At 41.1% G+C, this 70892-nt stretch overlaps 5 protein-coding genes across 8 annotated transcripts; 1 reads left to right on the top strand and 4 right to left on the bottom strand.

Annotated features, from left to right (window-relative positions):
* Positions 1 to 12544: 12544 nt before the first annotated feature.
* LOC114786126 (FERM domain-containing protein 7) lies at positions 12545 to 19028 on the top strand. 3 transcript variants are annotated; one of them, XM_028972993.1, is made up of 12 exons: positions 12545 to 12979; positions 14642 to 14746; positions 14833 to 14875; positions 15084 to 15114; positions 15280 to 15377; positions 15464 to 15578; positions 15783 to 15930; positions 16007 to 16102; positions 16208 to 16371; positions 17001 to 17069; positions 17170 to 17245; positions 17612 to 19028. In XM_028972993.1, the coding sequence occupies exons 1-12, from the start codon at positions 12860 to 12862 to the stop codon at positions 18668 to 18670; spliced, it is 2124 nt and encodes a 707-aa protein (XP_028828826.1). In that variant the 5' UTR covers positions 12545 to 12859; the 3' UTR covers positions 18671 to 19028. The 3 variants fall into 3 exon arrangements, with proteins under 3 accessions (XP_028828826.1, XP_028828818.1, XP_028828835.1); XM_028972985.1 differs by having other exon boundaries at positions 15036 to 15114; XM_028973002.1 differs by lacking the exons at positions 17170 to 17245; positions 17612 to 19028 and having other exon boundaries at positions 15036 to 15114; positions 16208 to 16406; positions 17001 to 17109.
* A 215-nt stretch (positions 19029 to 19243) lies between these two features.
* Positions 19244 to 35167, bottom strand: LOC114786145 (serine/threonine-protein kinase 26-like). Its single transcript, XM_028973011.1, has 11 exons — positions 34045 to 35167; positions 25893 to 26123; positions 24178 to 24234; positions 23938 to 24046; positions 22799 to 22956; positions 22129 to 22314; positions 21479 to 21627; positions 21266 to 21338; positions 21102 to 21167; positions 20875 to 21011; positions 19244 to 20777 (listed from the first exon to the last, which is right to left on the bottom strand). Exons 1-11 carry the CDS (start codon positions 34087 to 34089, stop codon positions 20762 to 20764), a joined length of 1227 nt encoding a protein of 408 aa, XP_028828844.1. The 5' UTR covers positions 34090 to 35167; the 3' UTR covers positions 19244 to 20761.
* A 1300-nt stretch (positions 35168 to 36467) lies between these two features.
* Positions 36468 to 40576, bottom strand: pip4p1b (phosphatidylinositol-4,5-bisphosphate 4-phosphatase 1b). Of its 2 annotated transcripts, none has more exons than XM_028977942.1 (7): positions 40233 to 40553; positions 39522 to 39715; positions 38848 to 38954; positions 38337 to 38442; positions 38178 to 38230; positions 37989 to 38079; positions 36468 to 37720 (listed from the first exon to the last, which is right to left on the bottom strand). In XM_028977942.1, the coding sequence occupies exons 1-7, from the start codon at positions 40333 to 40335 to the stop codon at positions 37577 to 37579; spliced, it is 798 nt and encodes a 265-aa protein (XP_028833775.1). In that variant the 5' UTR covers positions 40336 to 40553; the 3' UTR covers positions 36468 to 37576. The 2 variants fall into 2 exon arrangements, with proteins under 2 accessions (XP_028833775.1, XP_028833783.1); XM_028977950.1 differs by having other exon boundaries at positions 37564 to 37720; positions 38159 to 38230; positions 40233 to 40576.
* A 116-nt stretch (positions 40577 to 40692) lies between these two features.
* LOC114788949 (palmitoyltransferase ZDHHC3) lies at positions 40693 to 45152 on the bottom strand. Its single transcript, XM_028977930.1, has 9 exons — positions 44993 to 45152; positions 44585 to 44673; positions 42953 to 43026; positions 42691 to 42803; positions 42404 to 42465; positions 42102 to 42228; positions 41935 to 42007; positions 41464 to 41608; positions 40693 to 41326 (listed from the first exon to the last, which is right to left on the bottom strand). Exons 1-9 carry the CDS (start codon positions 45115 to 45117, stop codon positions 41235 to 41237), a joined length of 900 nt encoding a protein of 299 aa, XP_028833763.1. The 5' UTR covers positions 45118 to 45152; the 3' UTR covers positions 40693 to 41234.
* A 353-nt stretch (positions 45153 to 45505) lies between these two features.
* Positions 45506 to 47472, bottom strand: eif3f (eukaryotic translation initiation factor 3, subunit F). The gene is made up of 8 exons (XM_028993551.1): positions 47322 to 47472; positions 47092 to 47162; positions 46920 to 46999; positions 46675 to 46812; positions 46176 to 46267; positions 45930 to 46066; positions 45702 to 45815; positions 45506 to 45620 (listed from the first exon to the last, which is right to left on the bottom strand). The coding sequence occupies exons 1-8, from the start codon at positions 47431 to 47433 to the stop codon at positions 45543 to 45545; spliced, it is 822 nt and encodes a 273-aa protein (XP_028849384.1). The 5' UTR covers positions 47434 to 47472; the 3' UTR covers positions 45506 to 45542.
* Positions 47473 to 70892: the final 23420 nt, after the last annotated feature.

Below are 70892 nucleotides of genomic sequence, written 5' to 3'. Positions count from 1 at the left end.
GCTGAAAAAGGCCAGTGAGATCAGGGAATACCTTTGCCTTGAAGAAGTGTACTTGGTCAGTAGTAATGTAGGTGGTGGGAATGAAGTCAAATGAACATTCACAACAATTCAAGCAGAACCTGCCCAGGTATTCACATACACTCAGAGATGATCAGATGAGCCAGGAGAAAAATAATTATTCGTCAAACTATGCCACCTACTTCCATTGCTTCATGATCCTGTTTTGACACCCACAACACCACACTCAGCAAACTGTGATACACTGTGTGTTCTGACCGTATCTCGTACTACGTGGACTTATCTTCATCAATATCTGTGCTCATGAACCTGTTCGATAACTGTCATGCTCTGGGAAGTTTTAGGTAATAATTACTGAATACTGATATATGTGTGATGATGCTCTGCTGCTGTCACCAAGGACATATAACAATTAATAATTAATAATCATCATTACACACACATGCAAACACAGTCCCACGGGTAAACTCAGCAGTGCTGTCTAAAAATTCTCTTTTTATTTTTACACTGGGTTGCTTTAGATTAATTCATTATTAACAATGCTTTTAAGATTTTATTTTGTCATTTTAAGTGACTACACTCACACTGACTACTGGCAGTGAGAAAGAGTGTTATCATGGAGGTTGTAGCAGAGTGCTGACACAATGATTGAGTACACGGTCTGACTGTCATCTAGCATGCAAGTTTAGTACCTTGTAGAGGTGCAATGGCATCCCCTAAATCCACCGAAGACATGTCCAATGTCTGATCTGGTCCGGTCATCCTCCCCAGCTCTTCCAGTGCCCACTCCCCGTGCGATGACTGTCCCCCCGCTCCAAGCATGTCTGCGAGTGCGTCCCCGAACTCCAGCGTTGACATATAAGCATGAGATGACAAAACCAGGGCAAATAATTAATTAAGGGTTAATTAATTCTTTGATTAAAAGTCATGGATAGTATCACTGGGAAGTACGTGGGAAGGTTCTAGTAATAGGGATATTAATTTGAACATTGATTAAACACTTAAATGAGTTTTACCATGACATGCATTAAAGATCGACTGGCACTGAAAATTAATTTATTAAAAAAGAAGGGCAAAAAAGTTAAAAGTTATTGGACATGAAGTTCACCACGGGAAAAGAGTCCAACACTATAGCGACTCTCTAAAATTCACATCTGTGCACCATATCTTCAGGTATGTGTGTTTGTGTGTGTGTGTTGTGTGTGTGTGTTTGTGAAACCGGTTTAGCTACTTTTCTGCAATTATTCTGAATCGTAGCATTCCTTTGTCAAGATCAGTAGAGAAACATATCAAATAACTTCTCTCTCTCTCTCTCTCTGGACTTTTGGATGTTGCATCTATCCATCAATATTTCTCCCTCTCAATTTCCATCTATTTTTCAATTTAGTAAATACCATTTGACACACAGTGTAAAACTGCAAGTTGGAGTATTACGGTCAAACATCTTAAAGTGATAAAATAAAACTAAACAAAAAGAGAAGTCCTCTTTTTATGGATGGGTTACATCATTGCATCACCCTGACTCTTGGGATAATTAATATTTTAAAAAGTTGCATTATGCTGATTTGGCCTGTTAGAGTTAATTTACAACATTCTAAAACTGACTCCTAATAGACTGTAAATGGAATGATTAAGGCTTAATGCAGATGTAATGACTGGCTGGGCACAGAGACACATTGTTGTTTTTTAATTATGGAATGACTGGTGGAGCACATCCCCCAGTCCTATACAATTCTTTTCAGGTTTAACTCCTTTTAGGGTTCAACTTCTTTAATTAGAACTCAGTCAGATGTATTGTTTTTGATCAGCTCTGCGCCAAGTGTATAGTATTTAAAACATGGGGAAGTTGTTTTTTTACTAAATAAAAGAAAGAATCTGAGACCATCTGTCCATGCAGATGTGAAATGTCAGGTCTTCATATCAAAGCTACATGAAACACACACATCCTTCAACACAAACACATATGCATATATGCACTGAAAAACACAGAAAAGAAAGTTTAAAAAGAGAGCAGAACATGATTATCTAAAATGTTTTGTTGTTGTAGTTTCCTTGGATGGACCATAAAATGGTTAAAGCCAGGTTTTCCCCAGAATGAACACTAAGGGGAAACTCCACTCTTCAGCCAGGACCACTGGAAAACCAGGAAGACAGCCAGCAGTGAATAAAACATCAATTCATCCTGTCAATCCCTCGTAGTATTATAATAAATAAGGAATCTTGTCCTCTGAAACAGAAGGAAAGGGAAAACATTGTAGCCATAGGCAACACATACAGTGGAGCAAAAAAGTAATTTTGTGCAAGTAATTTTGTGCAAAGTGGCTAATGACCTGAAGAGAGCTGGGACCATAGTGACAAAGGTTACTATTAAGTACACAGTATGTCATTATAGATTAAAATCATGCAGTGCTCGAAAGGTCCCCCTGCTTAAGTCAGCACATGTCCAAGCCCATCTAAAGTTTGCCAGAGACCATCTGGATGATCCAGAGGAGGATTGGGAGAAAGTCATGTGGTCAGATAAGTCTGAAATAGAACTCTATTTGCAGGGGGAAGAGTGTTAAGTTGCATCCCAAGAACACCATACCCTCTGTGAGCATGGCGGTTAAAACATTATGCTTTGAGGCTGCTTTTCTGCTAAGCTAACTGAATGATTGATCCATATTAAAGACAGGATGAATGGACAGATGAATTTGGGCAAAAACCTCCTTCCATCAGTGAGAGCATGAATGATGAAACATGGCTTGATCTTAAACACACAGCCCAGGCAAAGGACAAGTGTAAAAGCCTTACAAGGTTCTGGAGTGGCCTAGCCTAGATCAGCGTGGGCCAAAATACCAGCTACAGTGTGTGCAAACCTGGTGAAGACCTACAGATAATGTTTGACCTCTGTCATTGCCAACCAAAGTTACATTAAAAAGTATTGAGGTGAACTATTGCTGTTGACCAAATGCTTATTTTCTGCACCATTATACAAATAAATTCAATGTGATAATACAATGTGATTTCCTGGATTTTTTTAATATTCTGTCTCTCACAGCTGAAGTGTACCTATGATTTTTAAGTGGGACAACTTTCATAATCAGTGGCTGCCAAATACTTTTTGCCCCACTGTATAACACCTTCAAGACAGACTGGGAGGACGATAGAGTGGAGAATGTGGAGGAGGCTCAACAAGGGAAGTTTGAGCAAAAGTTTCCACAGTTATTTCAAAAGGCACCTCAAGAGTACAGGTGGAATGTTAGAATGTAGTGCTGCAAAAATAAACCACGAAAATCTTCCACAGTAATAAAAAATATTTTCCCCTACAATGGCCAGGCAGCAGTTACCTGCAATTTATCAAAGCCACACATCCCTCTCGACTGATCACAGGTAGAACAGCAAGACCGATCCCATTGCCCTTCTCCCTTCAGCGACTCTGAAAAACCCTGAGCTTCTGTCTGCTGCCTCACTCCCATCACATTACAGGTTTAATTACCAACACGCCGGTCTGAGTCTGGATGTGTTTGCAACAAGCAAAGGAAAGAAGGCTTCCGCATGCATGAGCACAGGGATTTATTTTGCTGTTGACCTTCCCCTCACGTGCTGTGCCACTCAGCTCCGCAATTAATTGAATAATCAAATTAAACACAAAGTCATAAATCATCTCCTGTTCACGCTGTCATGAAGAGTTCAGCAATTATCGGGGTTACCCTCTCGCTTCTGTTGTACCACTGTATTATAAGAAAATTATTAGGCCACAGATTTGTGTACTTTTGACATATAAATTGACACCTTCTCTGAAAGGTGTTTAAGGGGTGAGACAAAGAGAGATGCAATTCAGATCAACTGCTTTTCACAAAAACTAATTGTTTTTCAGGTCAACATAAACAAAACTGGAAATGAACAAAATTTTAACGTTTGTGATACCACTGTCCTCCTGGTGTACTAGGTAAATAAACAGAATTGCAATAGAGCTGAGTGGCCTAGGCAGTGGTGGCCTAGTGGTTAAGGAAATGGCCACGTAATCAGAGGGTTGCCAGTTCAAAACCCGACCCACCAAGGTGCCACCGAGGTGCCACTGAGCAAAGTGGGGCCACTGGGTGCCACTGAGCACTAAGGGTGATGGGTTAAATGCAGAGGACATATTTCACTGTCTGCACCAGTAAGTGAAGTGATTGTCACATGTGATACACAGCAGCACACGGTGCTGCTTTTCCTCTGCATTTAACCCATCACCCTGAGTGAGCAGTGGGCAGCCATGACAAGCCCAGGGAGCAGTGTGTGGGGACGGTGCTTTGCTCAGTGGCACCTCAGTGGCACCTTGGCGGCTCGGGATTCGAACCAGCAACCTTCTGATTACGGGGTCGCTTCCTTCACCTCTAGGCCACCAACTGCCCCTAAAGTGACAATAACATCTGAAGGCTACAGTGAGGATCGAACTCACGACTCCACTGAGCTATGAAGCCATTATACAAAGCACTTCATCAGGAACTCTTGACCCAATTGCTTGAGTCCATGAAAGAAGAGGCTATTTAAGCAGAGTTGTCCCTAAGCATTCGCATATTTTCCAAAATTATAAATTATACTCAGCACTATTTGAGGCCAACACAGCAACATTATGGGAATCTTACCAGATGATTTAGTCAATAAACAATGCACCAAATTATTTTCAATTAGTTCAACCTATTTCTTTAACAAGCTCAGACTTTGGAATTGAGTGGTCGGGTTATGGGTTACTGGGGTTAGCTGCGGCCTGCTTTCATCGCTGGTTTCAGCCGAGTGCATGGATGGCAGCTCGGTTAATTACGGTTTATGTGAGTTTAAACGTCTGTCAGATGGAGGTATGGCTGTAAGGGGGGTTCCTTGGCAACAGAGGGCCTCTTTGTCTGCGTCATTAGATGTGACTGATCCCGTCTCAGCACTTTATTAAGCTGTCATGTTGTTAAATTAATAAAGAGACTGCTGTTGGGCAGGTCTCTCTCTCTATTTCTGAGCTTTTGGTCCCTCTGCAAAATGTTATGCCTTTCCATTCTCTCTCTCTCTCTCTTGTTTTTCACTCACTGTCAATATATTTGTGTATGTCAGAGAAAGTGTTAGGATTTGAGTGTGTGTATATATATATATATATATATACTCACACACACACACACACACACACACACACGCGCATGCATGTGTGTTTGAGTGTGTATGTGTGCACGTCTTCTTGTATTATAATTGATTGGAGGCATCACTCTTCAAAGCCAATATTTCTGGCAGTAAATAAATCTTAATTTGCATAAAGTCCATGACGCAAGGAGTAAAAGCATGGATGTGTGTAGAGGTTAAGGGATATGTGTGTGTGTGCACTCCTGCACAAGGATGTCTCCTCTAAGCCCATTAGTTTAGATAATGATCCACATAAAGCACATTTATAACTGACATAAGAGGTGCTCTGAAACCTTCTCTATCAAACACACTTTATAGGAAGGTCAGTGTATGTGTGTGCGTGTGTGTGTTTCAGAGCAAAAAGGAGGCTTTTATATTTAAGCAAAAAAAAATAATTTATAAAATCATATGTCTTTTATGTTTTTAAATGTGGACTTGTGGCAGACAAGTAATATCTTAATAAGAAAAAATAAAGAAACGTAACCAATAAGTACATGCATTAAAAAAAATTTATTTGTCAGTTTTTCATAGTTTATGATCATCAGAATGTAATTCTGCAAATTGCTGCTGTGATCTAAAAGGTTTGATCCATTGCATTGTGCATAAAGAAGTCACAAGTGGAAGATTACTTTACTATTTAACAGAAATGAAAAATTCTGCAATGACCCAAAAAAGTTGTGACAATATGAATATTAAGAATACATTGAAAATATTACTACTTATGTTTAGTAATGAGAGTAAATGACATTAATGGTTCCACAAACTCAGAAAAGGAATTAGACATTTTCCCAGAAATGAAGGTCAGGGAAATGTCTAGTGATATTCTCTGGTTCTGTTTTTTTTATTGATAAATACCGTAAATGAACTGAGACAACTTCCAGCTCATCAAGACCAGAGGACCTGTGGTTGAGACATCATGTTATTGCAAAAGCTCCATGCAAAAATTATATACACATATATACATACATACATACATACACACACACCCTAAATATGAGCACACATACACATTAAGTGTTAAATGTGTCTAGAATGTGCTCTATATAATAACATCTTAAATGTGTTATTCTGCTCACTATATCTCTTCCATAAGCATACACACACATGCACAAACACAGATGCTGCATTATCTGATTTGAATAAAAATATGGGTTAGATCTAAGAAAGGAAAAGAAAAAAAAGCTGTGATTGAATGCATGTGGGTGTGTGTGCATACGTTTGTGTCTCTCTCCATTTGTGCCTCCGCATTATATGTGTTTTAATCAATAGAAATCAGAGGAGCAGAGACTGGAGATGACACAAACACAACAGCTGTAGGATCCAAAAGAAGCACAGATGTCCTGAATGAGCGGCAAGGAGAACAAAAATCTGTGAAAAAGAACATCAGAATGCAATTACTCTTAAAACAGACTGACGTTAGTGATCAGAGAGAGGGGCGGGCAGGACTGAGATTGAGAGAGAGGTAGACTGTAGTCAATAATGATCTTCATTACCATCCTGTTGAGTTCAGTCACAGCTCTGAAGTGAGACGTGTAATCCTGTTTCTCATGGAGCTTTTGCAATTGGAGCCTTTCACATGAAAGAAGACATATATTTTAGGGGGAAAAAATCTGACTCATTTAGCCTGCATGCATGTAAAGAAGGATAAAGAGAGGAGAAAAAGAAATGAATGAGAAAGGGTGGAAAAGTCCAAATTAATTTGAGTATCTTGACACTAGGATAAGAGAATTTTCCTCTTTACATGCATGCTCTGTAAGACGTAATTAAATTTTGGGGGTCTGCTGTTAATTATTGCCCCGACTCGTCCTTGGGCCTGACATTGTGTGGACAGTGAGACAGAAGATGAACAGATATTCCTACGGAGCAAGACAGGCAGTACCCACACAACTGTTTCCCCAGAGTTAAAAAAGGAACGACTGAGTGAAAAGAGAGAAAGGGATGAGGAGAAAAAGGGGGAACAGAAAGCAGAGCGACAAGGAAGAACATGGAACAAAAAGATGAGTATCTGTGGAAGTTCTGGTCTCTCGGGGCTCTGGCCAGATGGGTAGTCTGCCATATTAGAGTTTTAATGAAAGTGTCAGCACAGATACACTGGGGATGAATCATCAGGCGGGGGGGCAGCCGACCACATCAGGTCACCCTGCAGAAGCACTTCTGACCGAGATTTAGAGCAGCTCTGGGTACCAACAGGAGGCCGGGGCTCTGAACTGTTGTACAAGAAGAGAGTAAAAACAAATTACATATAATCTTCCCAGATCATGTGGAACTTAGCATGCAGTGTATAACAATAATTATAATTATAATCATAATCATAATAGAAATAGTGTCAGAGCATTTAAACAAACAAGCCAAACATTTTAAATACCATGAAACCCCAGAACAGGAGTGCAGGCCTATTTCTGCCCATCAACCTACATGAATGCCCCTTCTTAGGTTACCTATGTGTGTAAAAACATGTGTGGGTCCCTAAGAGGTGAAAGGTGAATGCATAGAACATCTGTGCTAAGCTGAAGAAAATCATGTGGAGTCAGAACATCATGTCTGTATAGGGACGTTTTATATCAGCTCCCAGTTTCAGAGAAGAGAAGAGGTGAGTGGATAGTGAGATTTTATACACGTGGGGAACAATTTGACAAAGATGTTTAATTATCTCAGTTGTGTCTTCCTTCATTGTGACTTCATTATCTTTTAGAGAAATGGTAAAAATACATACTTAATACTTAATAACATGTACAAATAAGTACCTTAAAGGGAACAGGCACAACGACAACTAAGACAAAACCTAAAAGGTTCAATAATTTGAGATTAGCTTAAAACTCTTTTAGGAATTGAAAGGTAACAGCATGGATTAAAAAAGCATTAAAGGCTCCTGCATATTAACAAATACAAAATAGCCGAAAGATGAGGAACCATAGAGAATTCAATAAAAGCATGATTGGTGTCACATGGGACTAAAGAGAAGATGGAAAGATCTAAAACTGGACATAAAAATCCCTCGGTGGAAGCAGGGATGAAGCTTAAAAGGGGTATGATTCCGAGATGAGTGATGGATTCCCAGCATGCAATGAGAGGAAGGGCCGGAAAGGAGAGAGGGAGAAGTGAAGGTGTGTATGCGTGTGTTTATTGTGTATGATTTGAGGAGGACATTCAGCAGTTGTGTTAATTAATGCTGCCTGCACACACACACAGTCATGTAGACCTCTGGCCACATATCCCATCTTCCCCAAATTAACACCATGGCTCTGACACTTGCGATACACACATTGAGAGCAGTGTGTGACATTTTCATAATGATGCTTGTGACATTTTGGACTGACACCTTTTTTTGGGCGGCGCTTTTTCAGTCGTGTGCCACTGAAAGGGCAACGATAGGAAGTGACAGATTTAGTGTTCAAGAAAAACGGGCCGATCCCAGCAACGCACATACACATTAATCACGCATCAGGTACTGTAAAACACAGAGGGATATTCGGTCTTTTCTTGTGGCTCTGGCACCTTTCTCAGAAAACGGTTGAGGAGAACGGCATGTTATTTTTAAACTGAGGCCTTTTTTGGCATGAATAACTATCTATGAATAAAATGATGATTCCAAAAACAAGGATGAGCAATGTACCAACATTAAAATATAACCAAATAACAACAAGTTTCCCTCAATCACATAAATGAAACAAGCCATCTAAATTTGATTCTGGATTCAAATTAAACACGGGTTGATGTGAACCAATGCTGTTGCTTTAACAGTCACAGATGGTAATCTAGAGCAGATCACACAGATCACATGCATCCTGACCAATATTGGCCTGCTGAAATAATATGAAATACGGGGAAAACTGTCCCACTCATGCATTCGCTTAATGTAATATAACATGCGCCATGATTCCACTAAATAAAAAAAAAAAGACTGACCCTTAACGTACAGAAGAGGGACCTTGTAGTGCAAATCAGTGCCATATAACTATTGATGCAAATGCAAAGTGGTAGGGCACAGAAAAATCCAGTGCAGAAGAGCCACAACGATATGAAAACCACAGTAGGAATGACTACTAGTCGGCAACAAGGTTGGTAATGAATTATAGATTATCTATAGAGATATCGATAATCAAGACGATTAATCGCTGCCACTTCATAATTTGACTGCTGATCCTGCAGAGGCCGCGTTCATTGTTACTCTGAAAGCTGTTGTAATTACGGTAGCGACGACTGTGATTATTGTCATTAAGATGCTGTGGTCATTTCTGTGTCCTTGTTCCTCCATTCTGAAGATGTTTGAAACCTTCTGAGCAAGGCTTCCTGTGGGTCAGACACGCACACAAGAAACACATGTGCTCCAACACAATAGGTTCTTAATGATGATCCAGCCTTCCAATGCTGAATGGAAAAATAAAAAAAAAACACTTGCAGACAGGTGCAAACAATTTTCCGCGCGGAAAATCAAACAGAGCCGCACGCTGATGATAGCAGATGGTCGGCAGAGCCGCAGGACGCTGGCAGCTCCGGTTACTGAGGCCTCCGCTCTAAAAACAAGAGCTCAAATTTAAACAGCGAGTGATTAAAAAGAAGAAGATCATACAATCAATGGAAGCCTTGGAGATCAAGAGAAGGAGATGTGTGACTGCTTCACTGTTGGCACTGCAGCGCAAGCCTCTCTCAAGCCTAGAGATGCACTTGAGGCACTTTTCATTCCTTCACAGTTGCAGGAGACACATGCTGCATATGCAAAGCTCTGCGACCTTTTCAGGCAAGGCTGTCAGTGTAGAATACCATTGTTGGTTCATATATTGGAGATATACACACACACACACACACACACCCACACACACAGATGAATGAACAATGGTTGATCTTGTCTCTTTATTTACTTTAGTTTGTCATTATTTGATAATGGGTTTCTTAAACTGTTCATTGATCTGGATATCCATAATAGCTCAATTTCGCAGATTGAGATAAATAACTTGTTTTGTTTTGTCGCCATCTAATGGCAAATCTGGGAACTGTGAAAGTAAAAAATTAGGCAATACATTCAATATGCACAAACTCAACTCTACAGAGCCTACTACATAGTGAAAAAAGACCTCCAAAATGGTGCAACACAAAAACAATACATAACTACTACTCGAGACTCCATCAGCCTACACTAAAGTGTAAAACACAGAATAGACTACAAGTGTGAACAATTACAACAATTCAAAACTGGGCAGTGTACAATGCTGCTGCCAAAGCCAAGGTCCTAATACTGTTTTATGCGCAAAAATGGCCTGGCAAATGTGAATTAGTGCATAATATCAATAACGAGCCAAAATGAATGAAGTATTTGTTATTAAGGTGTACAATAATATTCATCTAGATAGAGAATAAATAACTTAATTAAAATTCAATAAAAAGCAAACAACGGTATTATGTTCCAAGGTAGACAGTGAAATTTCTGTGTCAAAGAACGTTCCTTCACTCTGCATATGAGGCGCTCAACATGTACCTTGAGGCAGGGCCGGAGCGGGACTCATTTTCAGCCCTGGAATTTCATGCCTCAGACCGGCCCATTTCAGATAACGACCTGTTATTATTAAAATCATGTAATTAGAACATTACATGTTAAGTCTTCAATAGTGCACAGTTTTGTACAACAGAGATGGCCTAGTGGTTAAGGAAGCAGCCCCGTAATCAGAAGGTTGCTGGTTCGAAGGTCCCACTGAAGTGTCACTGAGCAAAGTACCATCCACACACAGCCACACTGTGTTGTTGTCTGTAGCTTTAAATGCTAATGAGGAGAAGAGAGGCGGGACGAGGAGGACAGTGGCCTATAGAAGTAAGCAGGCATTCACGGAAAAGACGTCATCAACACCATTCACCAGCCACAATGTTTGCCACAGACAGGAAGTCGTGTAATCTTTCACTTTATGAGTACATTAGGGGACAAATTCCAAATCCAACCGTCTGAGCTGCCGCTCTCTGAACGGCGAAGCAAAATGACCAAAGCCCACTTTATTCCTATCACAATTTCTAGCCACTGCAGGACCATAGATAGGCTAGGGGACCACTAATTCATGATAAATAATCTTACAAAGTGCAATTTTCATGTCAGGGGACCTTTAAAGGCAGAGGACACATTTTGATGTTGAACTCTGTGCTGTGCTTGTTGTCTATCAAAATGACTTTGTTCTATTTCTTATGTTCAACCTACAGACAGTGAAACAACTGAATTGTTGGATCTTAACTAATATGTAATAAATGAGAGCGCAAAAACACAAACTAATAAGGGGATATATTACCTTACATCAGCTGGAATCTTTCATTTAAGTGCATGCCTTTTTCTCTCCTTCACCATTACACTATCCCATGCTTTGTCAAATTCAAAAGTGCTCAAAATGTCACCCTTCACATGGAGAATCTCCTTCCTGGTTTGTTTCACACCCAGATTGTCATTTGGCCTGGGAAGTAGTATGACATCTTTGTGATATATTTTATGGAGAGTTTTTTCAGCCTAAAACATTTAGGTTTCAGGTTTAAATGTCATTTTCAGCAAAGTGAAACATAAATGCAAAAGCTAGCAAAGAAAATCTCTCTTTAAACAATTTGCCAGCTATGTGTTATCTTTTAAATGATCGTGAACAGTGAACATTTAAGGACACCGAATATCTCGGCTATGTGTTGCCCTCGTCGGGGAGATTGTGTCAATATCTGTTGCCCATTACCTCTAGTACTAATTAAACCAAGTTATTAGTGTACCAGCTAGCGGTAAGTAAAATTACTTGTTAGTTTACAACCGGGCTTTATCCCCATCGGCTATAGTTGAGCCTGGTGGTCTCTGTCCATCCTCTGGCCGACCTAACCTCCGGTTCAGCGGGATTAATATTTACGGCAGCCGCGATGTTGTTTATTACGTCGGGGGATGATAAAATTGTGTGTTTTACATGTGCTTGTGTAACAAAAGTCTGAAATATTTCCTAAGCGGCCCCCTCATCGGTTCGGACGAAGATCTTCAGCGCCACCTGCGCCTATTGCGCCACCTGGTGGAACGCCAGGCATTACAGGACGAGTTCAAATTATGACTTTATTTCGGCAATTCTGCACAAATCCGTAGTTTGCCCAGCCCTGGTCTATGATGTACCTAGTGGCACTTCATGCATGTTATATTTTACTAGACTGTGCAATATACCTGTGAGCAATGTGTAAATCTTTTTTATCTCTTATTTACACTTTATTCTTAAGTCGCTCTGGACATATGATCTGCCAAACGAACACGTCTAATTTGCATAAACATCCGTGTATGTGACTAGTTAGCGTGACGTGGTCAATGTGATCGTGTTGAGCAGGCGCAGTTTGTCTGGTCCCCGTCCTTCATCCACACTGGTCACCAGCCAGAAACGCGCGCGCGCCCGCGCAATAATTAGCGACGATCTTGGCGCTCCAGGAGCGCGCCGTAGCGCACGCCGGCCACTGGTCACCGAAGCGCCACTGAAGTGAACCTCTTATCTCGTATCATGTTAGAACAGTTTTAAAAGTCACCCTTTACCCGAACTGAGATGGACAATATGAAAAAGAAAATGAGGAAAACAGGAAAACACTGAAGTGGACGTACGACATAAGAAATGGACGCGGCGAGACCCAGAGCCTCCTCCCTTGGACGTCTGTGGATTTAAGGAGCTCGAAGCGAACCAGCTTCTGCGGGAAATCGCCTCCACCGGTCTGTTTTTTTTTTTTCTGCGTTGTGGGAAGCATGGGCGACAAATTTGAGCTGCTGAAAAAGACGCCCTCGGCGCGCAAAGTGTCCAAAGAGAGCAGCCTGCAGCTGCGCGTCATGTTCCTGGATGACAGCGAGCGCGTGTTTGAGGTGGAGGTAAATAATAATAATAACAATAATAATTGATCTCATTATCTTCGAACTGCACATATGACTCTCGGTGAAAGTCGTGCCAACTTTTTATTAACGTGATCTTTTTGGAATATGGTGCAGTGGTGTGTTTTACAATATTAAGGCCTATACAATTCAATACAAAAAATTTATGTTACATAGAAACTGTGTTTATAGAGCAGGAGATTTCAGAGTGAGACCCATTTACAGCACTGGCCCGCAGGACATGTCTTTTCACGACTGACTGGGATGTCTTACTCTGTATATGTGTTTTTTTTCTGTCTCTTTCTGACTTTGTGTTTGTGTGTATGTACTGGATGTGTGTGTGTGTGTGTGTGTGTGTGTGTGTGTGTGTGTGTGTGTGTGTGTGTGAATGTACTGGATGTGTGTGACTGTTATTTTGACAGACTGTGCAGCGAATGGCTTCCTTGCTGGTGGCTCAGCTGTGTTTTCCTTATAAAGTAGTAACATTTCAGGCCCCATTATCTGCAAGCCGCTTTTCTCCCATGCAGGAGATGCCCAGGGGGGTCCTGAGAGTGAAAGAGCGAGAGAGATAATCTGAAAAATATCCTTGCCTTACTTATCAGATAGCTCTGGTCACAAACTGAACTTGGCCTCATTCCAACCCTCACAGCCCAGGGCAAAAGAGGCAATTATTACAGGGGGAAGGGGGCAGAAAAGAGGAGAGAAAAGGCGAGGAGAGACAGAGAATGGAGATTATGACTCATTCAGAATATAAGAAAGGCTAACTCTTTTATGCTATATCATCTTTGTTGTCGTGTATATGCAGGGATGTAGTTTTGCTTCACATGTTTTCCAAAGTTCAAGCATATAGGCCAACCCCATATATATATATATATATATATGTAAATTTTTTATGTAGCAAGGCAGGGAAATCTAGTAAAAGACGGTCAACACACTTAGAGGCAATTTAATACCGAGTCAAATGCATGTGGGCAGAAATACTTGATTACAGGTTCTCTATTAGGCCCTCTTCTCTCCCTTCTGTTCCCTTTGACAGAATAATGAGGATGTTCTGCTGACTGCTGAGTCTGTAAACACAGGTTTTAAGGACATTTCCTGTCAACCCCCACTATAACAAGGCCATACAAAAAGTATAGAACATTTACAGAGGGTTAAAATCAAGCAGCTACACATAGTCCTGTAATTAACAATGACATTATGGATTTGATGATTTGCACCACTTTATACCCATATAACAGTTTTAAGGTCTTAATTATATAGATACCAATAGACTAAATTTTGCTCATAATACAGCCTTATTTGAGCTATACACTGGACAGGTGGTGTGACATGATGTGAATGTTCCATTTCTTTTTCTTCTTGATATATTTTGTATCATGTGTCTGTAGCATTTCTACACTCAGTTAACATCCAGTCATTCTCCAGACACGATCACCCTTAGTAAGCAGTGGGCAACCATGACAAGTGCCCAGCGAGTGGTGGATGGTGTTTTGCTCAGTGGCAACAACATGGCGGCTCGGGGTTCGAACCCGCAACCTTTTGATTCTGGGTCCGCTTTATTACCCGCTAGGCCACAACTGCCCCTGAGGGCATCAAATGATTTGACATTGTATACAGTGTATATTAGATGTGTAACCCCTTCTCATGCAATCACTTCCACAGCAAAAGATTTCGGGCAGTGAATTTTTCAACAAAGTGTGTGGGCATCTGAAACTCCTGGAAAAAGAGTATTTTGGGCTGGAGTTCCGTCACCATAGTGGCACTTACGTGAGTGAAACATTTAAATCTTCTTTTGGAAGGAGAAAAAATAAGATTTTCTTCATTGACTTTTTCTGTATATGATTTGAATGCAGGTATGGCTGGAACTACTCAAACCCTTAGCGAAACAAATAAAAAGTACGTTTCAGAAGGAGATATGAAGGAGAAGGAATATTTTTGCATACATATTCACCAATGAAACACATATCTTGGTAAAATGGGACAATAATAGTGATATTCTGTTCTTTTTCTCTCTCTCTTTAACATTTTGTCTCCACTATCTATTCTCTTTTCTCAGACTCAAATGATCTTGTGTTCCGTTTCATTGTGAAATTTTTCCCACCAGACCCTGGGCAGTTACAGAGGGGACTAACCAGGTGTGTTTGGAAGCGTGTGAATATTGTGTGTGGGTGTTTATTGTTACAGTAAGTCTGTGTGAGATCAAAATACCACATTTTACCAGACAGATGTTTTGTTTACCAGACAACATTTCAAAGACCTTGCTTGGGGTAACACACAACACTAATGTTTTATCCTCACAGGTATTTATTCGCTCTTCAGATCAAGCAGGATCTGTCCAATGGCAGTCTCACTTGCAATGACAACAGCGCAGCCCTTCTGGTCTCTCATATCTTACAGGGTCAGCTGCACAATGCTTTTTTAAAAGTGACTTCCTGTCTCTCACAGCATGGCTCCTCTCATAACTTGTAACCCTTCTCTTTGCAGCAGAGTTAGGTAATTATGATGAGGAACTGGATGCTCATCATCTAGAGAATAAACAGTATGTTCCAAACCAAGAGTACCTCGACCACAAAATCATGTCTTACCACAAGAAGCACAGGTAATCTGTGTGTCAGTGTATACTTGACTATAGCCAGCCTTGACCACTCAACTTTTGCAGAGTAGAATGAAAAAATAAAAATGAACAGCAACACATCACTGTCATTTTATTTTAAGCAGATCCATCAGATATTTATTTTTGAACATATTGTACAAAAACAGCCAGTCAGCGTTTATCTGCAGTTGATAGTGGCACTTTGTTCAGAGGACACACGCCGACCCAGTCTGATGAACACCTGCTGGAGGTAGTGCGCAAGCTGGACATGTACGGCATCCGACCACACCCCGCCCATGACGGGGAAGGAATGAGGATCAACCTGGCTGTCACACATCTGGGTGTGCTGGTGTTTCAGGTGGCCTCCTATAACAAGCCAAGCTGTGGAATGAAACGTAGACTGTTCACGACTAATGCCTACCCTACCCCCACAGGGCAACACAAAGATCAACACCTTCAGCTGGGCCAAGGTCCGTAAACTGAGCTTCAAAAGAAAACACTTTTTGATTAAGCTACATGCTAAAGTTGTGGTAAGCAGGGGTACTTCTGAGGTTTGTGCTCTCTGAAGAACATTATGTGCATCATGTGTCATGTCGGTTTGTATTCCGTTCATACATTTCGTTTCTCTTCTATAGCCCTCGCAGAGAGACACAGTCGAATTTGCCATGGCAAGCCGTGACGTGTGTAAGGCTTTCTGGAAGACGTGTGTCGAGTACCATGCTTTTTTCCGCCTGTCTGAGGAACCTCAGTCGCGGCACAAGTCCCTGCTCTCCAGCAAAGGCTCCAGCTTCAGATACAGGTATCTGTACAGGTAGACAGGTACACTCTGTACAGGTAATTCAAGTATGGCAATTTTTAGCAAATTTATCCAAGTCTGTGATTATGTTTGCCAGCCGTGAGAATTATTTTCATAATTGTATGCCCATCATGGCATTCACAATCAAAAAAAAGGGTGGGCAATTTATATGGATACACCTTAATAAAATGGGAATGGTTGGTGATATTAACATCCTGTTTGTGGCACATTAGTATATGTGAGGGGGCAAACCCAAGATGGGTGGTGACCATAGTGGCCATTTTGAAGTCGGTCATCTTGGATGCAACTTTTGTTTTTTCAATTTTTCATGTGACAGGTCAAATTTATTGGTAATTTCACAAGGAAAACAATGGTGTGTTACATTGGTTTTAACATAACTTTATTCTTATTTACAAGTTTCTGACCACTTATAAAATGTGTTCAATGTCATCACCCATTCCCATTTTATTAAGGTGTATAAATGGCCCACCCTGTATATCTAATGTAGTAACACTAAATAGTTCCATGCTACATTGGAGATGAGCAAGTGAAGGGGGTAGATTTGAATGCAGTAATGACAAAGCCTGGAAGCCAGATAAAAAAAAACACTCAAGTTGCTTTTCGTTTGACAGTGGACGGACTCAGAGGCAGCTGTTGGAATGCGTTGGTACTGGAGACAAGAAGCACCTGAAGTTTGATAGGTTTGGAAAATAAGGAGGAGCGATTACTTGAGAAGTGTGGTTAGATTAACTGGTTCAGGTGCTTCTCAAGAAGTAAAATATGTTTGTTTATGTGAAACAGGCTGTATTGCAAGTCTGACTATGACACTCGACAGTGCAGATCCTCTCCAGACCTTCTTACTGATGTCTCAAAACAGGTAATCACCACCTTCTCTCATTCATCCATCAAGGTAGTGCTTATACAGAATGATGTTAATTATTTGGTTTTCAAACTGGCTCATTCCAGTATCATATCAGTAGATTATTGTTAATATTCACAACTTCTGTTTAAAATCAATGTAGTTATGATGCTTAATGTCCTCAGTTGATGTGTGTTTTGACTGCAGTATAACAGTCAAAACACACATCAGAAAATAATAATTATTATTCATATTAGGAATTAAGTTGGCCCAGTCTAAACTAATTAAATAAGCGAAGGCTACTGTTTATTCAACGTTAAAACTTTGAGAACCACTATTTAATTACAAAGTTGCTGTAACCATTGTGTATATGTGTCTTTGTAGCTTTATGAGCAGTGCCACCAATTCCCTCACTCTGCAAGTGTTCAGTCATCTGGTAAGGCAGATGGCAGCAAGCACAGCCAATCAGCAGATGTGGTGAAGCGGTCCCACCACCAGTCCCTTGCCACGGTCAGAGTGAGCCACTCCCTCTCACCGAGGATGCGTTCCATCTCCTCATCAGAGGCAGAGTGTCCAGAGCGCAGAGGGAGAGGAGTTCAAAGGCACAGAGCAGGACACGCCCTTCAGAGGCCACGCCGACGCCCCTCCCCGAGCAGTCAGCAGCAGCTGGTCCTCCTGTATCCCAGCAGCCCCCACTTGCAGTTTCACCCAGTGCTGCCCACCTTCCCACTTTCAGCAGCCCCTTATCTCTCACCAGGCAAGACATCTGCCTCATCACTAGAGTGCCTCCCACTGGCTCGCTCACTACATCGTGCCCCTTTGGAATACATGCCACAGCCAATTGGCTTCTATCCAGACTCCTCTCCTTCTCTCAAACACCAGCAAAAGCTCCACCTCTCTCAAATAGGCTTGGCTGGTTCCCATGTGTACCCTGGTGTTGGGGGCATGGGACGGAGCAAACGGTTAGACCTGGGCCGGGTGGAGGTAGGTCACTATAGCGACGACTCAACCTTCCAAACAGGGCTGCCCAGACGATCAGCCAGCCAGTCAGATGTGGAGTTCCGCCACTCTCTTGCATCATCTTCTTCCTCTGCTGCGGTCAATGCTTCTGAATTCCGACCACTGGGCTACTACCCCCACCTGTCACGACATGCACTCCCTGCAAGGCCCAACTACCTCCCTCTGAGTACCAGCCCTCTTCCAGAACGACCCACCTCCCTCTGCGTGCTAGGAACAGGGAGCTTTAGTGATTCTGACTCAGACCCCTTTTACCCCTACTACTGCCCTGCAGTGGGCAAGGTGGTACGAACTGGACCTCTAGCGCGCATGCGTTTCTCATCTGGAAGCCTCCAACTAGACGAGGAAGAAGGAGAGGAGGACTCGTTTAGTCAGAGTGATGGAGAGACCTGTGCCATTGCTGCTGTCAAGGAAATCAAACTGTAGCAGCAGCCAACCAGCAGAGGGCATACTCAGTATTGAAACTTTAATCGGAATTTAGGTGCCTAACAATTTTTGCAGCCTCTTCTGATTTTGGAAGGGAAAAAAGGTTCAGTTCACCTGAAAATTGTTTCATTGAAACCACTATAGCAGAGACCAATTGTAGCCTTCAGCAGCTTTAAGCAGGAAGGGAATCAGCACCAGGAAAGAAACCAGTGGCATTTGACCATATTATATATAAGCCATCACAAAATGGATGTACATTTTTTGTGTTTCACACTGTCTTAAATTATGTAATCTTGGTAGTATGACTAATTGCAGTTGTGGATTTAATACGTTATTAAATTAGAGTGAAAGTTGTAAATGTCGTGAAGTTAACGTGACTTAGAACAGGTGTTCCCAACCTGACCAGCAGACTTTCACTGCAGTCATCTGTGCTTTCAACCTGTTACATGCATCATTAGGTTAATAATGATCTCTTGATTTTAACTGAGCAAATGGTTTTTAAAAAAAGAATCATGGGAGTGGTCACAGAATACCAGAAATACTTGGAATAGAAAAACATACTTAAAACACACATAATTTCCGAATTAAATATTTATTTATGAAAACCCAAACCAGATTTACAAAGACTAGTGATATATGACAACATATTTGTTGCTCTGAGGAACCAGAAATCGGTTAATTCAAACTATATACAAAAATCTCAGCATTTATCACCTACTTGTTCATACCGAAATATAAAAATATCTTGATCAGAAACAATGATCCGATGTCTCATACACACAAGCTACATTTTTCATTCTCAAGTTCTAAAAAAGCATTCAAATATACAAAGACCTATGTGCTAATGAAGAAACCATCAATATGTACTACGTGATTATTTTAGGCACCAGTGATTGTCATTTGTCTGACATGCATTCCTCCAGACCACTGGACAGACCCAGCAAACAAAGCTGGGAAAGCTGAACACTGCTCTGAAATTTACATCTTTCTCTAAGAATGTGTAAGATTGGGGTGTAAGTAGAGGAAGGCAGTACAACTTCAGTGCAGATGGGCAAAATTGCCCCCTAAATATTGCTCTATAGAACAAGGTCAAGCAATTTAGTTAGCAAAAGAAACCAGAAAAGCTTAAATTTTAGCATATTGAGTACTTACTATTGCATAGTTATGGTTCTCTTTGCCATGTAAAAAGCCCTTTTATTATACAAATCTAAAGACAGCCTCTTGCTGGTTAATCTGAGGTTAAGTATGCCAATAAAGGGGGAAGTAATCAAGAAATAATAATGGAGACTGAATGAGGCCAAAGGGTAAATGATTACACTGGGTTTTATGCTTTACTTACAGGAGCACACACGCAGTCAGGATTCTTCAAGAACCTTCAAACAATGTGCTGAAACAAAAAAGGTTAATGATTGAAGGATATTAAATAAAATCGAGCATTTACAAGATGTCTACTCCAACCCACAAGGAAAGTTGCCACTCCCAAATAGAAGCACACAAGGACTGTCTAGTGTGTGGCGCAGAGATGGAGAATCACGGTTCAGTAATTAACACCTATTTCTTGCCATCTTGACAGGTTGAAAATGGGATATGAATGCGGTATACAAGTCTCAGGTCATCATAATGTATAATGAAAAAAAAAAATACTCAAACGTTATTGAAGCACAGTAACAGGGAGAGCTGATAGTCTCTCTAGCAGCAATCTTATTAAAACAGGTACTGCAGAGGTTTGGCAGGAAAAAAAGTTGAGCAAATAACAGTTAACAGTAATAAGAGTCATTATTATTATTATTTGCATCTACAACATCATTAAGTTTAGGATCGTTAATTCTCACCAACGCACACACACACACACCAATACCTCAAACCATGCACAGCATGGTCCTGACCAATTTTCATCTGCTCTTAAGACAATATTCATTACTTTATTTTTTCTTCCAGAAACTGTAGAAAAGTTGGGTAGATCCAAAAGGCACTAAGAACTGAGAGTATTTAGGTGAGCTGGAGGCAGATTCTGTTTGCAAGCAAACCCACAGCCTCCTCCTCTTCCCATACACACAATCATGAAGGGGACAGTTTTCCATCCCAGTAGTTTTAGCTGGGAGAGGCCCTGCAAACAAAAGCATTAATGATCAATCCCCAAGTTCAAAAACAGCAGCACACACAGAACAACAGGAACGGCAAGAAAAGCAAAGATCCCCACTGACCTCTGGAACCTGTAGAGAATGTGGGCCACCATTTTGTCTGTGATGTCAGGGCAGGCATCTTCAGCCTGACGCATGCTCCTCTCCAGTTCTTCAATGGCACTGCACTTTTGTACACTGTCCCGATGCTGCAGTTTCAGCTAAATGTACACACATATACACAAACATGCTTATAACAGAAAGGAAATCAGAATGTTTCATTTTCAAAAGGAAAAAAAATATATACTTACCTCTGCAAACACAGGAGAGATAACAGAGGAAAGACTCAAAGGTTTTTTAAAATCCTTCTCTTGAACCTAAAATATGGCAATAGGAGATTAATGGTTCTCTTTAGGAATCGCAAAGGTAAGGATGAGGCAACACACACATAATTAAATGAAATAAAAACACTCACAGTGCCATTTAGCTTCACTGTGAGGAAGTTCCAATCAGGGTCGGACAGGCTGTTCTCTTTATTACTGGATTCTCTAAAACACAAGATGTCACTGCTCATTTCTGGCAATAATAATGATCAGAAAACCTAAATAACAGACCACAATGAGACAAACTACAAGGTGCACTTTCGTAATGCACAAGTGGAAGAGAAAAAAAAAAAAAAAAAACTTACGAGTCCGAGTCATCCGAACTGCATTCCCCATCACTGTGTCCCTCTGCTTTCCACCTCTTGTACCTGTCTATCAGCTCAGTCAGATAGGAGGTTTTCTTGCAGCCCTTCACTATGAATTTGTGCCTCAACAGCTCCTTGGCAGTAGGTCTCTGAAAGTAAGGAGACATTCCAAAATTCCATGAGATCTATTAGTTCAATGACTCATGAATCCAAAGAAAACACCCAACCATGCTGACAGGGCCACATAAGTGCATGTAATAATTTTAAGGAACTTTTGGACATCTGTGAGAACGATGTGTTCACACATTAATACTGAAATAATTTAAAAATGCAATAGACTTTTTACACATTAGCAGAAAAAAATCTAGGTAACCTTGCAGTACATCTATAATGCATAACTCTGCTTTCATGCTGCATTAAGAGTGAGAATAATAAAGACAATAGACAGATGTGAGCAGGTCAAAATAAAATTCTTGCTCATTAAAATTTTTTATACAAAAATAATTCCCAAATTTATATTGAGCTATACCAAAATAAAAATGAAATCATGAAGGACTTCTTCTGGAAGCTATTGAAAAGCCACTTCAAAAGGACAACATAAAACACCCTGACTCAATGCAGTATTATGGGATAACATTGGCCGGACTCACAAATGCCGGGTCTTTGTTGAGGCAGGAATCAACAAACTCTTTGAAGCTTTTGCTGAAGTTGCCTGTAAGTGTTGGAGGGCTATTTTTGGGGATGAGGAACAGGACTCTCATGGGGTGCATATCAGCATTAGGGGGCTCCCCTTTTGCCAATTCGATCGCCGTGATGCCCAGGGACCAAATATCCGCCTGACACACACACACACACACACACACACACACACAGTAAGTCAAATGAAGCACAGAGGCTATTTTCATCAGTAAAGTAGTAACAGTAAAGCAGGTTATAGGCAGCACAATTAAATTGTTGGGTTTGTTCTTTGGAATAATAAATGGCCTGTGATGTAGACTGGTCAGTCAATGTTTTTTGATCCACCCTTTAAAAACAAGAAATGAATACGTGAAAGAGAAAGAGAGAAAAGCTGGATCTCAAAGCTGGACTTCAATCATGCACACAGTTAAAATTTAATGACAGACCTCAGAGGCAGACGCTGTGTTACGCCCATGCTCTACTGGGTATGGCCACAATCCCAGCCATTACACTGAGTATTTTTAGGCCTAATTTTCATACACACTCCATAAAATACTTCACAAAAGTGTTAGTCCAAATCAAATGATTACAAACTTCTGACTCATAAAAACCCACACATGCTTCAGTCAAAAACAGACATACCTTGGAGTCATAAGCAGACTGTTGGATGACTTCTGGTGCCATCCAAAAGGGTGTGCCCACAAATGTATTCCGTTTGATTTGCGTGTCCGTCAGTTGCCCAGCAACACCAAAATCGGCCAGCTTTACCTCACCCTGCTCTGACAGCAGCACATTTGCCGCTACTCCCATCAAAGAAAGAAAAAAGTTAACATATGCACATTCAACGATCTGAAGAGCACTCACAGTGTCAATAGAACAGACAATGGAGTGAATCGCATAAGTCATATATCTTATTATGTAGTTATGGTATATTTTATATCATCGGGCCTTACTAGGAGATGTCTCTTGGTTTTATCATGCGTAAGTGTGTTAATCCCTGTAAAAACAGCAGCCTACTGACAATCATTTCAGAATGGTGACTAAATATGGCTGACAGTACTGTTAAATCACATAGGAGGCAGTGGTGGCCTAGCAGGTAAGGAAATGGACCCCTAATCAGAAGGTTGCTGGTTCGAATCCTGAATCCTTTGTGAAGGAAACTGTGTGCTGTGCTTCACAATGACACTCACTTCACTTTAGGTTTACTTTGCACATTAAAGGTCCCATGACATGACGTGGAATTATTTAACATTGATACTAGTTCCCCTAGCCTTTCCTGCAGTTGCTAGAAATGGCGATAGGTGTAGTGTGCGTTGGCCATTCTGCTCCGACATTCAGAGAGCAGCAGCTCACATGGCTGGATCTGGAATTTGTCCCCTTATGTCATCACAAGGGGAATTTTTTTATTCTGGAAAATTGCTGACAACTTCCTGTCTGCACCAAACATTGTATCTGGTGAATGGTGTTTGTGACATAATTTCCATGAATGCATGCTCACTTCTATCGACCACTCTTCCTCTCTCCTCCTCATTAGCATTTAAAGATACAGACACCGAAACGCCCTGTCCTGGGAAAACCTTATTGTGAAACTGGCTCACAGTGGCTGTAATGCGAAAAATAAAGGCTGAATTTCAGAAGAAAAAAAAAAAGACTTCACATACAGTATTATTACTATATAAAAGCAAAAAAATCATGCCAGAGGACCTTTAAATAAGTGCAATTGCTTTTGGTTACAACCAAAAGTCAACAAATAATGAATCAGATTTAGAGAAGCATGGTACCTTTTATGTCTCTGTGGATCTTCCTTTCTGAGTGAAGGTAGTCCAGCCCTTTCAGAATCTCCTTTAGCATGGTTGCAATCTGAAACTCATCAAATGGACCTGCTCGCAACTACACCACACATACACATGAATTGGAAGACAAGACACATCCAAACAGAGAGACAAAGAGATACTGAGTTTCCAAGGCAATTCCCAAGGATTTGATTTCAAGGAAAGGAATAATGAGGCATAATGTTATACCAGGTCCAGAGCCGAGCCTCCACCCAGATACTCCATAATAATCCACAATTTACTACCCTGTAAATAAGAGAGAGACTTGTTAAGCTCACTTTGCTGTAAATGAAGTAACTTAAACTGTAACCATCATATTTAAATACATTTTATAAAATAAACAATGAAAACAACTGATAACAATATGCTGTAACACACACAAGCCTGGGCACGTAATATTGTATGTCAGTTCTTGCTGCAGGGCTGATTGGGTTCTGACACCTTAGAGCACAATGCCACTCCCAGAAACACCTTTCACCGTCAAAATATATCCCCAAAACTGTACTTATTCAGAAAGCTGCTCTGCAATATAATACAGTAAACATTTACTGCAGTACAGAAACTTGTCAATATTATCTGGATCAGGACAATCATAAATGAAAAATGTCCATAGAACGCGATACTGACTGGGATTCTTACCCCTGAGGATCTATTATGAAAGATTTATAGGATAAAATATATGGTGTCAATGTTTAACAACACTCCTTTATATTGCCACTCTTGACCCAATTCCTATTTTGACCCTTTGAACCTTGAACCTGTGGGCCCATTTTTCTAGTTTTGTATGTATATTTTAATGTCTGAATAGTGAGATCCTCTCGAAGTCTCTAGCTACAACCAGGCTTAATTAAAAAAAATCTTAATTGTATTACTGTTAATAAGTTAACACAAATCCAAGAATTTAGGGTTAATACCTTACTACAGTTCTTTAGTTACACATTATATTGAGAATACACACAAATTACCTAACAGCACCAAAAAAAAAAAAACCTTTATGCTTAATGTTAAACATGGACAGAGCGGGAGCGGTGTTTCATTTTCTCTGTATTTGTGTAAGTTTACAGGGGCTGACAGTGCAGTAAAATTGGAAGTTGCAAAGAATTATACAATAGCACAAGATGAACAAAGATGAAAAGGCAAATGTTCTGAAAGAGAGCCAATTTCTAAGATGGAAAAGGTTATAAAATATCAATGATCACCATTTACAGACCATCACCATTACTGCCTCTGCCTAATTCTTAAAAAATTAAATGTTACAGCCTCTCCTTTTGGAAGGTTATAACCTTTGGACACTAAACTGCCATCTAGTGAGCCTAATTATAACATCGATGTATGGAAATGTGTGATGCTTAAATCAATATTTTCATATATATATATATATATATATAGGAAGCATAATTTAGCCTTTACATGGTTAAATGAGTGTGGAAAGTCTTAGTAAACCACAAGTATTCAAGTACTACAGAAAGTAAACATTTTCAATGACAGCATAAGTACATCAAAACAGTTAATATATGCCCTTAAACTCATGGGAAGAAAGGATTGCATTTTTATTTTCTATTATTTGCTATTCAGTCGGTCACATCACATAATATGTCAGTAATTATAATAATTGGCTTTGTGAAATTTTCCTTAAGCATCTTGCACACATTACATCCCACTCTCTTATAAACACCACTTGACTTGAAGCAAACTGACAAACAATGACCAACCTTTTAATTAAATTCTGAGTTATTAATTAAAAAAAAGTGAGCTAATGAGAGTCCACAATGACTTAATTCTTATAAACCAATCAGCAGAGTTCTTGAGGCGTATGAACTGACAGTATGAGTACAGCAGAGGTATTACATAATAGTGTAGGCATCCTAGTCAGATGACAGGTAAGAGAGAGGGAGCAGCTGTACCTTCAGATAGGAGCCATAGTACTTGGTGACATAGGGGCTGTCACACTGGCTGAGGACCGTAATCTCCTGCTGGATGTCTTCGATTTCATCCTCTGCTTCCTCCAGATCGATGATCTTGATGGCCAACACATTCTGGGTACGATTGTCAATGCCTTTGAAGACTTCACCAAAGGAGCCCTTACCAATACGCTCCAATTTTGTGAACAGCTGCTCTGGGTCTGCCCGACTGTTCTACAAGGAACAAGGAAAGAGAACAAATAAATAATGATATGATGAATGATGACACTGAATACTAAACAATCCAAAAAAGCTGACAAAGTGTTATACAAAGTAGGGGTGTAAGAAAATATTGATACTGCAATATATCGCAATATTTTACACAGTGATATTTTGTATCGATACAGGGAGATCAAATAACGATATTTTTGTATACAAATTTAGCCAAGTGTTTTCTTTAGTGATGTCAGCAGAGGTGAGGGTCAGCATGCGACTACATCATCCACTGCTATAGATGGCGGTGTACAGCTGGGTACTTTGAAATACTGCTTGGCATTTAAAGGCAGAGGGAAATCGCAAAACATGATCGACTGATCACAGAACCTTGTATTTCAGCTCAGTTTTTACATTTTCAGTGAACTGTAGAATATCGCAATATGTACTAGGGCTGCAACTAACGATTATTTTAATAATCGATTAATCTGTCGATTTTTTTTTATTAATCGTTGAATCGTATAAAAACAAACAAACAAGAAAAGCATTCATTTCCATCCCTTTATTCAAAAGCAGAACCAAAATGTTTAGAAAGTGCACAAACATGTTGCTCCTTGAGCTGTTATAATAATAATAAAATAAAATAAAAATGGACTAACACATGCTTTACATCTGCCAAATATAGACTTTTTTTTTTTTTTTTTTTTTTAAAGTGCCACCTGAGCTGCCAGAACGATAAATAATTTATAAAAAAAATAAATAACAATACAAATCAGAAAATTTAACAGGATTTGTTTGAATGTCAGAACTTGTTCTCTACACTACACTGCAGATGCACACACTCACAAACTCTCACACTGACACACACACACTTTACACAAACTTAGTAGTTTTGTCCTGATTTCAGTCCAAATCTTAAATCAAGATACATTTAGTAGACACATGAAATAGCAAAAGAAATGATGTCTTATTTTCTGATAAAACATCTCAAAATTAAGTGATTGTTTGTTTAAAACAAGAAAAAATATCTGCCAACGGGGTAAGAAAACTAATCTTAATGAGATATAATCTCAAACAAGTTTTAAGCATCACTTAATTTTCTCATGCCATTTTTCTTGTCTAGTAATCTTGATTTAAGATTTTTTAGATACTTGGACTGGAAACGAGACAAAATTACTAGGTAAGAAAAGCATTTTTGGCAGTGTAGCTATACATGACAACAGATTGAAAAATGAATGGTCCAAAAAAGGGTGTTGAATAAAAACATGTCTTTAGTCTTTTAATTCAAAGTAACTATAGCACCCCTTTTTTTTACTACTGTTATTAACGAGCTAACGCTAACTTGTCATGCTTGTCAAGCTGGATGACGGGTAAACATTTACAGCATTTATCAGACACCCTTATCCAGAGCGACTTACAATCAGTAGTTACAGGGACAGGGACAGGACTTAGGGTTAAGTGTCTTGCTCAGGGACACAATAGGCGAGTCGTCCACGCGGAGACGCAGAGAACAGTCCGAACGCTGTTTCATCCCCCCTCCACACCTGTAGGTGGCACTGTAAGTCCCCGTCTAGTTCTCCTCCATGGTGAATTAAACACCAGCACCAGGGACATTACGTTCCTCGCTTCAAAACGGAACAAAAGTAGGATTCTGTAGCGACTTTCCATGCTGCTGAACGCCCTTCTTCCTCCTCAAACACTCCAACATGTTTGCGTTTCAGGGGCTGGATCATTGCCGTGGTGCTCCCGTGTCATGCCATGTCGCTTTTGCATATTTTCACGCAGATTTCTCTGCCTCCGCCATGTATCTGTCCTCTACCTCCGCTCGTTTTTTTTATTTTTGCTCCACGCTGTCTATGAGGCGCCAAACTCTGCTAACATCTGTGCGCGAGAGAGACCGAGTGTGTTCACTCCGCTCCGCGCTCCAATAAAGTTTTTTTTTAATAATCAAACGTCTCCGCGTCGCGCGACATAACGAATCGATTAGTAAATTAATTGCCAACTCTTTTATTAATCGATTTTTATCGATTCGTTGTTGCAGCCCTAATATGTACAGTATCACAATATATTGTGATATGATTATATAACAATACCTATTGTATTGCGAGATCCTTGCAAAAACACACCCCTAATACACCCGTAAGATCAATATTATTTCATGCACTGACAATAAGCAAACTTATGTGAAAAGTTAATATTTTATAGTTATTATATATTACTTGATAATGACAAGGACATTACATATATGTTGCATTTAATAAACTGGATTCAGCCCTGGGGAGGTTTATATTATATCTTATAGCCTCCAAACAACGTTTTGGTTAAACATGAGAACTATAATACGGGATTTTATAATGGCCAAATATAATCAAAACAGTTGTTTAGCCTTACCAGGGTTTGTCGTTCGACAGTAATATAAAGAGTTTTTATTGATTATTTAATTTTGTAGAATATTGTATTTTGAAAGCACTGGGCATTTCAAGTTATAAGTAATTTGAACGTTTCGCTTAGAAATTAAACATTTCACTATTAGTAATTTGTATGCGACTTTTCATTGATATTGCATATCGCAATATTGATCTCAATATGTCTTTTTCCCCAAATCGTGCAGCCCTAATTGAATACTATTTACAGATGCATGTGCCACCTCCATGCACACAAGATAAAGAGCAACCATGCTATCACTAAAGGAAAAGGTTTCCTGCTCTTAGTTGCTTTTTAATAAAATGAATGTACTTGTCTATATGGTGTCTGTGCACTGGTCAAGGTTCAATTTCATTCAACTACACAGACTCAGCACTCACACCAGTGTTCAAGCAAAAGTACATCAACTCTGGCATTCTGCACATGACTGAGGGTGTTAGAACAAATCTGTTCAAGTAGACCCAAAGTGTATATGTTGGGAGGGGGAGCAAGAGCATTCGCTGGAGCTGTACAGTTCCACTCGGCAGCGGTGGAAGGAGAACACAGGGAGATAACAGAGTTCGCGGTTACTGTGCCGTATTTGTAGCTGAAGGAGGTAGGCGGAAAGAGTTGGCCACAGTGAGGGCAGAAGGACCTGAGGGCAAGGCAGAAGAATAGTGGTGGCAACAATTGGCAACATCGAGTTTTAAAACCTGAGATGGGGCAAGGGCAAGTCTGAGAGAAGAGGTCAAGCTAGGCGGTCGATGTGTAGAGAGGTCAATCAGGATAACAGTGGCGAGGGGAAACCGATGATGGACGGGCATCAAACAAGATAGCAGGATGTTTATATACGATGCTGACCCAGCCTCGCCTGTTACTGGTGGTCATCCCTGCAGTCAAGTGAAAGCAAAGATGAGTCTGAATATACAGGAAGAGCGAGAGGCCATATGTACAATACGAAACTGTGCACAGCACTGACTCCTTTTTAAATGTTTATTGATTTTACAGCTATGACTTCCCAAGCCCAACGTCTACAGCACACAAAAAGGCACAGTGCTGGTTCATGGGAATGCTGGAACAGAACCACACTGAAGTATGAATAATGAGAGTGGAGTTTCTTGGTTGCCAAAGACAGGGTCTACTTAGATATAAGCAAAAAGCTGGCCATCAGAAATTAACTTTAAAGCTTTTTCAGCCACAAACGTGTCTCAATCTCCTTGCCTGTTCCCTAAAGGTCTTCCTGTTATATAAACATAGTCTAATAGTTAATGTGTTAAAACTGGGCTAATTCTGTTCAATCCAGTCCCATTTTAGCAGTGGGATAGAACATGAGAGGAGGGTTGGAGAGCGAGAGAGGAGATTAAGCTGAACACAAGCTGAAGCGCTTGGCACGCAGACCTTGGCCTCCCTGCCTCTAGGACTTTGCCAATGCCAGCGTGTGCCAGGGTGCCCACCAAATGCCTCTAAAAACAGGAAGCTTGCTAAAAGGAGCAGTGTTTTTTTGTGTGTGGGTGTGTGAGATTGCATGAGTGAAAGAGTGTGAACAGGAACCCACAACGGTCAACAACACTCAGAGCAGGGTGATGAAGTCACCAAACCAAAATGCAGAATACAAATTACACCCAAGATGAGCCTGCCATCATAGGACATGCAAGATTTAAATTTTTTTTTTTGCTTACCCTGCAGCACGCACACTTAGAAATGTACAGGAAAATCTGGACCACGGCTTTCACAATCTGTAGAATATGACATGGACCTAATATATATCTGTTGTTTTAACCACAGGGAGAATTTCAGAGTTACATAGACTTTTCCCCTCCCGAACCTCAGATCACACTGGTTCAACCTCAGATTTATTTTAATTGCACCATTATGGAATTAGTTTGCACGTGTGACCAAATTGGTCGAACTCTGTCATACTCGTAGCCCTGTAGAAGTATATTAACAAATACATTGAGTGATTTCTAGTGACACTATAACTGCAGTGGCAAATTGTAGCCTTTCACTTCTGCAATACATATTCACACTTGTAAACAAAAACTAAGTCTCACACACACAGCATGGCCGCATTTAACACAGACTTTATGCATTTTTCTTTACTTCGCTGAAACTTCAACAGGTGACAAATAAATCCAGATGCCTTGTCAATTCATGCAGAAACATCCACCTCATGTTACAAGCCTAATAGGGTAGTGGTGCACCAGCAAGGTCCATTTAATTTCAAGTAATGAATTATACTCTTCTAATAACACTTTATAAGACAAAGGGAATTATTAGTTAAGTTACAGCTAACAATTATAGATCAGATTAATGCAAATACATTCAAATTTCATATATTTACTTTGCAGGGATTCTTTGCATACCCAGGGTGCACAATCAAAGTGCACTTTGCTGTACTTCCCTAAACACTTATTTCAGTTGGAGCAACTGAGAACTACACAGGTTTGCTGGAATTACTGTACATAATGTAATGATAGTGGAAGAAATATTTTATACTTGTAAGGGCTGATAAATAGTAAATGAAATGAAATAAAATGTGAGAAAATCAAAGCAACTATATATATGTAATACAGTGCCCTTTAGTGAAATTAAAGTGATTGTCATTGTGAAACACTGCAGCACAGCACACAGTGGCACAACGAAATGTATCCATCACCCTATGTGAGCAGTGGGCAGCCATGAAAGGAACCCGGGGAGCAGTGTGTGGGGGACGGTACTTTGCTTAGTGGCAACTTGGCAGATCGGGATTTGAATAGGCAACCTTCTGATTACAGGGCCGCTTCCTTACGCGCTAGACCACCACTGCCCCAATACTGACAACACAGGGAATCGAATCGGTGTCAGCCGTGCCTAAAACTGACATCAGCGGTATGCTGTGGAGGTTTAATAGTGTATACCAAAAACCATGCAGTGCTGCATGACTCAGGCCCTCTTTTAACTCAAGACCAAGTTTTCTACTTAATTATTACCAAGGGATTGATAATGATGTATGTGTCAAGCTAAAAGCAGAGAGGAAAGGGGGGACATGTTCCAAATCAGTTTCATACTAGGAGGTTGCTTCCCACAGTCTGTTCCACAACTCACAACTGTAGATTTTGGTCTGATTCAGGCTAAATTCCAATCATTTTGGTTGGGTCAGGTTTGCGCAGTAAATGAGTGGTCAGAAAACACAAAATTCCGGTCTATAGTACCTATCATGTCCGTATAATAATTTGCAAATCCCAGCCACCGTCATGAGGTGATGCATTTTAGCAGAACTGGTCACGTCGGGTGGGATTCTGTCTGGCAAACACCTCTAACGCAGGGGGGACTTGCTGATCCAGGGCCAGAGACTGCAGTCCGGAACACAGCACATACAACGTATATAAAACTGGGGCTAACTCCTGTTCTTCCGTGGCAGGTGGTGAGCCAAACAAATACAGAATATTTATTATTGTAGGGGGGTTATTACTTTTCACAGGGTTTTATCCGAACACCACACCTCAGTTCTTTGTCATTGTTCAAATCCACACCCATCCCATACAACAGTGCTGCTCTCTTAAAGCGCATGTCACAACGACAGCCCAGGTAGGAATGGATATGGAGTCGGGCAAGTGTGAAAAACGCAACACCACCAGGCAACACGACAGATTAGTAGTATCAGCACCTAAAACCTTAATCATTACATTTATATCCAGAATTATATATCATATCCTGTATACTACTAAATGTAGTAAATCTGTCTTAAAACGTAACTGTTCTGGAGATGTTTTTTATTTATTAAACTGCAGTATTGGAGTTAAACTGCAGTTTAATAAAAATCAAGCAATCATTGCAAAAGGGTTTTCTGTTAATCAAGTAACCTTAATGACTGACAGACTTGCATTAGTGAACATGGCGCAGTGGTGGTCTAGTGGTTAAGGATACGGCCCCGTAATCAGAAGGCGAATCCCAATCCGCCAAGGTGCCACTAAGGTGCCACTGAGCAAAGCACCGTCCCCACACACTGCTCACCGAGAGTCATGGGTTAAATGCAGAGGACAAATATCACTGTGTGCACTGTATCACTTCAGTTCACTTGAGCAGATATTTCATACATTTCATACATACAAGTCATTTAAATCAAAAACTATCTCTAGACAGGATGTGCGATCAATTTGACGTTATTCCAATGCACACAACAATACAAGGACAACAAAAAAAATTGTATATTTCTAAACAATCCTAAACAATGTATTGGGAGTACCCTACCAGGCAAAGTTTTTAATCCTAGTTTTAGCAACAAAAAAAAAATATGAGCCTTCATGTACTTATTTGAATACCCATGATGCATTGTTAAAAAACAAGTTGTTTCTTCAAAATATAAAGAACAATAAGAACACATATACATTAACATAATATTCATTATAATATTACTATTCCCAGAGTATTACCTAGGTTCACAGCTGCCCAATAGTTTTATATTATTTTCTTTAACTTTCACTGAAATGCATACATGAACAAAGGACAGTACTGTCCAAACCGCCATTGGTTGGTTTCTTTCATGAGTTCAGTCTACGTGTATTTTTCCACAGTTGCCAGGCGTCCCACACCAGGACGGCTGTTAATGAACCAGTGTTCCCTGAATGCCTGGGCACAAGGTGCAGTCTGTCTGAAAGCCTCTGAACTCTGCCTCCAGCTAAATTTAGCCCGAGCCTTTTAAAACACCTCCAACGAGGAAGTAATTCCACACAAAGCGAATAGGCCTATAGCACGAGAGGTCGCGCCTGCCATCCAATCAGAAGGCACCAACTTGGTTTCGGGGAATGGAATCCTGTGACGTCACTATGACGGTACATGCATCTTAATGGCACAATTCTGGATGCAGTGTAGCCAAAGACACACACACCTTCTTTTGCTCCAAGGCGTTGGCCCAAATGACACATTAATGATTCTTGAAAGTTGGAGAGGAAATCTTTTTCCCGGCACACACAGTAACACCTACTTTTAATAAGAGTACAAAATACACAAAACCTCCACGGGTATTAAAAGAAACCCACTGATCCCTGATGGATTAAGGGGCATTCCCAGTCTCTTTTAATCTCTCTCTCTCTCACACACACACATACAGATTAAACAGGTACGACCTCACCGCAAAGGAAATACACGAACCTTTGATCCTTGAGAACGATAGAGGACAGACGGTACACATTGTACACAACAAAAGCCAACATGACCCAAGCACAGGGCTGGGAGATCTTGCTCGCTTCACTTCAACAATGTTTCGAGTCTTTGTAAAAAACTGTTTTGGAACTTTCCTGCTGGCTCTTCGTAAGACGTGTCCAACCTAACGCACATGATCAGACTGGTATAAACAGAACCGATTAAACATCCGGACCGGGAGCTGCTGTCCCATCCCAGAATCCACCTGGTGAAGGCAGGCTGCTGGGACGCCGCTCCGCGGTGGAGTTAATCGAGAGGTAATCGTCTTATGGCTACCTGAAGACCGTCCTCGCCGCCCCACCGTGGCTGCACACGGATTCGCTGTTCAACCCGCACGGCGGCCGCCGAGGCCTCTTACCTGCATGCCTGCCACTTGCATGCCTGGCACCGGTGACTGTGCCATCTTCCGCGGCACAGAACGGCTGCTCGGCGCGCGCTGTCCCGGTGTGTTGAAGAGGTGGCGGTGCAGGAGAAGTCGCAGGTAAAAGTTGGGTCTCTCCTCCCGGACTCCCTAAAAGTTCAGGCGCTCCGCCGCGCTGTCAACTCGGGAGAAACGCAGCAGAACGGTAGCTGTATTCCGCTTCATCTAACCGCACAGTCCTCCCACGTTTTGCCTTATTAAGCGTCGTCGGTGCGCGAAACTCCCCGCTTTCGAAGTTTCCCCCCATCCGGGTCTAAAGTAAGCCAACAACGGCGCTGGGAGTGAACGTGAGCGCCATGTTTTACCGGAGTCTCAGGCTGGGTGGAGCTCGGCAGCGGGGACGCGCGGCTCGGTGACGTCACGACGCTCTCTCGTTCTCGCTCTCTCACTCACTCGTTCCTACAGCTCATGAAATAGCTGTAGGCTTTTACTAAAAATTCCAGTAACACAAGTCCAGTTAAATCATTAAACCAAGCGAATGGTTGATTTTTTTTATGTAAATTTTATGCAAATACCCCTTTATACTATACAAATGCGTTTTACCAGGCTACTTATCCTTACACTTAAGGGTGTCGAGTGGACTTGGATACATTTACGTATTTATAACTAACACAAAACAAGTTCAGAACTACTGGAACAGTGTAAGCAAAAACATTACTTTACTTAGCCTAAGCTAGAATGGGCACATATCTAGTTAGATAATGTGACCAGAACTCCTATCTTTCCCTAACTTGAAAAGATTGCATATGTCTGTGTGTTTTTTTCTATTGAAATATCACTAGAAATCCCCCTTCTCCCCGCTCGGGCTAAGTTATCCCCCTTTACTTTACTTTACTTAGCAGACGCTTTTATCCAAAGCGACTTACAAGAGGAAGACACCAGCAATTCTCGTTCGAATCTCAAATCTTCACAATCTCAAATTGGATCACACTAATTTAGCAATAGATCAACAAACATGGACTTTAGTTAGACAATACTGAACAAGTACTTACTGAAAAGTAACTGAAAGTAAGTACTCGCCACATTAACACGAAAAGATAAACGCTTCATTTCCCCCAAGTTTCCGGTAGTTTGAAGTTAATGCGCTAGGTGGCAGTGTTTCCAGTTTTATTCGGGTTTTTAAAGCATTTTCTGTGCGTGTGAATTTCATTCAGAATACATGTTTTAATTGTCAGATAACTACGATTCTACTTCTTTATTGTATATATATGTCATATTGCTACTCATTTTAGATACTACATTGCAACATAGTGATCTGTCTACATGTCTATGTATATATACTAATATTCCAGTTTTATTGTTAAAAATAACAATAAAAGGGGAACCAGGGGAACCAATTTCCACAATTTTACTTTCACTTTACCATAAAAACCATGCACAGACTCAATATCAAATCTTAAGGTGTGTGGGGACATACCTCTAAAGAGTCAAAGAGAGGACCAAAACCATCCATTATTTCAAGAGTGCAAGCTACTGCCTTTCACATGCCTCAAACACAGTGTTTTTAAAATTCATTGTAGCTGGAACTAAGACACTTTGAATGAAAGTGAATTAAAACTGATGCTACATGCTTACATGCTTTCAAGAGAAGTTAAGCTTTGTCTCCATCTGCAGTCCAAAGCAGAAATTAGAATTTGTATCATGAACACAAAATGGCTTCTAATGTTGAAAAAGAGAATGGGTAAAGAAGTTTCCCTTGTACCTTAACAAATGATTAGGCAACTTATGAAATATTAACATTTATAGCATTTGGCAGACACTCTTATCCAGAGCAACTTACATAAGTGGTTTGGGGCAGCGGTGGCCTAGCGGGTAAGGAAGCTGACCTGTAATCCTCAAGGTGCCACTGAGCAAGGTACCGTCCCCAGACACTGCTCTTCATGGCTGCCTACTGCTCACCACGGGTGATGGGTTAAATGCAGAGACCACATTTCACTGTGTGCTGTGCTGAGGTGACAACTAAGTTGCTAACACTGAAATCCCTAATTTGGTTCACTAGGACCCGGTCTGTAGATACCATTCGCGTAGAAAGTGACATAAGAGATCTTATCAGTTAAATTATTTTAACAGGATGATTTTTAGCTTGCATATGAAGATCTGGATTAAATAAAAAAATATGTGATGAATGAAATTTATGTTGTCTTTTCTTGCTCAGGGTGGGTACACTGGCTCTGAATTACAGAATACAGACCAGATTAAAGTTGAACAGTCCCTTATCCTATCTGGAGAAAAGATTTGTTTGGAATCAACCCCATTGTTACGGATATTGATAAATGTTGAACTAAATTATTAATCACTAATCTACCTACAAATCACAAGGAGCTAGAGCTAGTACCCATAATAAATTACACACACACAAGGTCTGTTAAAAAGGTTTAGTCGAGCAATGATTAAGATTAATGAATCAAAAAAACTGAACACAGGAAGGAAAATGCAAACCCAGTAAAACAAAATACAAAAAATAATCACATGATTATCAAAGTAATAATAATTAACAAAATATAACATGTGAACATGTGCCTGCTGATTAAAATAACAATAGTGCAATGAATGCAGCACAAATGTAAATTTGAATGTGTGTTTTCAAAGCAGACAAGATATACAACATTTTCAATAATCATCATAACATCAACAGCATCTAGCAATGTTCTTTAACATTCAAATCCTATTGGACCCTCCAACTAACTGAGAAATCTTGATTTGTGGAATACCACCAAGAACAGTTGGACTTAACTTAATAAAAATAAGAAACAGCATTTGTAACTGTGACCATAGTGTGACGCAGGACTGGGAAAGAAACAACCTGTAAACATAGAACCTTTCTGAAGGCTGAAGCATTGGCAGTGGTGGCCTAGTGCAGGGCAGTGGTGGCCTAGCGGTTAAGGAAGCAGCCCCATAATCAGAACCTGTTCGAATCCCAATTCGCCAAGGTGCCACTGAGCAAAGCACCATCCCCACACACTGCTCCCCCGGATGTCTGTCATGGCCTAAGGGTGATGGGCACACATTTCACTGTGTGCTGTGCTGCTGTGTATCACAATGACAATCACTTCACTTTAGAACAAAAGCTTTTAGTCCCAGGGCTGTTAGCAGGACAGCGCTCAGTAGAGCCCCCTGTTGGTCGTTTCAGAGGCTGCATCACAACTTCATTTAAATAAATTACAACACCTTCTCCACAGTGCAAACATACCACAGGACTAAGCTTTCAGGGGTGGACCAGAATTCATGGTAAACACAAACAAGGTTAAAGCCATCAGACACAAAAGAGAGGTTCAGGCAAAGAAAATAAAATATCCCATAAAAGACAAAGATCAGTATGACAAAAATGTAATCTTCCATTTAAAATAATTTAATTAAAAGCTTATTCCTTATATATATCAGAATTTTCCCAATTTGAAGACCCACGTTTCCTCCTTTCTTTAAGCTCCAGAATCCTACATACATTTCTATCCTCCTTTCCCTGCTTAATCTATGCATAGATCTGTAGTGGTTCGCTGATCTTCATGAAGGTCCAGTAGATGGCTCTGAAAAGACTGAAGAGAATAAACAATATGAACAACGCCCATGAAGTGTAGATCTTCGGATTGGATTTAGCTGGCTTCCAGGTTCCTGCCTGGAGGAAGTAAGGGTGGAGAGTGGAATAAAAAATTTGAACAGAATACAAGAGCAAAGACTAAAGAATGACACTAACAAAGGTTTTGAAAGGGCTTGTGTAAAATGTCTAACTGTACATCCTAACTCATTAACACAGATACTGTTATTGTCAGATAACACTGACACATACTCATGGTTAAAATTCAAATAAACCTTGTTAGTGTCACTGACATTTGGCTTTTTTATGTCAAAAATTGAGTATCTACACAAAATTAGGGAAGACTTACTATTAACCCTGCTAAAGATACGGTCCAAAGCAAACAACACATGAAAAACAGTAAGGCCTGCTTTCTGGGGTACCTCTGACCAATTGAAGAGCTGCAAAACAACAATAACAATGTTAATATTTATGACAAAATGAAAAGTTTTATTCCTGTTACTATTTGTGTGCACACACATGAAGAGGATCAACATACACTTTTCTGCAGTGAGGACATATGGCCAGCGTCCTGTCTGTAAATTCAGTCCACTGGAATAGAAAAAGATAGGCTATAGGAAATGTAATGTAAATGCTATGAAAAGTCATGCAGACATTCTGAGCATCATTTTCACAACTACAGTGTGAAGACTCCTACCAAGAAGGTGTTGCCACAGTGTCCACAGGAGACCCTGGCGCCAGTGTTCTGAGGCACGGGACTCCCAGCACCTGGGTGGACTGGGCCCAGATTAATGATCCGCTTACTGCAAATACACAGACACTCTTTACTGACCAAGGAATAGTTGGTAATTCTTCCTGTAACTTCTATGACAATTTACAAACAACTTCCTACTTCCTGTAACAACTCTGGACCAAACAAATGCTATTCTTTTGTTGGACAAATTAATTTCAGAACTGTGCATAATCACTCTAAAATTCCTTTCATAACGAAGAAAATGTGCTATTTTTAAGAAGCTTCTCCAGCTTAGGACCCAAGGCACAGAATAGCCTCTTTCCTTAAGACTCATTGAAATTCCCACTATTCATTCTTATCCCACATCTGATTAAGGATTAGGCTTCAGCCCATCTATTCTAGCTCTGGAGCAGATAAGTCAATGGCTGAGAACGAGTGGAGACTTGACACAGTGGGTCCCTGTTCTTGTCCTCACCAGTATGGTCGTGGACAGGCAATCCTCTGGGAAGTGACCTTACAGATGAGCAGGCAGTTACAGGGACAGCGAACATACTTCTTTCCAGTAGGGGCGTTCTTTATGGGCTGTAAGAGACAAAAGCCTAATTTAGGATGCAATCCTTTGCTGAAGGCTGTTTTTAGTCAATCACAGCAAAACATTCACAAGATTAAAGATAAGTGTGGTTATGAGGTGAGCGATAACAATATATATTGATGCTATGTTTGGAAAAAAAATTTCATTTCTTCAATGGGGCACACTGTGGCCTCACATCTCCAAGGTTGTTAGTTCGAATCCCTGTAAGAGTGTGTACAGAGTTTGCATGCACCTGCATTTCCTCTTGTGTCCAAAAGCATGACTCTAAGTTGACCATATGTGTGAGCAAATGGATAAGTCCCCACCCAGGGTCCCGGGATGGACTTGGCTGTGGCTAATGGCTAACTGGACTAAGCGTTTTTTGATAGAGATTGAGCGAGGGAGTAATGGATCAGGTGAGATTTTGATCATGTGACTGGTCTTAGCAGCTAATCAACAATCTCAATGTTATGGACAAAATGAAAGAAAACATTTTGCCCACTAACATAAATGAACTGATTAACCCATATTTTTATGTCTGAAATTATAAGCATAATAGTGTGTGTGTGCGCACATACTGTGGCTTCACTGCAGACACCACACTTCACCACATGCTGGTGCATCTTGCCCTCTACATTTATGAGGCTCTGGCAGACTCTGCAACTGATGACCGGTGCACTACCACTCTCTGGAGACCCCACCGGGGAGTAGGGTGGGGGAGCTTCACCCAGCAAAGTGGTGGACATAGGAGGGGTGGGGAATGGTGGGAAACCTGACACGGGTGGAGGATGAAAGAGAAACAACATCAACAGCGCATCCATTTAATAGTCTCCGCAGCAAATATGTAACTATAAGCTTCCTTTTTTTTAGATTTCAGGATCTCTCTACTATTAACCAGAGAACCTGCAAAGTCTGAATAATACTCTGAATAAGACGAGCTACACAAATTAATTCTGTAAAATCCCACATCTGGCTTCTAGTAAACTCTGACCTACTTTGAAACAGAGTAATCTGCAACTCTGATAAGAATCCAGGTATTCAACAGCCTCAACAAACCAATCAGTGATAAGCACAATGGCTGTTTGCTGGCATGGCAAAGCAGACATTCTGGTTCAAAACCAAGCCTTCTGTACATTGTCCTCCCAGTCAAGACATGGGTGTCCCCCACTGGCCATGTGAGTGGGAGACTCCTGATTATCTGTTGATGCTGTTGATTTAAGACCTGTGCAGATTTACATTTCTGAATAGCCAGTTGGTCTCCCAACAACTTTCAGCTCGTTTCTACTCACTCTGCGGTTTGGCCGGTAGTCCGTAGGGACCGTCTCCAGGTGACACCCCGTTCGGTCCATCCCGGGTGCCAGACAGCAAGGGGGATCGCTCGCCGTCTGCCATTCCGCGGACTCGGGCTTCAGCAGTGGCGGATCACGTCCGGCGAGTTTCTTTCGCGCGGAATGTAGAGGATGCGAGGAGAAGAGAAAGCAGTGAAACGCAAAGAAACATCACATGATCACATGACTGCGCGCTCCAGGAAGTGGTGAAAGAAAATAACAACACCGGCACGTGACCCGAGAACCGGCCAATAAGCGCGCACTTCCCCGGTGGCCTGGTCAAATAAATGGCGGTATAAATCTGTCTTTCACAAAAAATGCCACATTTCAACATTTTAATACATTTAAATTCATTTGTGGTCTGTCCGTTGACTATGGCTATTTATCTGCATAACTGCTTGTGAGTAGAGGAAACACACACTTCTCAATAAAACATCTTTAATTTACATAACTCAGAGCAGCATAGACAGTTCAAATACAGTAAATATATATCAATGTAAACATTAACATCATTGAAAATGATGTCTTCTCTGCCGTGTGTGCAGCTCTACAAAACACTTCTGCTGCCACATAAGACACTTTCCCTTAAAAATAAGACAGTATAAAATGCATACTTATAAATAATCCTGTTACGTCAACACAATATAGAAACAACAAAAGATTTTACACCAAGTTAATTGCACACAGGTTGAAACGAGTGGGATCATAAAACATGAAAATGAATAAACAATACAGACACACCGTCAGTAAGCGAAGCAACTTGTTCATTCTGAATGTCAGTATATGTGGAGGTATAAGTACAAACCAGTAATATACTAATCTTGTTTGTGTTTGCATGCACTGTAGGATTGGAAGCGTGTGTCCCAATACAACTTTGTCAAAACATCACAGTTCCGCACAACTGTAAAAGTTGGCTACCCTGATATGCCTTTGATGTGAACCAAACAACAATATTAATGTGTGTTACACATCATAATCAGGAAGAGCAGTGTAACTGACCCCCCCCACGGATGGGGGGCTGGTGTGGAGTGGTAACAGCCAACACAGCACAGAGCCTGTAATACAGAGAGGAACAGATGTCTCAGTGTCACACACCCACATCCACCCTGTATACATTCAAGTACACTTTTTAAATCACATTAATCTATTTGGATTGGCACACACACAGAACACACTGTCAGTATTTTCTCACCTCTCCCGAAAACCTCTTTGAGCAGTGCAAGTTTTGGTTTGCGGGTATGTGGGATGTGTGTTTGGAATGTGTTGTTAGCTCTGTCCTTCATTAGCCTGTTTCTCATTTGTTCTATGGGCGTTTCATCTGTTACTATGGAAACCAGCTATGAACAAGAGAAAAAGAGAAAACTGAAGAAACAAACCAAAAAACACATGTGCAAACATTGTTCCATTGTCATAGCTCAACACCAGACTGCTTCTGGTGATAATGGAACTTGTTAATTCAACAAACATTTTTCATTAGAATATTTTAAAAGCTTTGAGGAGTTTACTGGGCTCCACAAGATGAATCCTGACAACTTGATCAGAGTGCAAAATAAAGATTACATATGACATATTTGGATGTCTATGGTTATTTATATAAGTGCTGCCATGAGCACAGTTTATCAGGAATGTCTGCGTTGTGACTATTTGGCCTGGTTCAGCTTACCTGATCATAAAATATGACCATGACAAAAACACCAAATAAAATTGACTCCACTAGGAGAATAATGTAGTGTGCCCTACGAAAGAAAGAAAACAAGGAAGCTATAAATTCTGCGGTTTTTAACCTGTAAAATTACGGTTCACACGACCTCTTGTTTTCATTTGACTTACACTATAAGATGCTTGCTGGATGCCTCTTCTTCCTCTTTGTCCCTTTCTCCATCACCCTCTCTCTCACTCCGTATTCTCCACACCCAAGCTGATACAACCAATGCCATGGAGTACAGACTGGCCATGCCTGGACACACAGAGAATATGAAAAGTCAAATATGACAAAGTATATAGTTTCAAATATGTATTATCCTAGCAGGTATACATCTCTTTTGATCTAATCATTTAATCTAATATTTTTTTATTTTTCAAGCATACATGAACTGGTAATATTACACACACTGAATTCTTGAATTTCTTACCTGTGTAGAAGAGAAACTGAATGAAATACTTCTGATTTAGCTCTCCAACACAGTTATTTATCCTTGAAAGAAAAAGAGAAGCACAAAGTGAACACTGATTTGCATTTTAGTTCTCCTATTTATTTTGTTTGCTAACCATTACATTCATGACTATTTAAAAAACAAATCAACAATTATTCATGACAATTTCATTAGCCACGAGGCATGCTTCTGTGTGACTATTTTTTATTTATAACGATGACATAGAAAGATTGTAGAGAACAACAGAACACAGATCGATGACTGACCAGGGGCAGTGGTGGTCCATGCGTCTGATGCAGCGCTGACAAACTCTGCAGTGGTGAGCACGAGGAGGCCGATATGTCTCACACCTACTGCACACAGTCCAGCCTTCACACCCCTAAAACGTAAAAAAAAAAACAAGGAAAACTCGCTCACAGAACACAGTCTGCTGCATACTGTTTGTAACATCTTCTCACAAAATCATTGCAACACACACAGTATGCATCAAACAGCAGTCACACATGGGAAACAGCAGTTTTACTGTACCCTCTCATTCATGCGGTTGGATTGTGATCTCAGGTCTGAAAAGTCGATGGCGGTTTCAGGGAGAGGGACCATTCCTGCCAAAGAGAGAACACACGAGCATTGTGGGTGTGGCATTAAATACCTGTCTACTACAGGGAGTGCAGAATTATTAGGCAAGTTGTATTTTTGAGGAATAATTTTATTATTGAACAACAACCATGTTCTCAATGAACCCCAAAAAAACTCATTAATATCAAAGCTGAATGTTTTTGGAAGTAGTTTTTATTTTTAGCTATTTTAGGGAGATATCTGTGTGTGTAGGTGACTATTACTGTGCATAATTTTTATTATTAACTTAACAAAAAACAAATACATACCCATTTCAATTATTTATTTTTACCAGTGAAACCAATATAACATCTCCACATTCACAAATATACATTTCTGACATTCAAAAACAAATCAAAAACAAATCAGCGACCAATATAGCCACCTTTCTTTGCAAGGACACTCAAAAGCCTGCCATCCGTGGATTCTGTCAGTGTTTTGATCTGTTCATCATCAACATTGCGTGCAGCAGCAACCACAGCCTCCCAGACACTGTTCAGAGAGGTGTACTGTTTTCCCTCCTTGTAAATCTCACATTTGATGATGGACCACAGGTTCTCAATGGGGTTCAGATCAGGTGAACAAGTCATTAGTTTTTCTTCTTTTATACCCTTTCTTGCCAGCCACGCTGTGGAGTACTTAGACGCGTGTGATGGAGCATTGTCCTGCATGAAAATCGTGTTTTTCTTGAAGGATGCAGACTTCTTCCTGTACCACTGCTTGAAGAAGGTGTCTTCCAGAAACTGGCAGTAGGACTGGGAGTTGAGCTTGACTCCATCCTCAACCCGAAAAGCCCCACAAGCTCACCTTTGATGATACCAGTCCAAACCTCCACCTTGCTGGCGTCTGAGTCGGACTGGAGCTCTCTGCCCTTCACCAATCCAGCCACGGGCCCATCCATCTGCCCCATCAAGACTCACTCTCATTTCAACAGTCCATAAAACCTTAGAAAAATCAGTCTTGAGATATTTCTTGGCCCAGTCTTGACGTTTCAGCTTGTGTGTCTTGTTCAGTGGTGGTCGTCTTTCAGCCTTTCTTACCTTGGCCATGTCTCTGAGTATTGCACACCTTGTGCTTTTGGGCTCTCCAGTGATGTTGCATCTCTGAAATATGGCCAAACTGGTGGCAAGTGGTATCATGGCAGCTGCACGCTTGACTTCTCAGTTCATCGGCAGTTATTTTGCGCCTTGGTTTTTCCACACGCTTCTTGCGACCCTGTTGACTATTTTGAATGAAACGCTTGATTGTTCGATGATCACGCTTCAGAAGCTTTGCAATTTTAAGAGTGCTGCATCCCTCTGCAAGATCTCACTATTTTTGACTTTTCTGAGCCTGTCAAGTCCTTCTTTTGACCCATTTTGCCAAAGGAAAGGAAGTTGCCTAATAATTATGCACTCCCTGTAATTACAAGGATCTTAAATATCAAATGTTGATATAATGACGAGATCTGCACTGTAAGATTCTAATAGAAAAGCAGAGCCAGGTTTATGGAAGGACATATTAAATCACAGAGTGAATATGTGAAGATATTCTCTCCAAACTCACCTGGATCAGAGAAGACTGCCTTTGAATGACAGGCCAAAAGCAACAGCAGTATTCCATTAAACACCGCTCCGTGCAGCGTGCACCATACACTGAGGGAAACGGAAGCATAGTCAGCAATAAATACATCGACCTACCAACCAGACTGACTCCGCCATTGGCTGCTACACTTCTAGCTCGTTCAGTTGTTTCGTTTCAGCGCAGCGTTCCGAATTCTGCACAAGTGCTAAAGAATGGAACCGTTTCCATGGAAACCAGTGGCACCTACTTTCTAGGAACATCCACGCAGGGAGAGACGTGGGTCCTTCAGCGTACAGGTGTGAGAAATAAACCCGGGGCGACTGCGGCGTCATACAGGGAGACCCGCCATCGGTACCAGCCGCACCGCAGACGCCCGGCGCGGGCACTCACCTGCCGGAGAACGCGGGTAGTAGCACGTACTGTATGATCACGTAGTCGGCGTAAAACACGCTGAAATACGTCAAAATTAAACAGACAAACCCGCACGGGTCTCGCCGGCAGCGAAACGGAGCCATTTTCGGAGCCCCCTCGCCGCCGTCCTTCCGGGTTACGTGACGTCAAAAGAGCGGCGTGACGTCACGCGGGCTTGCTGCCAGCGCCTACGGCCACGAAGCTGGCTTCACGGAGGTCGTCGGAGGGTCAGAGGTTCCCTCTTCCACTTCTACTCAGATTCAGGTCAGGGATCATTCCCAGATCCTCGTATCGCTGATGCTGTTCAGTAGAAGAAAACATACAACACCCCCCCCCCCCTCCGTACCTGCTTTTATGTCATTAATTAAAAAAAAAAAGTTTAAAAACAAAATTACAGTTTGTAGAAAGTCTAAACAAAAGCATCTTTTGAATTCTAAGCTCCATTTTATGATGTATTTTTTTGTATTACAGGGTAAGAAAAAGACATTGCAAATTTCGGAATGATAAATCTTTATTTTTCCATTCATCTTCACAAAACCACCAGTTTTTCATTCAGGGAAATCTGAGCTTGAGCGAGGTTTGTCAGGTATGTCACCATTAGAAGATCCTACAGAAGAAATAAAACGAACGTCAGGAAAAACATTCTTAACTGCATGACGATGTAAAGATGGGTGCTACAGGAGCTTACGTTGATGTTGGAGTTGAGCATGCTCTCAAAGTCTTCCGCAGGGATGAATGGCACTTTGTTGAGCAGGTCCATAAGACAACGACCGACACTGTTATCAGCAATCACCTTCCCTGACTGAGCAAACAACTAGTCAGTCTGATGTGCTAAAATTGGGCAAAAGCATAAAGGTCCTAGCAAACAGTCACAAACTATCATAAAATAAATTAGATTAAAACAAGAATAACTCACCAGCACATCTTCAATGTATGCCAGCACAGTGGTCAGCATGTCTTGAACTCGTGCTGCAGATGTGCCAACTTGGGCCAAGTCAGAAGTCAAGCCGTTTGTACGGCTTGGAGATGCGCAGGTTGTATGAAGAAGATCAACTAGAATATCACAAGAAGAGCAATAAATTAATTTGAAAAGCAATCAATGCACATTAATAAATGGCTGATACACATCTATCCATTTCACATGAGTGATGTAAGTGCTCACTTCCAATTCTCTCTGTGTCGTAATAAATGTGTTTCACTGTCAGAGGAGTGAACATCACACCGACGGTCTTTCCAGGTACGCCCATCTGAGCACTGACAACAAATAACACCAAAAAATATCAACTGGGACATTTGTGTTCTAACCTAATAAAACAACTAAATTTAACACTGCCATTGTATAATGAGACCATCAAACAATCAAATTGCATTTATAGGTCACATGACAAGTACACAGGTACAGTGCATGTGTGCAAAGTCTCTCACGCAGCAGTGGCCTTACAAAAGCAATAAATACGTATGTATGCATGTATAGAATCATTGCCAATACACATATAGAGAAATGAGCAATAAAACACGTTTCCAGCCAGGGTACAATAATAAAATAAACACTTTTGAACTGCACTGCAGAGAATGTTAAAGTCTAATTAACCTAAAAAACACAGACATCAATAAAAGGACGCGCACAACACGCACATTCGTCCAGGCAGAGGAAGACCTACCTGACGTATGCGCGGACGTTCATTTTGCCATTCTGTAACGTGGTATCCAAAGTAAGGTGAATGGGATTCTGCGCCTCACGACTGTAGTATTCATGGATCAGGACTGAGTGTTCGGTGATGTCGAATCCCGTAGCGTACCTGGAACCAACAGATCATTTTCAGCACGGCCTGGAGGAGCAACAAAGGCAGAAGAGAAAGACTGCGAGGAAAAAAAAAAAAAGAACCACAGATGGTGGTGCCATTACCACCCAACAATGGCTTCACTTGGGGACACCTTCTTGTGCAACTCATACATATTCTTTGCGAACTCCATATCAACAGCAACCTGGGGAGGATTCGAGGAGGGAAATGAGCATGTAATTACATGTAACGTGATGCGAAACGCTGTTATTAGGACCGCATTTCCGCGGCTCTCACCTCATCTTCCGACTCGTTGTGAGGGACCGAAAAGCAGTTGGTAATTTCAACCGAGTGTTTGTCAATAGTTCCTGTGGACACGAGACAGAAGGACAGAGACGTAAAAACACGCGGCACGGGCGAACGCTGGTCCCTCAGGAACACCCATTGTGACACGCAGCATCGCCACGCCAGGCTACACCGGCGCAGACGCCGCTTCATTCCGGGTACAAAGTACCGGGGCGACGCACCTAATATGGTCCCGATGACGCGAGTGGCCCCCTCATTCCGTCGCTCGTACGAATCAGCAATAGAAGCCAAAACCACCGGGTGGATCTTCACCACGGGACCGTAGACCGCCATGTTTTTCCAGAGGAAGTCGCGTCTTCTTCTACTTCAACAGATTAGGTCGTTTCGAGGAAGCGTCAAGTGGCGCCCCCGGCTGGTTTGAGGTGGCAACGTGGAGGCAAGAGATGAAGAGAGCTTTACACACGATCCACGACATGTTGGACAATACTTCATTCATCCGTCGTGTCTATGCTGCAGTCAAATTAAAAACTAATTATCAATCCACCGGTCTACTTTTTATTTTCTAACCTCTAAGATGCCTGGACCCAAAAACAACATTGTCCCAGATAAGAATTCATGGTGTAAAACTGTTGAGAAATGCAAATGCAGGTATGAAAAAAATACTATTAGAATAGTGTATATTTTTATTTAAGTAATGGCCTTTTTAAAGTTCTGTCCAACTCAAGAACTCAATATATCTCCATTTTTTTTTTTAAATCAGATGTGTCTCAAGCATAACAGGTCAATAGAAAAGCCTTAACTAAACAAAAAACGAAATAAGCCGTATAGCTAAAAATATATAGCCTTAAGAGAAGGCTTAAGAGAAGTTGTAGTCTTTTCACTACAACTATGCAGTAAAATGAAAAAAAAAAAAGTAATATTGTAATTTCCACAAGATGTCAACACCCTTGACATCATATATGCTGATGCAGAAAACCATTTTTTTTATTAAGTTATTAAAATGAATAGTAACTAAATTCATGTTATAAGGGTGTTTAGAAGAGTATATACAGTATAAATAGTTCTCATATATATGAATGTGAGCAAAGATGGTTAAAATGTATGGGAACTGACTGGAACTCCAAACTGTTAAAAATTAAATAATCAAATAGGACATAATGAAATAGAAAAACATATTAATAAATAAGATAATTGTATATAATAGGAACATAAAATAGTGAAATAACTGAACACATTTTGACAGCCAATTATTGTGAAATATATTGCATATTACATATTATTTTGAAATATTATTTTATGATCATTATTTTTAATGGTCTTCAAAGAATCAGTATTTTATTGCAAAAAATCCGTTTTCTGGATGGTCTTTTTATTTTTATAATGTGACTTTCCAACAGAATTACTTTGTCTATCACTCAGTGCCAGTAGACTGGACCTGCACGCCTACTGGCTGATCCTTCTTCATCTATTCGTTTTCCTGGATGCCTGCTCACCAGACTGCTTGTATAGCCAGAATCAATGTGCTGGTTCAAAAGTTAATTTCCATACAGCCGTGACCCTGTGAGCCCTTTTTGTAATAGTTTGGGACGGTGTGTAGTAGGGGGAAACTCTGGTGAAGCACAAAGAGAAGGAAGTCCCATCGGGAAAAAAGAAAATCGCCGCTGCGGTTTCTCTCTATTTATTTGGCTTAAATAACCTCAGTTCAACCACATTACACATACAAAACATTACTGGTTTATATGTGAGATAAAATGAAAATTATAAAAAAGAACCACAGGAGCTTGGACTGCTCTCTCTCTATCTCTCTCTTTCTCTCTCTCTATATATATATACCTTACAATGTACAGGTTTTTAAAAGCCCGTTTTATTTTTGCCACTTATTGCATAGGAGAACACATTGCAGCAGAAGACCTAAGTTGACACTTCATGTGCTTCATGTGTTTTTGTATGGAGCAGCTAATCACACATCTAGCACTGTTCTGTCTCTCTTGATTGACAGACGAAGTCTATCTGGTGAAATGTTGCATTATGAAATAAAAAGGCCATTGAGACAACACCATTGGGCTGACATTTTAAAATAAATTGAAATAAAATGCGATACATTTCACAATAATGCTCCAGTAATGCATCATCGCCTCCATGTGACAGAAAATGTTTAGATCATCTGTGCTTTCTGACAGAGCACTTAATGTGACTTCACTCTTGATGCTCTGTGTCTAAACTTGTCCAGTCTCAGTGACATCCCAGTGGATAGTAAGATAAGAACCTGTTTAGCCCAGCAGTGGAGGAAATGCAACAGAGGTGCATAAAATCTTGCATAAAGTGATGCAGGAAACACCATTCAGCAGCAATTAGTATAAGAAATCTCCTACCGGCTGTGTCCCCAGATGTCGTAGATAACCACTGCACAGCACCTGAACAAGCCACCACAAAGACAGCCGGTCAATCACCTACTGGACGCACCTGCTGTCCTTGAAAGTGCCCTCTAACCTATCTTCTCTCTTCCTTTTAATTTTATTAATTTAATATCCTTATAAAGTCCTGTCACAAGTTTAACTTGACACTTCCAAGTCGAGCTACTCCAATGAACCATTGTTTAGATCGCCAGCTCTCTTGGTTCTTCCCATCCAGCCATCCTTAAGACAAACTAAATTAACTAGGATGTTCTTTAACAGGCAGCAAAACAACTAGCTGCCTTACATCCCTGTGAAGAATAGTGGCTGGAACAGGGCCTACTTGTCTGTTACTTGGATGCTTTCCTACTACTCTTGCTTCACCTACAGCCACAGGATAACTAGGGACAATCCATACATTTACATCCTGCACAATTACCTTTGCTGTCCGGATTAGCACTCACTACCCTACAAAGCCTAAATTGACCGCTCAATGCATTCTGGTCACATACAATGTCCCAATCCGAGACATTCCTCTGTCCAGTGTGCCACTTTTAAGTTGACACCAAGCCCTCCAAAAAACATATTCACCACGACCTGCATTGCTCTTAGTCTCCTTTATAGATAGCAAGTTAAGTTACCAGTTCTCCCATTGCCAGTTGGCAACACCCGACCAAGTAGCAGACTATTGGGTGTGACATACTAAATGCAGTCTCCCTGACTCTGCATCCTTGCATCAAATGGATGCTCATTTGCAAGGTTGGCAGCCATGTAAAGTGCCATTTGGAACTCACCATTTTCCAAGAATCTGTACATCTCCTCCAAAACCGATTTTGCTCCCAAAAAAATTACTGCCTGGATCAGACCAGATTTTTTTTATGCCTTTCTCCTCATCTTGAGCAGGGTCCAGCAACCCCATTATGACTTTCCTGATTAACTTCTTGGACTATCAATGTGGATACCCATGCATCATAAGGTACCTACTTGATCTTTTCTTTTTTTTTTTTTTTTTAAACTTTGTTTATTAGAATTAGAGCATAGGCAATAGCAATATTCTCAGAAGGTTACAAAAGAAAACAGCTCAAACTCTCAAACAACCAAACAGAAGAAAAAGGATAATAATAATATAAAAATATTATATATATATATATATATATACACACACACACACACACACACACACACACACACATATATATATACACATTGATACATACATACACATTCAGATATACCCAAAAAAAAGAAAAAAAAGAAAAATAAAAAAGAGGGAAAAAAAAAAAAAAAAAAAAAAAGAAAAAACACAAAACCAAAAAAAAAAAAAAAAGCAGCTTACAATCCACCCCCACCATCAACCTATACAAAAATAAATAAATAAGTAAATAAATTTAAAACCACTTCTGCAGAGCTCCACCGAGATGCGGACTGAATCACCCAGGACCAGAAGGGAAATTCTTATTCTTAACCAGATCAAGGAAAGGACCCCATATCTTTTTAAATGTCTTAAGGGAACCCCTAAGTGAAAGTCTTATCCTTTCCAGTTTAACAAAATAAAGAATATCTCGTATCCAGTGAATTTGGCTGGGAGGTTTCGAGGATTTCCAGTTTGTTGTAATGAGTCTTCTTGCCAGTAAGGTAGAGAAGGCCAGCATGTCCCTTTGATGAACAGACAATGAAGAAGGTGAGGAGAAAACCCCAAACAATGCCCCAAGCGGGTTGGGCTCTATTCTTTTCCCCACAAATTCTGACAACATGTCAAATATTTCAGTCCAGTACTGGTGTAAAGAAGGGCAAAGCCAGAACATATGAATAATATTGGCAGGGGACTGCTGACATCGGTCACACAAAGGACTGACGCCCTCATAGATTTGTGATAACCGCAGCTTAGTGTAATATGAACGGTGTAAGATTTTAAACTGTATGAGGCCAAGTCTAGCACAAATAGTTGATCCGTGAACTCGCAGCAAAACCTCCCCCCAAATCTCATCAGGAATTTCCTGTCCCAAATCCTCTTCCCAGAGTGTCTTCAGAGGGGTTAGTGAATTAGTACATATATTAAAAATCTGATTGTAAGTATGAGAAACCGAACCTTTCAGAGATGGAGTTGGTTTAAGAAGGTCATCTAAAACAGAGTCTGGGGGTAGATTGGGAAATGTGGGAAAGGTATGATGAGCAAAGCTACGCACCTGCAAGTATCTAAAGAAATGATGCTGAGGAAGAGAATATTTCTGAAGCAGTTGTGAGAAAGAGGCAAAGACATTGTCTATGTATAGGTCTTTAAAAGAGTGAATGCCAGCTTTTGACCACATAGAGAACAGATCATCAACCAGAGATGGAGGGAACTGGTGATTTGCAGCCAGCGGGGCATAGGTGGAAGAAGTTTGTAACCCAAAGTACCGTTTAAACTGCACCCAAATTCTGAGAGTAGTTCTAACAATCCTATTTTTAGTATAAGGCAAAGTGGAAGACAGAATAGCAGAGTGCACTAAAGCTCTCAGAGATGTAGGTTTGACCGAATTTGCTTCTATTGCCAACCAATTGATTTGAGCATCTGATGGTTCGGACTGAAGCCAGTATTTGAGGATCCTAATATTAGATGCCCAGTAATAAAACCTAAAATGTGGTAAGGCTAACCCACCCAGTTTTCTTGGTCTTTGTAAGTATTGTTTGCGTAGTCTTGGAACTTTCTTGTTCCAGATAAACTCAGAGATCACAGAGTCAACTTTCTGAAAAAATGACTGAGGCAGAAATATTGGTATGCATTGAAATAGGTAAGAAAAACGTGGTAAAATATTCATTTTCACCGTATTAACACGTGCAGTCAGGGACAGATTGAGAATGGACCACCGTTCACAATCCTCTCGAACCTTAGATAGCAAGGAAACAAAATTAGCCTTTAAAAGATCTTCAAATTTAGATGTGACAGAGACACCAAGATATGTAAAATGATGGGCAATTTTAAAGGGTAAGCTATAAAGAGGGTAATTCCTAGCAGCAGTACTAATGGGAAATAATTCACTTTTATTCAAATTTAATTTATAACCAGAAATCTCAGAGAATGATTGAAGAATAGTAAGAGCAGCAGGGATTGAAACTGGTAAATTAGAGATATATAACAAGAGGTCATCTGCATAAAGGGACACTCTCACCTCCCGCCCATTCCTAACAATTCCAGTAATCTGAGTGTTAGACCTAAGTGCAATTGAAAGAGGTTCAACTGCAAGCGCAAATAATAAAGGGCTTAAGGGGCAACCCTGTCTAGTCGAACGATAGAGGGGGAAATATTCAGATTGAGTATTATTTGTTCTAACAGATGCTTGCGGTGAGGAGTAAAGTATCTTAATCCATGAAATGAAGTTTGTTTTAAAGCCAAACCTTCCCAGTGTATGAAAAAGATAGGGCCATTCCACTCTATCAAAAGCCTTTTCAGCATCGAGTGATATGAGGACCTCCTGAGCTGAGGGATCCGGAGTGTTATAAATTATATTAAACAGACATCTAAGGTTAGAGAAAGAGTGTCTGTTTCGGATAAATCCTGTTTGGTCTGCAGAGATGATGCTTGGGAGGGTAGATTCCAGTCTTACAGCCAACAATTTTGATAAAAGTTTAAAATCTGCATTCAACAAGCTGATTGGGCGGTAGGATGAGCAGCACAAAGGATCTTTGCCCTTTTTTAAAAGCAGTGAGATGGTGGCTTGTGAAAGGGTTTGAGGAAGGCAGCCAGAGTCAAACGATTCATTATACATGTCTAGCAATAATGGAGCCAGTTTATCCCAGAACTTTCTATAGAATTCACAAGGAAATCCATCAGGTCCGGGACATTTTCCAGTTTGCTGAGACATCAGTGCCGATCTAAGTTCTGCAATGGTGATTGGCTTCTCTAAATCCTCAGCAATGGATGTGTCTATGGAGGGAATATGCAGTTTGTCAAAAAAATTATCAAACTCAGCAGAAGAAGATGTAAGATCAGAGGAGTAAAGAGACACATAGAATTCCTTAAAGGCTTTGTTAATTTCCAGGGGATCAGAGGTTTTGCCCGAGACTGTTTGGATCTGTAGTATTTGACGGGAAGCTGCTGTCCGACGTATCTGGTGTGCCAATAACTTGCTGGCCTTGTCTCCATGTTCATAATAGTTAGCTCTGGATTGAAGTATCATTTCTGTAGCTTGATGTGTCATAAGAGTGTCATACTCTGCTTGCACAGAGAGACGCTCCTTGTATAAGTCTGGGGATTGATTAATGGCGTATTCATTGTCTAAATGAAAAATATGCTGCAACAACTCAGTCTCTTTTCGCTTTCTAAGTTTTTTCTCATAGCCTAAGTAAGAGATAATCTCCCCCCTTATATAAGCCTTCAGGGTTTCCCACAACAAAGACGCTGATATATCAGGGGTTTTATTGAAGCTAATAAATAAGTCAATCTGTTGTGAAATTAACTTATTAAACTCTTCATTCAAAAGAAGTCGAGTATTAAGCCGCCATGGTGCTCTAGTGTGATTAAATTTCTTGAAAAATATATTAATTGAGATTGATGCATGGTCTGATAAGGCAATGGCATCATATTTACAATCTGATGTGGATGAAAGTAATCTATTATCCACCAAAAAAAGATCAATGCGAGTGAAGGTATGGTGAACTTGAGAAAAAAAGGAGTATTCACGTTTAGTAGGATTGAAGAAACGCCAGGCATCAGAAACTGCATATTCTTTCATAAAAGATAAAATAGCCTTAGCCGACCTAGAAGGAGCACAAACTGTAGAAGAAGAGCGGTCCAAGTGGGGATTAAGCCAGCAATTGAAGTCACCCCCTAATATTAGATAATGTGTAGACAAATCAGGAATCAATGAAAAGAGACGTTTGAAGAAACCCTCATCGTCATAATTGGGGGCATATATATTAATTAGAGCCACTGAAGTATTATGAATTTGGCCCGTAACAATTACGAATCTCCCATTAGGGTCAGATACTACACTTGTATGTACAAAAGGGACAGATTTATGCAGTAGTATGGCTACTCCTCTTGCTTTCCCTGAGAATGAAGAGTGGTAGGTTTGATTGATCCAGCCCTTCTTAAGTCTGACATGGTCTGAGGGTTTGAGATGTGTTTCTTGTAAGAATATTACATGGGCACCTGCGTGATGAAGATAATGAAAGATCTTACTACGTTTTATAGGATTGTTGAGCCCCCTACAGTTGAGACTAGCAAATAAAATGTTGCCCCCACCTGGGATCGATACAGAATTAGCCCCGGTCATAACTTAGAGTAAAAGAGGAATGTTGTCTCAAAGTGGAACTCCGCAATAAAGTGGGAAGTGAAGTAAGCTGAATGTAAAATAAAATTAATAAAACAAAAAGGAAAAATAAATAACTGAAATAAAAAACCAAGACCCCACCCCACCCAACCTAGCAGAAGCCTCTCCCAAAACTGGAGGCGCGCCACCCACCCCATAACACACCATCTTCTTGGCACGTCCGTGGATGGTGCAAGTAACCTACTGCCCATCACTACAAGACGTTCCTAATGAAGAGTGACAAATTGGAAATCCAATAACCGTGCACAAAAATAAATAAATTAAAGTTAACCCTTAGTAACAAATTGCACTAACCCTAAGTAGGAAAAACAGGATTAGTAAGTGAAACATAAACCTACAACTTGAAAACACCGGCAATATTAATTTGCATTCACAATACCTAAAGGAAGGCACAGTATATCTTAAAAAAGAAGAGAATAAAATAACTACACACACACAATCTAAATTTCGATATTTCTAAAGGTAGCACCAAGAAAGAAAGATCGACATCATAGCTCTATTAGAGTACATAATCAGATCTTCTTAAAAGAATATAAAGCTCACCTTGTGAGAAAGTTTTAGAACAACACCGGGAACATGAATTCCGCGATGTTACCAGCAACAATGGCACGTTAGCTAATTAGCTAGCTAGAGGGAATCTGGAGCCACCACCTTTTTCACTTTCTTCTCAATAAAGTCCAGCGCCAAAGCGGGATCCTCGAACCTGTGGGTCTGACCGTTGGCCAGTGTAATGCGCAGTGTGGCCGGATAGAGAAGTCCAAACTTAATGTTCGGGCAGCAGTGGAGCTCCTTCTTCACGTTAGCGAATGTCGCTCTTTTCTTCGCCACCGCCGCTGTGAAGTCCGGGAAAATAGAAATCTTCTTACCCATGTGGAGAAGAGGAGACATTTCTCCGGCTCTTCGTAGAATCTCGTTCCGAACCTGGAACAGGTTAACTCTAATAATAAGTGGACGCGGAGGTTCGCCATCTTTGGACCTGGGACGTAAGGTACGGTGAGCACGATCCAGTACAGGTTTCTCATCAAGACCGAGTAGGTCCTGCAGGAACTGCGCCACAAACTCAGTTGGTCGTGGGCCCTCCAGACCCTCGGGAAGTCCCACCAAGCGGATATTATTTAATCTGGAGCGACTTTCCAGGTCTTCACATTTCCTGGACAGGTAATCTACCTGTGCTGTTAGCGTGCTAACGCTAGCCTGCAGCTCGGTTAGCTTACCATCGTGATCGTTCGCCGAACGTTCGAGATTCGCGATTGTCTCTCCTTGTGCAGCTAACCTGCCATCAAAAACTTCCAGAGCCACCGTTATCTCCCTTCGGACAGTTTCCGAAATAATAGAGTCAAATTTGTCAAGGATGTCGGTTCGCATCTCGTCCATCATTCGTCTCATACCCAGCAATAAACTTTCGTTAGTGTCCGACTGTGAAGTAGCTTCCAGCTCAGGAGAAGACCGATGTTTACTGCGGCCTGACTTAGATTGCTCGGTTTTTCCGCGGTTAGCCATTGTGCCATACACTAAAAATTAAAATAATAGGCGAGCAGCTTTGGCACAAAAGTTTGGTTCGAAAAAGAGGGTAAATCAAGTGCACTTAAAAAGTAAAAATTATATAAAAAGTCACCCTTCTGAGGAGCCACTGGAAAACACGTCTACATCCCCCTGTCTCCGCAGCGCCCCCTCCTACTTGATCTTTTCTAAAACTTTGCACATGGTCACCACAGATTAGTAATCCGGAACTTTTTTCTTTGAAGACAACCAGCCTGTCCGTAGTCATGCCTGAAAAAGTAGCATTCTTTTGTGCTGCGGCATCTTCCTGCTCTCCTACAGAGATGACACCTACTGCAGAGCTTGATTACTCCCAAGAAACTGCCCCTTCTGATCAGCCTGGATAACTTACTGAACTGCTTAATATCTACAAAACTCTGGATGTCAAACCCTTCTTTGCTTCACTCAGTCCTGGTTGGAATCTTGCTCTGGTTCCAGTTTCATCACTTTGACATTTGCAAGGGCAGCAACAAATATGTTCTTCTGAGGCTTATTGATTCTTTCGTTGACAATAGTTGCTATTTCTTTAGCAGATATCATTGGCTACTCATTCACAGGCTGACTTAAGAACTTTGGCCCTTTTTGCCACTGTGAGAGTTCATCCAGGTCTTCAGCACTGCATCCCCTGGTGACTGCATCAGCAATATTTTGCAAACCATGAATCCATCTCTTGGATCCTTGTACAACTTTGAACTTCTCCAATCCGATTTGCAAAAAAATGTTTGATACCCATAACGATCTCTCTGGATTACACCAAGAACTCTTTGGCTATCAACAAAATGGTACCACCTTTCAACTTGAACTCAGCTTAAGCCCAAAGCACTTCTTCGGCCAAGAGGCAAACACAGTGCCACACATCTCTGCCTTGACTTTCTGGTCTAGAGGGGTCAGTTTAGCTTTTGACTCGACCAACCTGGTGACTCAACCAACCTGGTACATCACAGCCCCAAAGGCGTGTTCACTTCCATCAGAGAATGTGACTGCTAGAGGTTTACCCATAAAACCCAGAGGGGTCAGTGCTCTAGTAAACTGAATTTTGCAAAGCTGAATGTTCTCCTCAAAGCGCTCAACTGCATCTTCCCTGAGACTGTCTGAGAGTGCTGTATCCCAGGTTTCCTTGGTCAGGTTGCATTTTCCGTTTGCTTCCTGAAATGCCCTTTGCACTAGGATGGCCTCTTTTGTTTAACTGATGTTACCAGGCCAATTGGGTCATACAGCCCTGACACCTGGCTAAGCAGCTCTCCATGTGAGGGGCTTTGGTATATATCTAATCTGCTCCTTCAAAAGGTTTTGACCAAGTCATCACAAAAAGCTTGTCATCTTCAACTATGTGGCCAAGACCAAGTGCTGTTGTCTCCAGGCTATTGCACTCCTTCCTCCCACCTTGCCCAGAAAAGACCCAAGGCTTGAGCTTAACCCCCCAGCCTTCAGTATTTTTTTCTACATTTGCTGTGATTGATTTCAGTTTATGAAGGGAGTTATGCGCAGTGAGGAAATTGTATACATAACTGTCATGTTGGAGCACCTGCCGTTCCTCTTCCATATGGATGAAAAGATGGAGGTTGGATGTCTCACGCATTGCCAGCTGGGCAATTCATCCAGCTGGCTTGTCACCAGTGTTCACTCGAGTGATTGCATATTCTCCAATTGCTTCATTCTCAGTGTCTCACTAAAGGAATATATGTAGATGAACTTCCAGCCAGACTGAGTTGTACATTGTCATCACATCTCCCAGGGCAGCGTGTACACCACTTCTGAACACCGCACGGAACCGATTGAGAACATCACGGCACTTCATAAGCGTGTAATTCAGAAGAATGCCTCTAAACTTTTGGCTTCATATTCCATACAAGTCGCAATGGGATCAAGACAGAGTGTGGATTTGAAGCAATAAGATGACTAATGTTCCATACTGAACCTTTGCAATTTCATGCACTTGAGCAGTATAGGCAGCTTTCCACCTGGGTTTTTGGGCTAGCTGCTTTTCGGTCCTCAAAAAGGTTGCTTCAACAATACTTCTATTGTTTGGCAAAGAAGTTGGATCCTCCAACCAGGGATGTTTAGCATGCCAGTGTAGTTCCTTGCTGTGAAAATCACTTGTGACATAGGGGAGACCTTTCTTCACACCTCATGTTCCCTCAGCTCAGCAAGAGTCATCTCCTTTCCACCTGCCTGCAGTTTCCACAGCGATAGCCACTACATCTTGCCTCACATGCTGCTCCAATGCTATCCCACTTCCACCACTGTAAGAAATCTTGACCGGTGGTCAAAGGTCTTGACTGCTTGTTCTTTCTTAGCCCCACCAGTGAGCTTCTCGTACTTCACAGCCAATGCTCTCATTGACCTGGCAAAATGTGGCTTAGACATCAGTGATTTTATCCAATCCCTAACAGTAAAAGTGAAAGTGAAGTGATTGTCATTGTGATACACTGCAGCACAGCACATGGTGCACACAATGAAATGTGCCCTCTGCTTATAACCCATCACACTTGGTGAGCAGTGGGCAGCCATGACAGGTGCCTGGGGAGCAGTATATGTGGAAGTTTACATACTAATCACTTTGTCACGAAAGGATTCTTGACAGCACCTGTGTCACCAAGGTTGCTCAGATCTTGAAGTGCCTTCTTCACAGCTTGGATAAGTTCCATTATCCTGCATGGTTGATATCCTCTGACATCTGGCACATCTGGAAATGGATATTTGGCTTCCATGATGGTTCTCCTAAACATGGAAAATATCCTTTCCAGTGTTACAAAATGCAAAACAAATGTCCCTCATGATCTTATCATCAAGAATATCCAGTAACTGGGCCTTTTTTACCTCTCTTGAACCAGTAGACTTCCATCGCTTCTGAAGTGCTTCCCAATACTTCTTCCATCTGTGGAAATCACGTTTTTTGCGTGGGCTGTTGGTCTTAACCTGATGGTTGGTACAAGAACATTTTATGTGCCCGCCATCCGTGCTGGTCTTCCAGCCTCTTCCTTTACCTGCCCCTGCATAAAGTCACTGGTTTTGACTGCAGTGACATTGGCACATTCATTGTCTTCTGCATGCAATGAAGTAGACACTATCTCATCTCTATAGTTGGTCCAAAGAACTTGCCAGAGTGAGCTTCTGACTTTAGTAAGTTTCAATTCACACTCCCTTGCTGTCTTCCCCAGGTCAGCCTTTTGATGTTTTGTTAATCTCACTTACTCACCGATATCCAGCTCTGCTTCCTGGTCAGCAACAATTTGCTTCCATGACTTTCTCAGCTTCTCTTTGGTGTTTTTGAAACGTCCTCTAAGTTCCTCTTCAGATATGTCTTCACAAGTTCTCATTATACTGTTTGCGTGAGTGTGAGAATACTCATTTTGCTGTCATCCTGTTGGTCTTCAGCTGCTTGACTGATTTTCCAATAGCTTGCTCAGTCATGCAGGCCTCTCACAAATGGAGAAGTAATCCCTTTTTCTTCTTTGAGTGCCCTCGGTTTCTTACTACAGCCTTGGTTTGACTACACTCGGTTTCTTACTGTCAAGTTGTCGTTGTTTTTTTTTTGTGTGGTTTCTCCCAACTTGAAAAGAGTAACGCATCACAAAGAGACTTTAGCTGTTTATTTAAGTTTTTCATCATCAATGCACACACAGCAACCCAAATTGACAGAAAAATACAGAATTGTTGACATTTTTGCAGATTTATTGGCAAAGAAAATCTGATATATCACATGGTTCTAAGTATTCAGACCCTTTGCTCAGTATTTAGTAGAAGCACCCTTTTGATCTAATACAGTCATGAGTCTTTTTGAGAAAGATGGAACAAGTTTTTAACATCTCTGCCATTCCTCCAGATCCTCTCCAGTTCTTTCCTTCGATTGCAACCAGTTGTCCTGTCCCTGCAGCTGCAAAACACCCCCACAGCATCATGCTGCCACCACCATGCTTCACGGCAGGTGATGAGCAGTGCATGGTTTTCTCCACTGCTTAGAATTAAGGCCAGACCATCTTGGTTCATTTTGGTCTAATCAGCCCAGACCATCTTATTTCTCTTCAGGTAATTCACCTGTGGGTTCAGGTGACAGTAGGAAGATATTACAGACTGCAGTTTACGTCAAGACACTCCATGTTCAAATAAACTCAAAGGAACGATACAGTCCAGATCTGCAAATGGTTCTACACCAGAACGCCAAGTGTCATAATCTTGTTGGGGATCTTTGCAGAACAAAATTCAGTTGTTACATCAGGAATAGTAGGCTCAACCGCTACAGGCTGAGATGCTGCCAAGGATAGATCCAGGTAAACTTTATTGTAAGCTATTTCGCTCTGATTCATCATCTTTAGGGTCTTTGATGGATTCAGCAATCTGGGACATAGTCTTCAGAACATCTGTAAAGTCTCTTATCTTGGCAAGATATTTGATTTCAGTGAGATATGACTTATTGGTGTCATTCCCAACACACTGTGTCTACACGGCTATTCTTGCTATTCTTCAGTCAAAAGATTGGTTCAGTTCTGGGCACAGGCTCGCCATCTTCATCTGAAAAGAATTCAGAAATCCACTAGGGGTCTTTATCAGATCCGTGAAAAAAATCAACCAACAAATTCTAGCCTGCACAACAATAATATCATTACTGTATACAGAAGTTAGAATCTGTTTCATATTCCAGCTACGGCTTATTTCTTTTCTCAATCCTTCATATTACCACTGTAATATAACAGGCATGCTTTTAAAATCCAAAATCCTTCATTATACATGAAATTACCTTAACCATGTTTATTCATTCATTTTAACCATTGGACTTCATTATTAATTATCTATTAAATCTGTAACAGTAAACTCTTCTCTTCACATGGTAAACATTACAAATATACATTTAACAAACATCATATTCAACTTATAATAATACAGACAAAGAAGTACTTTATTACAAAATTAATTTATTTACAATCTTCATTTCTACTACACATAGAAAGAAAACTATTTGCAGACAGTTCTAGAACAATCCTACATTGTTTCACTCATGGTTTCACTCACCAAGATGAGCTTATCCACCTGAACACGGCAAAGCCACAGCAACACCGCTGCTCCAGCTCCTGCTCCCATTAACTAAAGCAACAAGTTCCTCCAATTATCTTCTAGACAGTGCAGTTAACTATTTTCCACACTTCTCTTCACCAACATTAACTCACCGAGATGACTGGTAATGCTCAGCACAGGTTGTATACAGCCTGTCCCGCTCACTTCCAAAGTGCAGAAAGACCGAAAACCAACATAACAATCTAATACACCACCGTTCGACAACCTTTCTATAGCTCGATAGCCTTTCTATCTCACCAAGTACAGATGTAAAGGTTCTAGGTGTCCTTATTGACAAAGGTCTCTCATTTGATTTGCATGTCGATAATATTGCTAAATTATCATTCTTTCACCTTAGAAATACTGCAAAGATAAGAAATATGATCTCAATGCACGATGCAGTAAAGTTGGTGCATGCCTTTATTACATCAAGGTTAGATTACTGCAATGCATTATTGTCTGGATTTTCTAGTAGGTGCATGAGTTCTAACTAGAACCAGAAATTTTGACCACATCAGCCTGGTTTTACAATCATTACTAAGGGCTAACCATCAAATTTAGGATTGACTACAAAATCCTACTTTTGACTTATAAAGCTCTTAATGATCTCACTGCAGTGCCTTAGTGAAGTTTTAGTTATTTACGATTTGCCCTGCATTCAAACGGGGCGTTAAAATCACAGACACAGTGTCAATTACTAAGTACACTTTATTACAAGTCATCTAGTCAAGCTGTTCAATTCACCTTATTTAGGCTGTCCTACATAGGGTGCCAGGCCACTATTACTTGAATATTTTCAATATTTGTAATATTGAGGAGAGATACAAAACAAAAAAAGACAGCACTAAACTAGTGACATGATTAATGAAGCTGAAAAGTGCCAAAAAGTAGTGCCAATACCCCTTTGCAAAGTGCAGTAATAGATGATATTTCCTGAACATAAAACAGGTAGTGTGTGTTAATCAGTCCAAAGAGGAAATGTTTCCCTTAATGTTTCAGTGTCTGACGGCCTGTGGAGGTGGAGAGCTGAGGCAGACTCTTCTGGGAGGGAGGATCTTTCTGCAGGCGGAGCCCAGTCGAGTGGTGTCATGAGACAGGATGGGCTATATTTTAGCCTATTCATGTACATCCAGAATGAATGAACATCATTCCTATACTTAAATTAAAGAAAACCTTTATTAATCCCTGTTAAAAGTCCCAGACACCAGCGGGCGTGGCTCCATCCCTCAGTGCGTTGGCCGCCTATATCAGTGGTGTGAAGCACGCACGTGCAGGTGTGCAGTGGTAGAATGCTATACCAGTGTTTGTCCTTCCTGTAACCTTGCCTGTATAATACCTGTTGTGTCATGTGAATGCGCCTGTGACCTGTAAGTCTCCTTTACCTTTACATGTTCCACTGTGATGACACATTATGATCATATCAGAGATATGTAAACATAGTGTGTTTAGTTCTCTATAGAGAAACCACTCAATTATACCCTCATGCAACCCCTCAGCTGGTGTAAATCCAGTAAACCGCTTCTGTACACACTTGCTATTACAACCCTTCAGATATGGGCAGCCCCACCACTTAGTATTGAGAGACATAAAACAATTCTTTGTCTTTTTGTGCTTCACTGTCCGAGAGACGAGTGCTATCATTAAAACAGCTCATCTGTCTGTTCAACAGCGGCGGAGAGGACCAATTCAGGACCTGTCAGCGCCTTCTAATGGCCTCAACTGTAGCTGTGGTTCCACTGGGCCTTTTAAATATGAGTGATTTTCAGCACTGGATCCCAGCGCTGCGTCTCTGCCCCATCGTCACATTGGCAATTTTATCACGGCCTCGGAAGATTGCCTGGCAGGTCTCCACCAGTTGCGGAAAGCGGACATTTTCTTTTCCGGCGCACCACTGGATGTTGCTGGGGAGCCGTACATGAAGGCAGGGCAGTCAATGTGCTTTGGCCATCATGGCTTTGAGATGCCAATATAAACTACCTTGAGCTATTGCCTGTTTTTCAGACTTTGACTTTCTTCCCCACCTGCAGGGCTGTCGTGTTCAGAATCAGAATCAGAATCGTATTTATTGGCCAAGTAAGTGCATGCACATACAAGGAATTTGATTCCGGTAGATGGTGTCTCTCAAGTACAGTATAGAAAACAACAACAAAAAACAACCACAATGTGCAAGGATGTGTGTTTGTGTTATTGTACAAGTTGTGGAATTAGTTTGTACTGTTCATAAATAACTAGATCTACTGAGTATAAATAAATATATGTAAGAATGTACATAGGTCTATAAATAAATACGTAAAAAACTAAATCCTATATACAGAGCGTACATAAAGTGCAGTGTGCAATGTTGAAGGTCATTTGCAGTGTGACAGTTTCAGCTGTTTAGGAGGGAGATGGCGAGGGGGAAGAAACTGTTCCTGTGTCAGCTGGTCCTGGTCTGCACAGACGGTAGCAGAGCCTGTGTCCAGGGTGTGAGGGATCTGAGATGATTTTCCCTGCCCTTTTTCTGGATCTTGAGAGGTACAGGTCCTGGTCGGGGGGCAGGGGGGCACCGGCGATCCTTTCTGCTGTCCATACAGTCCACTGCAGTCTGATCCTGTCTCTTCTAGTGGCTGCTCCATACCAGGCGGTGATGGAGGAGCACAGGACAGAAAACACAACCGCTGTGGCTTATATCAACTGGCAGGGCGGGTCTCACTCTCCCCGTCTGCATGATCTTGCATGCAGGTTAATTCTGTAGAGCAGTGCACGCCTTGCTTCACTGTGAGTGAAGCATGTACCAGGTTTCATGTGTTCAGGGGTGGAGCTCCTGACCAAGGGGAATCCCATGTATGGGCAGTGGATGCTTCACCCACATTATTCAAATGTACTATGTTTGGAATATTTTAATGTTGTGCTGCATTTACGTGTGACCTCGAGTTCAGTTGTGGACATGTGCGTGGTTGTGCATACTAAAGTAGTTCTGTTAAGTCCACCTGCATAAGAAACCCCCTCACCGCTTGTGACAGGAGACAATCTACCCGCATGAGAGACCCCCTTTCATCTCTTGTCATGACAGGAAACAGGTTGTCTTTCATTGAAAAACCATGCCTTATTTAGAGTATAGTTTCAGGGCTCCAAATAAAAAGTGAACTGGGAATTTTTCGGAACATCCTGGAGCGCACTCAGCGATCTTTCGCAATGAACTCATCTGGAAACTTCTTCCGCAGTCCGTGCCTTTCTTCCTTGTGTGGCGAAAATGTCCTCTGAGATTCGTCAGGGCTGCCATAGATCTTTTCACCTTGCCTGTAGATGTGCAGTGTCCGCTGTTTTTCTCACTGACATGCGCCACTGGGGATGGACACGCTGCACTCACACATGCCCTCACACACAGACCTCTGAGAGATAAAATCATCAGATGTTCTTTCATTTGTTTTTAATGTTTCTCTGAGTGCTTTTAATTTGAAGTCAATCAAAGTGGGATAACTGCTGCCATTAGGCTGAACCATCAATAACATAGAGTGCATCACAGTTTATTCACTTTAATACGTTTATTAACCATTTTATCATATTGTCACGTTCCTAAGTCTAGGGGTCTCAGAAACGCAACAAGGGTGTGGAGAGGAGGAGGTCCCTGTTACACATGCAACCAAACAAACGATACAAACAGTGCTTTTATTTACAGTGTGCTAACAGGTTCAATAAGACACAGGACTCAGGACAGCTAACTAACATCAAAACAGCTTAATGGAAGGGATGGGATAACAGCAGGGATAACTAAAACACGTACAAGTTACCAAAAACAGCACATGACAAGCTAACAGCTAACAGGCTAACAACAAAGGGTCTATCACACAATGAAACAAGAAACACGAATGAGATCCCCAACGGAGCTCTATGCAGATCTCCGTGGACCCTGGGGACCTCCCAAAAGCATAAGGGCCTAGCAGACCCTGGGGACCTCCCGAACACCATCTGAAGTCTCTTTAAATAGGTGGAGGTGACCAATGGTAGATGGAGCCGGTAGGCCTCAACTCCTCCCACGAAGTCAACCTAAAAGAGACAGGACGCAAAAACACAGACAGACACACAGAACACATGGGAGCATACGTCCAGGGACGTAACAATATACAGAATGTATCTTCATTGTTCACTTTGCTCAGTAGAATAAATCACTAAGTTGCCATGTGCACAGAGCAATAGCAAATGCATGTGTAACTAGTATTTTTTTAAGACTTTTATTCAATCTAATGGGATGTGAGTTGCGGACAATTTGGGAATTGCCTGACCCATGATTTATTGACTTGTCCCTTCCCCTTGGACATTTATATGGCTCACTGGTGGGTAAACTTGGCATAACGTGGGCGTGGCTTTGTTTGATGTGGACGTGGCTTGGCGTGACACTGGTGTGGCGTGGCTTGGCTTGGCCTAGCCTTAGCTTTTTGATGGCTTTGCTTGGCATGACATGGGCGTGGCTGGGCTTGGGTGTTGCTTAGCATGACATGGGTGTGGTTTGGCTTGGCCTGGGGGTGGTTTCTAGCTGAGGTTGGGAACATCGTGTGGGTGTGGGGGCCCGGCCCAACCGAATGGCACCGATGTCGTTGGTGGTCCCTGGTTTCGTGGAGGGCAGGGTGGATGCGGCTTGATGGCCGTTGCAGTCCGGGCCCCACCCATGTATGGTATTGCTGGACTCAGTGGCTGCTGGGATCATGGGTAGCAAGCTATGAATAACCCAACAAAACCAGGTTGTGAGGTGTCGCCATGAGGAAACAAAACACTTGGGCTTCATGGTTGGGCTTGGTGTGGAATTGGAGGGATGTGGTTCGAAAGAACACATGCCCCGAGACTAGTGGGCATCAGTCTAGACCCATGCCCATGGGTGCTCACAACGCATGGTAAGGTGGTGATCTGGCCTCCAGGGCAGGTGACAAGGCAGTCGATGTGAGGTAGGGTCAGTTAAGAGAAAGACTTACACAGATGTGATGGGAATCAACAAATTAGTTTGCGGCATCTTGTTCTGTCCTTCCCTTTTTTACGCTGTGCGTTGCCTTGGGTGTGATGTCCTGCCGGTGCAACGGGGTCCAGTATGCCCCTGCACCCCTGTCACCCAGGAGGGTCGATGGCAGCTGTGCAGCCTCCCTACATTATTTTCTTTGAATGTGCTGCACCAAATGCACCTGTTGGTAAGCACCCTATTGTGTGCGGCTTTATGAAATGCCGGCTCCGCCCGGCATTTAGGTTTTAGTCCCATTATGGGATTTGGCCCTGATCCTGCAGATGCTCTCGGAATCTACGATCGAGCCGCTGGAGGAGTGTGAAACTCCTGTTTCTTAAGACAGCCATGTTTCTCACGCTGTCCTCAGCAAAGCAAGTGAGTGAGATTCATGCATTTTCTTTTCACCATTACTGCATTAACCTTGGCCCAAGAGATGTTAGGGAACATTTGGGGTCAAGCAAAGTGCTTATCAAGTATATGTGCTTATCTGCATAGTTGCCATGCACAGAGGCTTGCGTAGCAAACGCATGTATAACTAATAATTATTGTTTTTATTTAAAAGACTTAAACTTTCCATCAATCTAATGGGATGTGAGTTGTGGACAAGGTGGGAATTGCCTGATCCATGATTGTTTGGCTTTGACCTTCCCCTGGTACATTTATATGGCTCACTGCTGGGTAAACTAGTTTGTGACCTTCAGTTCATTGTTACTGTGCAATGGACTTTGGAGATGTATTGCTAATTGAATGTCAATCAGAGCCACAAAGCAGTAAAGTGATAAAGCATTGGCAAATGTATATGTGGATATTAAATTATATTTGGTCTATAATTGTGTTCATGAAAACCTCTTTGTTGTCATTAAAGGGCAGATGGCTGCTTTTGTGATCATGGTTGTGAGTTATCACCATAATATCAGTTTTTGCACGAGACCATCTGCAACCTTGGCAACAAGGTTTCTTTAATGGCGTCTATTCTCTGGTGGCCTGTGGACTCTTAGCTGGCAGAAAAGATCAAAAGCAGGCAAGTGGCTCTGTTTAAGGATGTCTGCATGCACACTGTTAATACGACAGGCAAAATACAGTGTGTATGTGCTACTCTCAAGTCTTTGCTGTTCCTGCGTGGGTCTCTAACAAGTCCCGTGGTTGCCAGAGAGCAGAGCACAGCCACTCAATCAGGAGGAAAATGCCTTTATACATGGTGACTGTTTGCAATTTCTGCACTGATGAGGAGACAGAAATGAGTCTACACAGTGGACTGCACCTCAGGGAATTGCTCATATGGCAATAACTTGACTGGTAAGACTCGTCTTGGGTGTCAGTAAAATTTTTGCTTTCATATGTTAGAATGTAGACTCCAGTGATCTGGAATGCGGGGCTTTCAGGAATGCATACAGCTTTCAGGGTTCAGTCTGCTGCAGACTGGTGCCATGCCAGTGGGCACAAGGCAAGCAATATGAGAAGGAGACATGGTGCTTGTGATTCAAAATAATTCCACTGCTGCATACAGAACATTGTTAGGGTCCAAAATGTAGCAATGTAAGAAAAAAGATTATTCTCAAAGCATGAAAATGCATTTTATTAGTTGTTTGTACATCCATGATTGGCATTCACTAATCTTAACCTTAACCTAGCCTCATCAACCTTAATCCATCATGGTTATAAGCCTCATGGCTATATTATTCACAACATGTTTTTGTCTGTCAAATGTGTCAAGCACTGAACATAGCAGACTAAATCAGGGCACAGTGTACCGTGGTACACAGACAACCATCTGGTACCATTTCACAAATTGTGCCTGAGCTGAATCAACAAGCTGAATCAACGCAACTGCTCAGCTGTGGTTTAAACAAAAGGATTTGTAGTTAATTTTTTCAGATTGTCTTTCTTAAAGGAAAATAAATCACACTGTCACAAGTTAAGTTGTGTGTTTTCTTCTCATATAGTTACATTATTTGATCAAATATGATTAAAAAAAGAGAAACCATTTTTGCCATTTCCACATAAAGAAAACCACAAAACATGATAGGCAAGTGCCCTAAGTGTCACAATGTTTGTGTTGATTGGAGACTTGATTGTAAGGATTTTTCAATCCACAAATAAGTTCCAAAAATGAGATAGGTCATTGAGAGACATTAGTAAGTATAATTTCTAAGTTTAGTATAATATATAAACTACCGCAAACATGTATCAAGAATTTATTGGGTTCTACTTTTGACACAATCTAAGAAACATATTGTAAGAAAAAGCAGAGGCAGGAACAAGTGTGTGACAAACTGTTATATTACACAAACCCACCCAACTGTGTGTGTAGACAAAAGACAGAACACTTATCAGGAACCACCAGGCAAGGGCTGGACAAAGAACAAACAAAGACATGGCGCAGGAGTCCCGGTGGGCCATGTGACAGGGACACAAGGAAGTCGTGGTTCAGTAGTCTGGGGACAAATAGCGCTTGCAGGAGAGTTGATGTCAGACAGCTCAGGTCATTCGAAGTGGAAAATGTGTTTTTTAAAAAGATTAAGAGCCCCTTTTGGCTTTCCAGGCATTTGAACACACGATATGCATATGTATGACAGATTAACAGACATACCAATTTGTTGCCCCTGGGAAGATTTTTACCGGTACCCCTTGCATCACAACAAATTCCACTACCAAACAGTAAAGGCTGGTGTAGGAACAATACAGGCAGAGTTTGGTTCAACAGGCAGCTTAATGGGCGTAATTCACAGCAAACCACTGCTGGAAAATAACAAGAAAATGACAAAGAGGAGAGGGTGTAATGTCCTGGTGTTTCTGGCCCACCGGGTGGCGCCATACCCCTCTTTTGTTACATTTGATTATCCTATTTCATTTAGAGCAAGTGTCTTACTTAGCGACACAATAGTAGTAGGTGCGGTTTGAACCTGGATCTTCAGGTTCATAGGTGAATGTGATACCCACTAGTCTACTAAGGAAACTGATGCATCCGGAAAAGTATTCACAGCACATCAATTTTTGTTATGTTACAGCCTTATTCCAAAATGGATTAAATTATTTTTTTCCCTCAGAATTACACACAATACCCCATGATGACAAATTTCTTAAAAATTAAATCTGAGAAATCACATGTACGTAAGTATTCAGGGTCCTTTGCTCAATACTTTGTTAATGCACCTTTGGCAGCAATTACAGCCTCAATTTTTTTTAAATATGATGCTACAAGCTTGGCATACCTATCCTCAGCCAGTTTTGCCCATTTTTCTTTGCAGCGCCTCTCAAGCTCCGTCGGTGCACAGCCATAAAATCTTGCCAGAGATATTCAATTGGATTCAAGTCTGGGCTCTGGCTTGACCACTCAAGGACATTCTCAGATTTTGTCCTGAAGCCACTCCTTTGATATCTTCGCTGTGTTCTTCCTTGTCCTGCTGAAAGATTAACTCAGTCTGAGTTCAAGAGCGCTCTGGAGCAGGGTTTCATCCAGGATGTACATTGCTGCAGTCATTTTTCCCTCTATCCTGACTAGTCTTCCAGTTCCTGCAGCTGAAAAACATCCCCACAGCATGATGCTGCCATGCTACCCTGTTACGATGTAATCAGTTAAAATCAGAGAACTTTATTTGTCCTCAGTGATGAGAAACATGTGCTTTACCTCACTTGTGACATATGGAGTGTACAGGCAAACATGATTGGGACGAGGGGGCAGTCCACTGACCCAGAACACAGGAATGGGGAACAACAAAAAAATGAATTCATAATGTAAAAAAAAAACATCACCAAGATAAGATTTGTTTCAGAAACACAAAAAATAAATTCTACAATAAACAGTATTAGACGGCGATAAACTGACAATAAAACAAATAAAATTAACATAATAATGTCAACTGCCATAGCAGTCTCACACCTCCAGGCTTGAATCTGAGTTCTGCTTTGTGTGTGCTCTCCCGGTGAGTGATTGGTGAGAATATTAATATAAATGTTTCCCCAATACATATCTGCCAGCAACGGGCCCTTAATTGGATTATTGAACACTTTCTAAAATAAGTTGGTATCAGTCTGCATCACTAACTAGTTTTATGCCATAGATTAACTATTAATTTATTCTCTGCACAGGATATTTTTGCATAAGAAGACTTTCTTGACGGAGAGACAGACCACCTGGCACCTTTTTCATCTGTATTTCCAGATGAGAGTGACCATTTTCTGAAAGGCTTTTAGCAGAGTGATTGCATGGCAGTAATTTGCATGGAGGTTCTGCAATGTCAGAGCTTAGCCATGCAATTGTTTACTTGCTTTCGGGAATCAAAAACTCAAGTAAATCAGCACAAGCAACACTAGGCGTAATGTACGTGCAGAAAAAAACATAGGTGAACACAACTGGGACATCAGGACATTTCAGTTCTGCATTTGTGAATATCGTTTTCATCACATTTCAGCCATAGATAAATATAATTGTTTATCATTTGTAGTTTTGTATAAATTTTGGTTCAGTAAGGCATAAAAAATGTTCAGTCTGAACTAAAACAAGATGTACAAAAAGAGTTTGTTTGC

Source organism: Denticeps clupeoides, chromosome 1 (assembly GCF_900700375.1).
Source record: "Denticeps clupeoides chromosome 1, fDenClu1.1, whole genome shotgun sequence".
NCBI classification, from domain to species: domain Eukaryota; kingdom Metazoa; phylum Chordata; class Actinopteri; order Clupeiformes; family Denticipitidae; genus Denticeps; species Denticeps clupeoides.
The sequence above is the reverse complement of the archived record's forward strand: the minus strand, read 5'-3'. Positions and strand labels throughout refer to the sequence as shown.

Excerpts from the sequence above, each read along its gene's own strand:
- LOC114786126 (XM_028972985.1), top strand. The coding sequence starts at position 12,860 with ATGGGCGACAAATTTGAGCTGCTGAAAAAGACGCCCTCGGCGCGCAAA. Across the intron at positions 16,372-17,000 it reads GGCTCCAGCTTCAGATACAG|TGGACGGACTCAGAGGCAGC; the intron begins GTATCTGTACAG and ends TTCGTTTGACAG. Across the intron at positions 17,070-17,169 it reads AAGCACCTGAAGTTTGATAG|GCTGTATTGCAAGTCTGACT; the intron begins GTTTGGAAAATA and ends TATGTGAAACAG.
- LOC114786145 (XM_028973011.1), bottom strand. The coding sequence starts at position 34,089 with ATGGCACAGTCACCGGTGCCAGGCATGCAAGTGGCAGGCATGCAG. Across the intron at positions 24,047-24,177 it reads GAGGCTCGGCTCTGGACCTG|TTGCGAGCAGGTCCATTTGA; the intron begins GTATAACATTAT and ends TGTGTGGTGTAG. Across the intron at positions 21,339-21,478 it reads AGTTCGGATGACTCGGACTC|AGAATCCAGTAATAAAGAGA; the intron begins GTAAGTTTTTTT and ends CTTGTGTTTTAG.
- pip4p1b (XM_028977942.1), bottom strand. The coding sequence starts at position 40,335 with ATGGCAGACGGCGAGCGATCCCCCTTGCTGTCTGGCACCCGGGATGGA. Across the intron at positions 38,443-38,847 it reads GCCTGTCCACGACCATACTG|TAAGCGGATCATTAATCTGG; the intron begins GTGAGGACAAGA and ends GTGTATTTGCAG. Across the intron at positions 38,231-38,336 it reads ACTGTGGCAACACCTTCTTG|TGGACTGAATTTACAGACAG; the intron begins GTAGGAGTCTTC and ends TTTCTATTCCAG.
- LOC114788949 (XM_028977930.1), bottom strand. The coding sequence starts at position 45,117 with ATGGCTCCGTTTCGCTGCCGGCGAGACCCGTGCGGGTTTGTCTGTTTA. Across the intron at positions 42,804-42,952 it reads CCAACCGCATGAATGAGAGG|GGGTGTGAAGGCTGGACTGT; the intron begins GTACAGTAAAAC and ends TTTACGTTTTAG. Across the intron at positions 41,327-41,463 it reads CAAAGAGGTTTTCGGGAGAG|GCTCTGTGCTGTGTTGGCTG; the intron begins GTGAGAAAATAC and ends TCTGTATTACAG.
- eif3f (XM_028993551.1), bottom strand. The coding sequence starts at position 47,433 with ATGGCGGTCTACGGTCCCGTGGTGAAGATCCACCCGGTGGTTTTGGCT. Across the intron at positions 47,000-47,091 it reads ACAACGAGTCGGAAGATGAG|GTTGCTGTTGATATGGAGTT; the intron begins GTGAGAGCCGCG and ends AATCCTCCCCAG. Across the intron at positions 45,816-45,929 it reads CATACATTGAAGATGTGCTG|TCAGGGAAGGTGATTGCTGA; the intron begins GTGAGTTATTCT and ends TTGTTTGCTCAG.